At 43.6% G+C, this 54,163-nt stretch overlaps 2 protein-coding genes across 3 annotated transcripts; one reads left to right on the top strand and one right to left on the bottom strand.

The window, feature by feature from the left end:
• Positions 1-25,480: 25,480 nt before the first annotated feature.
• Positions 25,481-28,286, top strand: MPC1L (mitochondrial pyruvate carrier 1 like). Its single transcript, XM_070366033.1, has one exon. The coding sequence runs from the start codon at positions 26,616-26,618 to the stop codon at positions 27,129-27,131; it is 516 nt and encodes a 171-aa protein (XP_070222134.1). The 5' UTR covers positions 25,481-26,615; the 3' UTR covers positions 27,132-28,286.
• Positions 28,287-28,556: 270 nt separating this feature from the next.
• On the bottom strand, positions 28,557-53,737 carry CXHXorf38 (chromosome X CXorf38 homolog). 2 transcript variants are annotated; one of them, XM_005889431.2, is made up of 7 exons: positions 53,160-53,496; positions 52,858-52,992; positions 46,358-46,477; positions 44,449-44,598; positions 42,828-43,001; positions 33,641-33,803; positions 28,562-33,202 (listed from the first exon to the last, which is right to left on the bottom strand). In XM_005889431.2, the coding sequence occupies exons 1-6, from the start codon at positions 53,373-53,375 to the stop codon at positions 33,663-33,665; spliced, it is 936 nt and encodes a 311-aa protein (XP_005889493.1). In that variant the 5' UTR covers positions 53,376-53,496; the 3' UTR covers positions 28,562-33,202; positions 33,641-33,662. The 2 variants fall into 2 exon arrangements, with proteins under 2 accessions (XP_070222383.1, XP_005889493.1); XM_070366282.1 differs by lacking the exon at positions 52,858-52,992 and having other exon boundaries at positions 28,557-33,202; positions 53,160-53,737.
• Positions 53,738-54,163: the final 426 nt, after the last annotated feature.

Genomic DNA, 54,163 nt, shown 5'->3' with positions numbered 1-54,163 from the left:
TGGCTCCCTGACAAACCTCAGTTTCATTTGATGGGATAAAGCCTTTCCTAGTTGCAGATTTGATGTTCTTACAATGAAAAAAAAAGTTTAAAATGTTTCTTCCACTTGGATACATGTTCTATAATCTCCAGTGATCAAGGCACCCACTTCACTGGATAAATCATACAAACGTTAACAAAAACTTCACAAACCTCTTAAAAACTATCACTGTCACTGCCATTGCCAACCACCAGGCAAGGACAACAGAACAAGATTAACTACACGGGATTAAATAAACTGCTAAATATGATTACAATTTTCATGACTTTTTGTCTGACATACTACTGGCTTCTAATCTTTGTTTTCAGATATAAAGAAGCTCTTCTCCTCAAACTACTTGTGGTCTAAAACAATTTAGCAATTTACACCTGTGGGTAAAATTAAAACTTTTTTCTCTATGCCTTGTCCCTCTAGAAATTTGAGACACTTGAGCTCTGAATAACCTTATTAGGTAAATGAAAAGACTGTCTCCTGGCATATACAGAGATTTCAAAGTGTACTAGGGACCTCTAGAAGAAAATATCTACAAAACTCATGACAAAAACTTACAAAAACTCATGACAGGTGTATGGTGTCTATAGTCAATGGACCAAACTTATTTTAAAAAGAAATTAGTCTTGACTGTGTTTAATAAAAAGGGGGGCAGAAAAACTTATGTTTCACTGAATATTAAATTCTAGTTTTGTTAATTTAAGGTCTGTGTTTACCAAGACTCACTTCCCAGTTAGTCCCTTGCTGTTATGTTTTACTATTATAAGATCTAACTGAGTTGATAAAAGGACACTCTAAGGTTGTTTCTGAAGCCTAACTTCATAATCAATCTTTGGATAAAGATCAGGTGCCTCATGACCTACAACCAGGAGATGAACACCAGCCTACAGTTGTTCAACAAAGTCAGACAACATGGTATATACTGGGCTGCATCTAATAAAAGTTCTTAAATTCTTACTTGTGAACTTACTACTAGCATATTGTTTTCTTTTTTAAATTAATTTAATTGGACGATAATTTCTTTACAATATTGTGGTGGTTTTTGCGATACATTGACATGAATCACCCATAGGTATACATGTGTCCCCCACATCCTGAATCCCACCACCACCTCCCTCCCCACCCCATCCCTCTGGGTTTTCCCCAAGCACTGGCTTTGAGTGCCCTGCTTCATGCATTGAACTTGCACTGGTGATCTGTTTCACATATGGTAATAGACATGTTTCAATGCTGTTCTCTCAAATCATCCTACCCTCCCCTTCTCCCTCATAGTCCAAAAGTCTGTTCTTTACATCTGTGTCTCTTTTGCTGCCTCGCATATAGGATCATTGTTACCATCTTTCTAAATTCCCTATATATGCATTCAGATCAGATCAGATCAGATCAGTCGCTCAGTCATGTCCAACTCTTTGTGACCCCATGAATCACAGCACGCCAGGCCTCCCTGTCCATCACCAACTCCCAGAGTTCACTCAGACTCACGTCCATCGAGTCAGTGATGCCATCCAGCCATCTCATCCTCTGTCGTCCCCTTCTCCTCTTGCCCCCAATCCCTCCCAGCATCAGAGTCTTTTCCAATGAGTCAACTCTTCGCATGAGGTGGCCAAAGTACTGGAGTTTCATTGGTGTTTTTCTTTCTGGCTTACTTCACCCTGTATAATAGGCTCCAGTTTCATCCACCTCATTAGAACTGACTCAAATGCATTCTTTTTAATGGCTGAGTAATATTGCATTGTGTATATGCACCGCAGCTTCCTTGTCCATTCTCTGCCAGTGCACATCTAGGCTGCTTCCACGTCCTGGCTATTGTAAACAGTGAGAGCACGTTGTTTGCTATATTGCACAGTTTACAAAACTGCTGTCTCTTACATTACCAAATGCGTGACTGAGCCTCTAATAAACTGATGGTATACAGTTCCATAAGAGATCAATGATTGTAATAATGTTAACTCTAGATATGGGAAGAAGCAACACAAGGGAGTATTTTCCTGGACTATAAGAGACTAGTAAGGCAGATATGGTCCAGGACTTTTGTTACTTTCATGGCCTAGTCAGTAATGGCATACTGAGTGACCTATCAAAAATAAATCTTCACCAGACCTGAGCACTGCTACCACCATGGGACAAAATGGACCATGAGTTGCCCCCAAAACCAAGGTCAAATGTATAGCCATGAAGGAGCCCTGCTGACTGGAAACTGGCACTTGCTGTTTGCCTCTATAGAGATGAAATCAGGAGCCACTGCAGCTACTGACCTTCCACAGCCCCTGAAAGCAGTTCAGGCTAGCAATCACAATTGAGGCACTTTGTGCTCTGGGAAAAACTGGCAGAACAAGCCTCAGGTAATTAGATATTTTCATGAGTCCCAATTCTTGCATCTTCACATACCTAGAGAAACACCAGCATCATGGGCCAATGTCTGATCCTAGTCCTCCTGACTAGCCCCTCTTCCAGGCCCCTGGCAGCTTCTCTACTTCTATTCATCTTTGGGCCACGTTATCTCTAACCATCCTGTTAAGTTTGTTTTTTCTAGAAGACAACAAGTAAAATCTCCAGATGCTGTTACAACAAGGATACCAGCTGGTTAACACACTGGAACAGGCGGTTTCGTCATTCTGTGGACTCTCGACTCCCTGAGCAGATGCACCCTGACAGAGAGCGGGTGCCGGGACCCAGGGCCCCACAGTGCCCCTGGCCAGCAGGAAGAAGCCAGAGTGCTCTGCGCCCCTCGCCCCAGTGACCTGGGTCCCCACGTCCCAGGCCGGGATAGGCAGGTAGTTAGACATGAGCAGGGTGTTAACGGGCCACAGATTTGGCCCATTCATAAGAAGAGGGACGAATGTTGAGTTCCTGCCCCCAAGGCCACAGGTGCGAGGACTTGCACCAAGGACACCTCTGAAACTGACTGAACCCCTTTGAAATCCCTGATCACTAACAAGCTTCCTGACTCCCAATTAGGTCTTGGGAGTCTTGGGAAGACTTGGGGAGGCATCTTGGGAAGACCCTACTCCAGTAAACACCCTAAGGCACCCCAACCAATCACCTAATGTCAACCATCCAGCAGGAATTTTGTCTTGAGGCTATAAAAATTGGCTGCTACTGCTAAGTCACTTCAGTCGTGTCCGACTCTGTGCGACCCCATAGACGGCAGCCCACCAGGCTCCCCCGTCCCTGGGATTCTCCAGGCAAGAACACTGGAGTGGGGTGCCATTTCCTTCTCCAATGCATGAAAGTGAAAAGTGAAAGTGAAGTCGCTCAGTCGTGTCTGACCTCAGGAACCCCGTGGACTGCAGCCCACCAGGCTCCTCCATTAAAAATTGGCTATTAACTCACAAAAACTATTGACTCTCCCTGGCCTGTCAGGAGGATGGCCCACTGCACTCTCGGTGCCCACGTTATTTCTGCTCTTTGTTCTTGATAAATTAACTCCCTTCTCAAAGGCTCTGTGTCTGGAAAATCTTTTCCAACCCTGACTCAACAAATACTATCTACAATGACGATAAGACTTTAGCTGGTTAGACTCATCTGTTGAAATACAGGGAAACATACAGCAGGCCTAATTTCCCTTCGGGGAAAGGTAATCGCAGACCAGCATTACTGATGTTCTCTACTCCTAAACCTGTTCGTAACTGTCTCTGCCAGGCAGGATTCTCTACATGTTTGTTCAGTTTTTACCTGGTATCCTTCCCAAGTCTCACCAAGCTGCATGGAAATGTCTTATTCTCCATTTGGGCCATTGATTCCAACAGTAAGAACCAACGAATATCTCCTGGGCACAGACCTTATACAAAGACTATAGTTAGCTAGGCATCTACCAGCTGGGATTCTACTAGGAAAGTCACTTAAAACTTTGTACCTCCATTTCTCTGCTTTAAAATAGCCCCCATGTGAACAGGAAGATCTTGTCTTCAATTTGGGCCATGTCCAGACAACACATTAGAAATGCTTATGGGGAGAAGGAATATTTCATTTGGTGATACTTCCCTAGCCTAAGGGAACTTACAACACAGCTGGAAAGACAGAAACACATCAGACATTGAAGTGATTTGTGCAGAGGATTGATGTGAGAAAAGGAAATTTTAATCTTGGTCTACCATGAATTTCCTGTGTCACCATGTCACCTGATACAATCTCTTAAACCCTCCTGTCTCATTTGTAAACTGAGAAGGCTGGAGTTGGGGATGATGACGATAACAGTAAAAATTCACTGAGCATTTCTTATATACTAGGCCCTATATTAAGTACTGACCATGGATTAACGCACTGAAACCTCACAATACTGCTGAGGTAGGTACCACTATCATCCCTATTCTGCAGATAATCCATGAGATCCAGTGTTCTATAATTATGTGGTTTCAAGTTAAAGATTATGGGAGATAGTATTTTCCAAAGGTGGCCCCAACAATAGTTCCCATTCCACGTGATCTTAGAAAGTATGACTTTGACACTCCTGCTTTAGAGAGGTGGGTCTATGTCCCCTCTCATTGAATCTGGGTGGGCTTTTGTCTGGAGAAAGTTATGTTATGGACTGCTGAGAAGAGATCATAAAAGCCAATTAATACAGCTTATATTAGATTTCTACTGCTGCACAACAGACTATCACAAACAGTGGCTTAAAATAAGACATTTGATCATCAAAAAATCTACAAACAAATGTTGGAGAGGGTGTGAAGAGAAGGAAACTCTTCTACATTAGTGGTTGGAATGTAAATTGGTACAGTCACTATGGAGAACAGTATAGAGTTCCTTAAAAAACTAAAAATAGAGCTACCATCAGTTCAGTTCAGTCACTCAGTGGTGTCTGACTCTTTGCGACTCCATGAATCACAGCACGCCAAGCCTCCTTGTCCATCACCAACTCCTGGAGTTCACTCAGACTCACGTCCATTGAGTCAGTGATGCCATCCAGATGCTAAAGCTGAAACTCCAGTACTTTGGCCACCTCATGCGAAGAGTTGACTCATTGGAAAAGACTCTGATGCTGGGAGGGATTGGGGGCAGGAGGAGGAGGAGAAGAGCTACCATATGACCCTGCAATTCAACTCCTAGCCATATAGCTGGAGAAAAATACGATCCAAAAGGATACATCCACCTCAGCGTTCACTGCAGCACTGTTTACCACTGCCAAGAACAGAAGCAACCAAGACCCAGAGGAATGGATACAGAAAATGTGGTACATATATACAACGGAATATTATTCATCTAATAAAAGAATGAAATAATACCATTTGCAACAACATGGATGGACCTAGAGACTGTCATACTGAATGAAATAAGTCAGAAAAAGAAATACATGCAGAATCTAAAGACAAATGATAGAAATGAACTTATTACAAAACAGAAACTGTGTGAAGTTAGTCAGACAAAGAGAAATGTATGTGGAATCTAAAGACAAATGATAGAAATGAACTTATTTACAAAATAGAAACAAACTCATAGAATGAGTTTCTAGTTACTAGGAAAGGGTTGGGGGGAAGATATAGTTATGGAGTTTGGGATTGACAAGTACACACTGCTATATTTAAAATGGGTAACCAACAAGGACCTACTGTGTAGCACAGGAAGCTCTATTCAATGTCATGTGCCAGACTGGATGGGAGGGAAGTCTGGGGGAGAATGGATCCATGTATATGCATGGGTGGGTGACTTTGCAGTCCACCTGAAACTTAGGTGGTGTAGTAGTAAAGAATCCAGCTACCAAGGCAGGAGACACAAGAGACACGGGTTTAATCCGTGGGTTGCTAAGATCCCCTGGAATACGAAATGGTAACTCCCTTTAGTAATCTTGCCTGGAAAAATCCATGGACAGAGAAGCCTGGTGGGCTACAGTCCATGGGGTCTCAAAGATTCAGACAGGACTGAGCATGCACACACACACTTGCCTGGAATACTCCTCCCCACCCCCAGTGAAACTAGCACAACATTGTTAACTGGCTAAACTCCGATATAAAATTAAAAGTTTAATAAAGAAACTACACAGAGAACATCAATTAGGATGTCTGCAACAAAAATGACAGAGAATAACAAGTGTCAGTGAGGTTGTGGGGACACTGGAACCCAAATACATCACTGGTGGCAATGTAAGAAAGACACTGAAGCCCACTTTGGAAAAACAGTCTGGCAGCTTTCAAAAGACTAAACACAGAGTTACTTATGACCCAGTAATTTCACTCCAAGGGATCTACCCAAGAGATGTGAAAACATACAACCACACAAAACAACCCAATCAAAAAGTGGGCAGGAAGCCTTGACAGACATTTCTTCAAAGAAGATATACAGATGTCAGTAGGCACATGAAAAGGTGCTCAACATCACTAATTATTAGAGAAATGTAAATCAAAAGTACAGTGAGATACCACCTCACACCTGTCAGAATGGCCATCATTAAAAAGCCTACAAATAACAAATGTTGGAGAGGATGTGGAGAAAAGGGAACCCTGCTACACTGCTGATGGGAATGTAAACTGGTACAACCATTATGGAAAACTGTGGCATTTCCTCAGAAAACTAAAAACAGAATTACCATATGATCTAGCAATCTCATTCCTGGGCACATACCCAGACAAAACTATAATTCAGAAAAGATACCTGCAAGCAAACACTTGAAGACATTATAGTCAAAACCTTCCAAACATGAGAAAGGAAATAGCCAGCCAAGTCCAGGAAGCACAGAGTCCCATACAGGATAAACCCAAGGAGAAACTCGTGGACACACATTAAACTAACATATAAATTCAAAGAAAAAGCATGAAAAGCAGCAAGGGAAAAGTAACAAATAATATACAAGGGAAACTTCATTAACTTATCAGCTGATTTTTCAGCAGAAACTCTGCAGTCCAGAAGAGAGTAGCAGCATACATTTAAAGTGATGAAAAGGGAAAAAAACTACAACCAGGATTACTCTACCCAGCAAGGTTATCATCCAGATTCAATAGGGAAATCAAAAGTTTTACAGACAAGCCAAAACTAAGAGAATTCAGTGCCACAAAATCAGCTTTACAACAAATGCTAAAGGAACTTCTCTAGGCGGGAAACACGAAAGAAAAAAGACTTACAAAAACAAACTCAAAAGAATTAAGAAAATGGTAACAGGAACATACATACTGATAATTATCTTAAATATAAATGAATTAAATGCTCCAACCAAATGGCACAGGCTTTTGGCTGTGCAAAATGTTGGAGAGGATACATTTTGGCTGAATGGATACAAAAACAAGACTACTATATATACTGTCTACAAGAGACCCACTTCAGATCTAGGAACACATACAGACTGAAAGTGAGGGCATGGAAAAAGATATTCCATGCAAATGGAAATCAAAAGAAAACTGGAGTAGCAATACTTATATCAGACATAATAGACCTTAAATTAAAGACTGTTGCAAGAGACAAGGAAACACACTACATAATGATCAAGGAGAATCCAAGAAGATACGATTGTAAATACTTCTGCATCGAACATCAGAGCACCGCAATGCATAACGCAAATTCTAACGGCCGTAAAAGGGGAAATTGACAGTAACACAGTAATAGTGGGGGACTTCAGCACTCCACTTACACCAATGGGTAGATCATCCAGAAAAAAAGTTAATAAGGAAACACAAGTCTTAAATGCCACACTAGACCAGATAGACTGAATTGATACATATAAGACATTCCATCTGAAAGCAGTAGAATACACTTTCTTCTTAAGTGCACATGGAACAGTCTGCAGCACAGATCTCATCTTGGGTGAAAAATCAAGACATGGTAAATTTAAGAAAACTGAAAGCAGATCAAGCATCTTTTCAAACCATAATGCCATGAGATTAGAAATCTATTACAAGGGAAAAAAACTGTAAAAAAAAAAAAAAAAACCCACAAAAACATGAAGGCTACATGATATGCTACTAAATAACCAAGAGATCACTGAAGAAATCAAAGAGGAAATAAAAAATACATAGAAACAAATGACAACGAAAACACACACAAAACCTATGGGATGCAGTAAGAGCAATTCTAAGAGGGAAATTTATAGCAATATAATCCTACCTCAAGAAACATGAAAAATCTCAAATAAATGACCTAACCTTACACCTAAAGCAACTAGAGAAAGAAGTACAAACAAAACCCAAAGTTACTAGAAGGGAAGAAATCATAAAAATCAGAACAGAAATAAATGAGACTCATCAAGAAAAAATGGAAGAGGACACAATATATAAAACTATAAATGGAAAAGAAGAAATTACAACTGACAGTGCAGAAATAGCATTATAAGAGACTACTTCCAAGCAACTATGAGGCTTCCCAGGTGGCTCAGTGTGAAGAACCTGCCTGCCAATGCAGGAGATGTGGATCCAATCCCTGGGTTGGGAACATCCCCTGGAGAAGGGAATGGCAACTCACTCCAGTATTCTTGCCTGGAAACTCCCATGGAAAGAGGAGTCTGAGAGGCTACTGAATGAGCATGCATGGACAAGTAAGTATATGTCAATAAAATGGATAACCTGAAGGAAATTGACAAACTCTTAGAAACATACAACCTTCCAACTGAACCAGTAAGAAACAGAAAATATGAACTGGCCAATCACAAGTATGAAATTGAAACTATGTTTAAAAATCTTCCAACAAACAAAAGTCCAGGACCAGATGGCATCACAGGTGAATTCTATCAAACATTTAGAGTAGAGCTAACATCCATCCTTCTGAAACTCTTCCAAAAAAATTGCAGAGGAAGGAACACTCCCAATCTCATTCTACAAGGCCACCATCACACTGATACCAAAACCAGATTAACATATCACAAAAAAAGAAAATTCCAGACCAACATCACTGATGAACATGGATGCAAAAATCCTCAACAAAATATTAGCAAAAAGAATCCAACAACACATTAAAAGGACCACAGAACCATGATCAAGGGGGATTCATCCCAGGGATGCAATGATTCTTCAATAAACACAAATCAGTGTGATATACTGTATTAATAAATTGAAGAATAAAAACCATATGATCATGTCACCAGATGTAGAAAAAACGTTTGACAAAATTCAATACCCATTTAGGCACTGAGGGAAACTACCTCGACATAATAAAGGCCAGATACAACAAAAACACAGGAAACACCATTCTCAATGGCAAAAAACTGAAAGCATGTTCTTCAAGGTCAGGAACAAGAGAAGGATGTCCACTCTCATAACTATTAATCAAAAATAGTTTTGGAAGCACTAGTCAGGTCGGCAGGTAGGAAAAGTAATAAAAGAAATCCAAATTGGGAAAGAAGTTGTAAAACTGTCACTGTTTTCAGATGACATACTATACACAGAAAATCCTGAAGATACCACCAGAACACTACTGGTGCTAATCAACGAATTTAGTAAAGTTGTAGGATACAAAATTAATCCACAAAAATCTGTTGCATTCCTATACATTAGCAATGAATGATTGGAAAGAGAAATTAAGGAAACAATCCCATTTATCACTGCAACAAAAAGAATAAAATACCAAGGAATAAATTTACATAAGGAGACAAAAGACCTGTACTGAGAAGACAATAAGATACTGATGAAAGAAATTAAAGATGACACAAACAGATGGAGAGACATACCATGTTCTTGCAATGGAAAAATCAGTATCATCATGAAAATGACGATAACTACCCAAAGCAATAAACAGATTCAATGTAATCCCAATCAAATTACCAATGGCATTCTGCACAAAATTAAAACAAAAAAATCTCACAATTCATATGGATACACAAAAGACACCAAATAGCCAGAGCAATCTTGAGAAAGGAAAATGCAACTGGAGGAATCAGGCTTCCTGACTTCAGATTATACTACAGACCTACAGTCATCAAGACAGCAGAGTACTGGCACAAAAACAGAAATACGTATCAATGGAACAGAATGGAAAGCCCAGTGATAAACCCGTGCACCTATGGTCACCTCATCTTTGACAAAGGACACAGAAATACACCATGGAGAAAAGACAGCCTGTTCAATTAGAGGTGCATGGAAAACTGGAGAGCTACATGTAAAACAATGAAATTAGAACACTTCCTAAAACCATACACAAAAAATAAACTCAAAATGGATTAAAGACCTAAAATAAGGCCTGACAGATAAGACTTCTACAGGAATACAAAGGTAGAACACTCAAGTATAAATTCCAGCAAGATCTTTTTTGACCCACCCTACAGAATAATGAATATAAAAACAATATAAACAAATGGGACCTAGTTAAACTTTAAAGTTTTGCACAGCAGAGGAAACCATCAACAAGACAAAATGATGACCCTCAGAAAGGTGCAAAGTCCTTGCAAAGTAAGCAAATGAGAAGGGAGTAATCTTCAAAATATACAAACAGCTCATGTAGCTCAATATAAAAAAAAGCCAATCAAAAAAATGGGTGGTATCCCTAAACACGCAGTTCTCCAAAGAAGACATACACATGAAAATATGCTTAACATCACTATTTATTAGAGAAATGCAAATCAGAACTACAGTGAGGTACCACCTCACACTGGTCTGAATGGCCATCATCAAAAAATCTACAAGAAATGAATGCTGCTGAGGGTGTGGAAAATAGAGAACCCTCCTGCACTGTTGGTGGGAATATTTATTTGTACAATCACTAAAGAGAACAGTATGGAGGTTCCTTAAAAAACTAAAAGTAGAACTACCACATGACCCAGCCATCCCATTCTTGGGCACATGCTTGAGGAAAACCACAATTCCAAAAGATGCATGGACCCCAATGTTCACGGCAGCACTATTTACAAGAGCTAGGATATGGCAGAAAGTAGAGAAGAACTAAGGAGTCTCTTGATGAAAGTGAAAGACAAGAGTAAAAAAGTTGGCTTAAAATTCAACATTCAGAAAACTAAGATCATGGTATCCAGTCCCATCACTTCATGGCAAATAGATGGGGAAACAGTGGAAAGAGAGACAGACTTTATTTTTTGGAGTTCCAAAATCACTGCAGATGGTGATTGCAGCCATGAAATTAAAAGACACTTGCTTGGAAGAAAAGCTATGAGCAACCTAGACAGCATATTCAAAAGCAGAGACATTACTTTGCCAACAAAGGTCCATCTAGTCAAAGCTACGGTTTTTCCGGTAGTCATATATGGATGTGAGGGTTGGACTATAAAGAAAGCTGAGCACCGAAGAATTAATGCTTTTGAACTGTGGTGTTGGAGAAGACTCTTGAGAGTCCCTTAGACTGCAAGGAGATCCAACCAGTCTATCCTAAAGGAAATCCGTCCTGAATATTTACTGGAAGGACTGATGTTGAAGCTGAAACTCCAATACTCTGGCCACGTGATGCAAAGAACTGACTTATCTGAAAAGACCCTGATACTGGGAAAGATTGAAGGCAGGAGGAGAAGGGGACGACAGAGGATGACATGGTTGGATAACATCACCAACTCGATAGACATGTGTTTGAATAAGCTCTGGGAGTGGGTGATGGACAGGGAAGCCTGGTGTGCTGCAGTCCATGGGGTTGCAAAGAGTCGGACACAACTGAGCAACTGAACTGAACTGAGGATATGGAACCAACCAGAATGTCCATGAAGAGATGAATGGATAAAGAAGATGTGGTGCATAGACACAGTGAAATATTACTAAGCCATAAAAAGGAGAAAAATTGTGCCATTTGTAGAGACATGGATGGGCCAAGAGTTTGTCATACAGAGTGAAGTAAGTCAGAAAAAACAACTTTCTATCATATATTAACGCATATATGTGGAGTCTAGAAAAATGGTACAAATGAACCTAACTGCAAAGCAAAAATAGAGACACAGATGTGGAGAACCAACATATGGACAACCAGAGGGGAAAATGGGGGCTGGGGTAAATTGGGAGACTGGGATTGACATATACACGCTACTATGTATAAAATAAATAAAGAATGAGAACCTAGTACACAGTACAGAGGGGAAAAAGTACAATCTGTTTCAACACATAGGTTATTGTTGTTCTTTAGTTGCTAAGTCATGTCCCCATGGACTGTAGCCCGCCAGGCTCCTCTGTCCATGGGATTTCCCAGGCAAAAACACTAGAGTAGATTTCCAATTGTTCTCCAAGGGATCTTCTCAACCAAGGTATCAAACCCGCATCTTCTGCTTTGGCAGGCGGGTTCTTTACCACTGAGCCACCTGGGAAGCCCAAGACATATATTAACTTTAAAAATGCAGTGTTTATTAGGTGCAGATAAATAGTTTGATTCCACTCATATGAGGTACTTAGAATAGTCAAATCATAGAGTCAGAAAGTACACTTGTAGATGTCAGGGGCCCTAGGGTGGGAAGTGAGAGTGGGGAGTGTTTAATGGGGACAGACTTTCAGTTTAGTAAGGTGAAAAATTTGGGAGATGGGTGATGGTGAGAGTTGCACAACAACATGAATGTTTTTATTGCCACTGAGCTGGACAGTTAAATATGGTTAAAATACTATGATTTATGTGATTATTTTTATTACAATAGAAAACATTCAAAAAGATACACACACTCCTATGTTCATAGGAACACTAAACATGGAAACAAGCTAGATGCCCACTGACAGATGAATGGAAAAAGAAGACATGGTGCATATATACAATGGAATATTATTCAGCCATAAAAAGAATGAAATAATGCCATTTGAAGCAACATGCATGGACATAGAGATTGTCATACTGAGTAAAGTAAGTCAAAAAGAGAAAAATATCCTATGATGTCACTTAAATGTGGAATCTAAAATCTGGTACAAATGAACTTGTCAACAAAACATAAACAGACTCACAGACATAGAGAACAGACTTATGTTTGCCAAAGGGGAGGGGATTAAGAGAGGGAAGGGTTGGGAGTTTGGGGCTACAGATGTAAGCAATTACATATAGAATGAATAAGCAACAAGGTCCTGCTGCTGCTGCTAAGTCGCTTCAGTCGTGTCTGACTCTGTGCGACCCCATAGACGGCAGCCCACCAGGTTCCCCCGCCCCTGGGATTCTCCAGGCAAGAACACTGGAGTGGGTTGCCATTTCCTTCTCCAATGCATGAAAGTGAAAAGTGAAAGTGAAGACGCTCAGTTGTATCCGACTCTTCTCGACCCCATGGACCGCAGCCTACCAGGCTCCTCCGTCCATGGGATTTTCCAGACAAGAGGACTGGAGTGGGGTGCCATTGCCTTATCCGAACAAGGTCCTAGTGTATAGCAAAAGGAAATATATTCAACATTCAGTGATAAACCATAACAGAAAATAATTTGGAAAAGAATGTCTATATGTGTAAAACTGAGTCATTTTGCTGTACAGTGGAGATTGGCACAGCATTGAAAATCAAGTATACTCCAACTGAAAATTTTTCAAAAATAAAAATTTGAAACAGCCTTGTACACAAATGTTCACAGCAGCACTATTCACAATAACTGAAATGTGGAAATAACCCCCATGTCCGTCAACTGCTGAACAGATGAACGCAATGTGGTCTACCCCCATACCAGAAGAGTGTTCCACCATAAAAAGGAAGGCAGCCGTGACAACAGAACGCTAAGTGAAAGAAGCCAGACCAAAATGAGGTGTCCAAAATAGGCAACTCCTCAGAGTCAGGATGGAGAAGGCAATGGCAGCCCACTCCAATACTCTTGCCTGGAAAATCCCATGGGTGGAGGACCCTGGTAGGCTGCAGTCCATTAGGTCACTAAGAGTTGGACATGACTGAGCGACTTCACTTTCACTTTTCACTTTCATGTGTTGGAGAAGGCAATGGCACCCCACTCCAGTGTTCTTGCCTGGAGAATCCCAGGGATGGGGGAGCATGGGGCTGCTGTCTATGGGGTCGCGCAGAGTCGGACACAACTGAAGCGACTTAGCAGCAGCAGCAGCAGCAGCAGAGTCAGGAAGGTGTCGGAAGGTTGCCAGAGGCGCTGGGGAGAGTACAGAGGAGGAAGTACTAACAGGCATCGAGTTTCCTTTTGGCTGGCGAAAACGTTCTAGGATTGATGACCATGACACAGCTCTGAGCATATACTAAAAACCAGTGTACATTTTAAAGGGGTGAATTGTATTATATGTGAATTATACCTCAATACAGCTGTTTATACACTGCTGACACGGCTGTGGGGTAACATACACTCTTGAACACTGTGAGAATGCACCATGGAAGGTGAATTGTCAGTATCTAACGAAACTAGATTTGTGTTAACATTTAGCCTTTGACCCAGAAATCCCATTTCTAGTGCCTTCCTCTTAAAATACACCAGTAACAACAAGAAAATACACAGACACAAGGTTATTCAGCATTACTCATACAATATGGCAGAAACTACGCAAGTGTGCAAATCAAAGCTATTGGCTAATTAAATGATAATACACCCACAATACGGAGTACTATGTAGCTGTAGGAAAAGAATGTGGACGATCTCTATGAGGTGGTGTGGGGTGGTTTCCAGGATACACTGTAACACAAAAAGTATATAAATCATCCGTTCCCATTTGTTTAACAAAGGGGAAATAAGTAAATATGCATATATCTCCTTATGTTTGCAAAAGGAAACACAGAAAGGATGAACCAGGACAACGATGAAGTTTTCTTTGTGTGTATTGTAAAGTTGAAAGGTCAGAGGAGACAGCTTCAAGGGGCTCTCACTGCCCAAATGTGGGCCAACTGGGGCATCAATTTAAGGGCACAGTAAAAAGTTATTTCAAGGGATTAGATCCGGCAGACAGAGTGCCAGAAGAACTATGGACAGAGGTTTCTAACACTGCATAGGAAGCAATCACCAAAACCATTCCTAAGAAAAAGAAATGCGAGAAGGCAAAGTGGTTGTCTGAGAAGGCCTTACAAATACCTGAGAAGAGAAGCAAATGGCAAAGGAGAAAGGGAAAAATATACCCAACTAAATGTGGAGTTCCAGAAAATACCAAGGAGAGGTAAGAAAGCCTTCCTAAGTAAACAGTGCACAGAAATAGAGGAAAAGAATAGAATGGGAAAGACTAGAGATCTCTTCAAGAAAATCAGAGATACCAAGGGAACATTTCCTGCAAAGATGGGCACAATAAAGGACAGAAATGGCATGGACCTAACAGAAGACGATATTAAGAAGAGGTGGCAAGAACACAAAGAACTGTACAAAAAAGTCTTAATGACCCAATCACTCACCTAGAGTCAGATATCCTGGAGTGTGAAGTAGAGTGGGCTTTAGGAAGCATTACTATGAACAAAACTAGTGGAGGTGATGGAATTCTAGAGGACTGTTTCAGATCCTAAAAGATGATGCTATGAAAGTGCTGCACTCAATATGCCAGCAAATTTGGAAAACTCAGCAGTGGCCACAGGACTGGAAAAGGTCAGTTTTCATTCCAATCCCAAAGAAGGGCAATGCCAAAGAACATTCAAACTACCGCACAACTGCACTCATTTCATATGCTAACAAGGTAAAGCTCAAAATTCTTTAAGCTAGGCTTCAATAGTACATGAACGAAGAACTTCCAGACGTACAAGCTGAATCTAGAAAAGGCAGAGGAACCAGAGATCAAATTGCCAACATCTGTTGGATCATAGGAAAAGCCAGGAATTCCAGAAAAACATCTACTTTTGCTTCATTGACTATGCTAAAGCCTTTGACTGTGTGTATCACAACAAACTGTGGAGAATTCTTAAAGAGATGGGAATACCAGATCACTATACCTGCCTCCTGAGAAACCTGTATACAGGACAAGAAGCGAGTTAGAACCTTACGTGAAACAACTGGCTGGTTCAAAGTTGGGAAAGGAGTACGTCAAGGCTGTATATTGTCACCCTGTTTATTTAACTTATATGCAGAGTACCTCATGCAAAATGCCAGGCTGGATGAAGCACAAGCTGGAATCAAGATTGCTGGGAGAAATATCAATAACCTCAGATATGAAGATGACACCACCCTAATGGCAGAAAGTGAAGAGGAACTAAAGAGCCTCTTGACGAAGGTGAAAGAGGAGAGTAAAAAAGCCGGCTTAAAACTCAACATTCAAAAAACCAAGATCACGGCATTGGGTCTGATTAATTCATGGCAAATAGATGGGGAAACAATGGAAGCAGCAACAGACTTTATTTTCTTGGGCTCCAAAACCACTGTTGACGGTGACTCAGCCGTGAAACTAAAAGACGCTTCCTCCTTGGAAGGAAAGCTATGACAAACCTAGACAGTATATTAAAAAGCAGAGACATAACTTTGCTGACAAAGGCCTGTATAGTCAAAGCTATGGTTTTTCCAGTAGTCTTTGTATGGATGTGACCGTTGGACAATAAAGAAGGCTGAGTGCTGAAGAATTGATGTTTCGAACTGTGGTGTTGGAGAAGACTGTTGAGAGTCCCCTGGACAGAAAAGAGATCAAACCAATTAATCCCAAAGGAAATCAATCCTGAATATTCACTGGAAGGACTGGTGCTGAAGCTGCAACTCCAATACTTTGGCTACCTGATGTGAATAGTCTACTCATCGGAAAAGATCCTGATCCTGGGAAAGAATGAGGGCAAGAGGAGAAGGGGGCAACGGAGGATGAGATGGTTGGATGGCATCACCGACTCAATGGACATGAGTTTGAGCAAACTCCGGGACATAGTGAAAGACAGGGAAGCCTGGTGTGCTGCAGTTTATGGGGTCACCAAGAGTTGGACACGACTTAGTGACTGAACAACAAAGGATTATAACCCAGTAAATAAAACATGAATCTGTGAGATCACTTTAATAATAAATAGTTAAGTATATAAATGGGCTTCCCATGTGGCATAAAGAACCCTCCTGCGAATGTAGGAGATATCAAGAGACCTGGGTTCCATCCCTGGGTCAAGAAGATTCACTAGAGGAGGGCACAGTAACCCACTCCAGTATTCTTGCCTACAGAATCCCGTGGACAGGGGAGCCTGGTGGGCTATATAGTCCATGGGGCTGCAAAGAGTCAAACACAACTGAAGGGACTTAGCACGCGGGCAAGTATATACCCCCCTGTGCCCCTCCCCAGGCTCACACTAGACTCCTGGCCAGTCTCTCTTCAGGGCCCAGGGCCCACTTTGGCTCCTCACACTGACTGGCTGGCAACTTCTCCTCACTCCAGGTCCCCCATCACATCACCTCCCCAGCTTCGTCTGCTGTAACAAACCCCTTCTTAAGCTCAGTGGCCCTGCTTCCCAGATAGAACCCTAAGGCTGGTTGATCTCAGGAAAGGGTATGTGAGAATTTTTTGCATTCTTGCAATGTTTTTTGTTAAGTGTAAAATATTTTCAAAATAATGTCTTAAAAAACTGCATTTTTCTAAGATTTACTTGAGGATGCTTTCAGTAAAAGGTTAATAACAGAAGGTTTTCATTTCTGGTGCCAAGACTAAGTATGAGTAACAGGCACTGCATATTTCCTATGACAGGACCCTGGGAATGAGGCAGGAGAGGGATGGGGGAGTCCTGCAGCCTTTTGCTCGTTTCACCACTGACCTGATCTGAGGACATAGGAGTCAGGCAGAAATGAAACAGAAGATGACAAGGAAGCCATGGTCCACTGGGGGCTGGAACCAATGACCCCCTCCTGCCACTAGATCGCAACGAGGGGACCAGACCAGAACACGGGGTGTTTTATAGCTAGAGAAGCTGAGCTACAACACACTTGATTGATATTTCTGAGTTTCAGGAATACACTGGATAACCACCCAGCCTTTAGCCATTGTATTTACATGTGGGGAAAAAGAAAAATAGCATAAGAAGGCAAAAGATTAGAATCAGGGCCACAGATGGCTCTAATATTAATTTTTGCAGTAACTGAAAATAGCACAACCAATATATCCACCTATTGTCTTATTTATCCAGCTTTTCTAGAGACAATATTCTATTTATTCCCTTTGGTAGAAGGTGAGAGCAAATATTCCAAGGAAATCAGCATCAAATGTGGCCCCCAAATTTTATAAAATACCTAAATCATAAATATTCAGTTTTCACAGCCATAATTCAGGAATATTCTCATGTTTTATAAATGTTGGCCAGCTCTAAAGAAATACAATTTCTGATTTTTTGTTTTAAACCATAAGACAGAAAATCATTAAAAAAAAAAAAATGTTGCCATCATGACTGTAATTCTTTTTGCCTGTACTGTGTGGCTTGCAGGATCTTAGTTCCCTGAGCAGGTATTGAACCTGGGCCCCTGCAGTGAGAGCACTGAGTCCTAACCACTGGACCACCAAGGAATTCCCACCCATGATAGTAATTCTTGATTCAGGCAGAATCATCAATGGATGCTAAAACTAGTAGTTAAATATTTGATGAGGAAATGGATATTTACATAGGCTCAAAGTATCTCCCCACAAATTATGAATTACAAAGGAGAAAATACTGTGTTTTTGAGAAATCTAGGGAACATCACTGGAGAAAGCAATGGCACCCCACTCCAGTATTCTCTTACCTGGAAAATCCCATGGAGGGAGGAGCCTGGTGGGCTGCAGTCCATGGGGTCACTAAGAGTCGGACACGACTGAGCAACTTCACTTTCACTTTTCACTTTCATGCATTGGAGAAGGAAATGGCAACCCACTCCAGTGTTCTTGCCTGGAGAATCCCAGGGACGGGGGAGCCTGGTGGGCTGCCGTCTATGGGGTCGCACAGAGTCGGACACGACTGAAGCAACTTAGCTTAGGGAACATCACTTCAGTCTCATGCGTCACCAGAATGCCACCCGTCTCACTAAAAACAGTCACGTGCCTCCTAAGGTGCCTCGCTGGGCACAGGACGTCATTTCTGTGGGGCTCCCGCTAAACATGAACTTCCTGCAGGCAGTTATGAGGAAACATGCAGTGAACCCAAACTGAGGGACATTCTATAAAACGGCTGGCCTGTATTCTTCTCAAATGTCAAGGTCATGAATGCTGGGGAAAGGCTGAAGAACTGTTGTAGATTACAAGAGATTACAGAGACAGTTGTCTTATTAACAGACAGATTAACACAGACAATTAAAAACAATGTGTGACCCTGCTTTGGATCCTGGACTAGAAACAGAAAATTGTTATACAGGACATTACTGGGACAATTGGCAAAATGAGAATAAGGATCGTAGATTACAGTACTATATCAATGGTAAATGCCTTGCTTTTGATGGGTGTATTGCAGTAATGTAAGAGAAACTCCATGAGCATCCAAATGCTTAGGAAATAGACACTGAAGTTCTTCTGAAGTTCTTAGGGGCAAAGAAAACCATAAAGCAAATGTGTCAAAATGTTAACAGCTGGTAAATCTTGGTAAAGGATATACATGAGTTCTTTTCACACTTTCTGCTTTGTTATTCTTGTTTTAAACTATTTTCACTTTTCTGTGAATTTCAGATTGTTTCAGAATAAAAAATTTTAAAGAAAATAAAATCAAAAGGTGTGCTCTCCATGGTCCACCTCACTGGAACCCCCTGAGGAGCCACATGGGTCCAGGTCCTTAATGTCAAGGAAAATGACAAGAGACCTATGACCTGGAATCTTTGTTAGAAGAAAGTATGCAATGGCGCATTTTCAATAGACTGTGGAAAGGTAGAAAATCTATCTTAGTATTTGCCAGTCTTCTGCAATTGTTTTCCTTTCTTAATTATTAATTAATTTGGCTGTATTGGGTGTTAGTGGTGGAGTGCAGGCTCCGTAGGTGTGGTGCACAGCCTTAGTTGCTGTGAAGCACGTGGGATCTTACTTTGCTGACCAGGGATTGAACTAGTGTCCCCTGAATTGCAAGGTGGGTTCTTAACCACTGGACCACCAGGGAAGTCCCCAGTGTTCTCCTTTGAAAGGTGATAGTGAACTTGCCCTCCATGTTCATGTGTCTTGAGGGGGAACCACACAGGAGGCTCTGAATGCTTTATGTTGGTGAGGTGGCACAGACTGTAGAAAAGCCACTTTCAATGATATTAATGATAATATCATTATCTACAATAATCATAAATCTTTATCTGCTTTGTCTCGTCTATTAAAATACAGTGAAATATACAGCAAGTCTAACTTCTCTGTGGGGAAAGGTAATCCCAGGACAGCATTACTGATATTCTCTCATTTTAAACTGGTCACTATCTTTGCCAGGTAGGATTCTCTACAGCTTTGTTCATTCCTCGTCCTGTATCTTTCTCAAGTCCACCCGAGTTGCTTTACAATGTCTTACCCTCCATTTGGGCCATTCATTTCAACTGCAAAAACCAACAAATATCTTCCAGGCACAAACCTTATACAAAGACTATATTTAGCTAGGCATCTACCAACTGGGATTCTACTAGGGATGTCACTTAAACTTTGTCCCTACCTCCATTTCTCTGCTTTAAAATGTCCCCCGTGAACGGGCTTCCCTGATAGCTCAGTTGGTAAAGAATCCGCCTGCAATGCAGAAGATCCCGGTTCGATTCCTGGGTCGGACAGATCCTCTGGAGAAGGGATAGGCTACCCACTCCAGTATTCTTGGGCTTCCCTTGTGGTTCAGCTGGTAAAGAATCCACCCGCAATGTGGAAGACCTGGCTTTGATCCCTGGGTTGGGAAGATCCCCTGAAGAAGGGAAAGGCTACCCACTCCACTATTCTGGCCTGGAGAATTCCATCCACTGTGTAGTCCATGGGGTCACAAAGAGTTGGACACGACTGAGTGACTTTCACAACACAACAACAACATGAACAGGCAGATCTTATCTTCTTCAATTTGGGCCACATCCAGGTAATACATTAGAAAGGTTTGTGGGGAGAAGGAATATTTCATTTGGTGATACTTCCCTGGTGGCCTAAGGGAACTTACAACAGAGTTGGAAAGACAGAAACACATCAGACATTAAAGTGATTTGTGCAGAGCACTGATGTGAGAAAAGGAAATTTCAATCCAGGTCTACCATGAATTCTCTGTGTCACCATGGCACATAACACAACCTCTTAAAGCTTCCTGTCTTGTTTGTAAAATGAGAAGGCTGGACTGGATGATGACAATAATTACAGCTAAAATTCACTGAGCATTTCTTATATACCAGGTCCTATATTAAGTACTGACCATGGATTAACACACTGAAACCTCACAATACTGCTGAGGTAGGTACCACTACCATCCCTATTCTGCAGATAATCCATGAGATCCGGTGTTCTATAATTATGTCATTTCAGGTTAAAAAATATGGTAGACTGTATTTTCCAAAGGTGGCCCCAACAATAGTTCCCATTCCACGTGCTCTTCTTAGAAAGTATGACTTCAACATTTCTGCCTTAGAGAGGTGGGTCTGTGTCCCCTCTCATTGAATCTGGGTGGGCTTTTGTCTGGAGAAGTTATGTTATGGGACTTCTGAGAAGAGATCATAAAAGCCAATTAATACAGCTTATATTAGTTTTCTACTGCTGCACAAAAGATTATCACATATTTAGTGGCTTAAAACAACAGTCATGTAATCATTAAAAAATTTACAAACAACAAATGCTGGAGAGGGTGTGGAGAGAAGGAAACTCTCCTATATTGTTCGTGGGAATGTAAATTGGTATAGCCACTATGGAGAACAGTATGGAGGTTCCTTAAGAACTAAAAACAGAGGTATCATATGACCCTGCAATCCCACTCCTGGGCATATATCTGGGAAAAAAAAAACATGATCCAAAAGGATACATGTACCCCAATGTTCATTGCAGCCCTGTTTACATGAGCCAAGACATGGAAGCAACCTAAATGTCCATCAACAGAGGAATGGATACAGATGTGGTACATATATAATTGGAATATTACTCAGCCATTATAAAGAATGAAATAATGTCATTTGCAGTAGCGTGGAAGGACCTAGAGTGTCATACTGAGTGAAGTCAGACAGAGAAAGAGAAATATCATATGACATCCCTGATATGTGGAATCTAAAAAGAAATGATATAAATGAACTTACTTACAAAATAGAAAGAGACTCACGGACTTAGAAAAAGAACTTACAGTTGCCCATTTGGGGAAGGGATAATTAGGGAGTTGGTAAGGTTATGTATACACTGCTATACTCAAAATGGATAACCAACAAGAACCAGCTGCACAGCACATGGAACTTTACTCAATGCCACGTGCCAGCCTAGATGGGAGGGGGGTTTGGGAGAGAATGCGTTGTGTGCTTAGTCGCTCAGTCGTGTCCAACTCTGAAACCCCATGAGCTATAGCACACCAGGCTCCTGTCCATGGGGATAATCCAGGCAAGAATACCGGAGTAGGGGAGTGGGTTGCCATTTCCTTCACCAGAATATCTTCCCGATCCAGGGATGGAACCCACGTCTCTTATGTCTCCTACACTGGCAGGCGGGTTCTTTACCACGGCCGCCACCTGCGTGGATACATGTATGTGTATGACTGAGGCGCTTTGCTGTTCTCCAGAAACTACTACAACATTGGTAATCGGCTGCACCCCAATACAAAATAAAAAATCTCAAGTATGAAAAGAAAAACCCAGCCATTTATCAGCTCATAGTCTGTAGGCTGGGATTCTGGGCAGAGCATGGCTAGGTTCTCTGCTCAGGGTCTCACAAGGTGTGCATGTTGTCGGAGGAATTCAGTTCCTTGTGGCTACAGGGCTCTGGTCTGCCTCTCCTCACTGGCAGTCAGCTGAGGATGCACTCAGCTCCTAGAGGCTGCTTACATTCCCTGCCAGGAGGCCATTCCACGCTCCAAGTCAGCCAGAGAGACTCTCCCTCACGTCAAATCCCACTCACAGTTTCGATCTCTTTCTCTGTCTCTGACTAACAGACCCAGATTCAAATGGCTCGTAAGAGAGAGAAGACACTCAGAAGAGGAGGCATGTTACTCCAGAGGCAGAGTCTGGAGTAATACGGCCACAAGCCTAGGTCTGGAAGATGAAAGAGGCTTAAGTTTGGACTTTTAGCCTCCGGTACTGTGAGAAAATAAATTCCTGTTGTCTTATGCTATGCTATGCTATGCTAAGTTACTTCAGTCGTGTCCGACTCTGGGCGACCCCACAGACAGCAGCCCACCAGGCCCCACCATCCCTGGGACTCTCCAGGCAAGAACACTGGAGTGGGTTGCCATTTCCTTCTCCAATGCATGAAAGTGAAAAGTGAAAGCGAAGTCGCTCAGTCGTGTCCGACTCTTAGCGACCCCATGGACCGCAGCCTACCAGGCTCCTCCATCCATGGGATTTTCCAGGCAAGAGTACTGGAGTGGGGTGCCATTGCCTTCTCCGCCTGTTGTCTTAAGCCAAAAACAAAACACCTCATGTGATCAGGTCAGGCCCACTTAGAGAATCTCCCCATGTTAAGGTCAACTGATTTGGGACCTTACTCTTATCTTCAAATTCCCTTTTGTCATATAATCATGGGAATTATATTTAATCATATTCATGCATTCTGCCCACACTTGAGGGGAGATTATGCAAGATCATGCCTACAACACATCTTTTTAGGCACCGTGCTGTGAGGAAGCACAACTGGCTTTAATAGTCCCAGCTGAGCTCCCAGTAACAACCAGTATCAACTTGCCTGCCTTGTTAGCGAACCATTTTGAAAGTGGATCTTCCAACCCCAAGATGAGCTGCCTCAGGTGGATCAGATAAGCTGGCTAAGTCTCACCCAAATTGAAAATATCTGAGTACAATAAAAGATTGTTGTTCTGAGCCACTATATTTTGGGGTGATTTGTTACACAGTAATAGGTAATCAAAACCAAGTACCAATCTATGGGAGATGATCTCCAAGTACTAATAGCTTCCAATGGACAAGGTATGGCAACTTACATTTATTTTAGAACACTGGAGCATCTGGCAGTGTAGACCTAAAATGTCATTCCATTCATGGTTTGCTGGTTTATTAATTCCAATTTATAATGAATTGACTCACACCAGTGTATCAGTCATCTGTATTTGGAAGCCCAGTGCTTTAAAAGGGTTACATAAAAATAATGCTAAAGAGACACTGATGTATAGAACAGGCTTATGGACTCTGTGGGAGAGGGAGAGGGTGGGAAGATTTGGGAGAATGGCATTGAAACATGTGAAATGTCATGTATGAAACGAGATGCCAGTCCAGGTTCAATGCACGATGCTGGATGCTTGGGACTGGTGCACTGGGACGACCCAGAGGGATGGTATGGGGAGGGAGGAGGGAGGAGGGTTCAGGATGGATTTTCTTTTAAAAATTTAGAAAAAAATAATTAATAAAAAAAAAAGAGGAAAAAAAAAGAAAGAAAAAAAAAAAGAACATACTGTACAGAATAGGAAATTATAGCCACTATCTTCTAATGACATAATGGAGTATAATCCATAAAAGTACTGAATCGCTATGTTGTACAGCTGAATCTAATATTGTAAACCAACTATAAATAAATAAATACCACAAGAACAAAAAAAAATAAAAATAAAAAAAATGCTGCTGCTTTCCTTTTGAACAATGGTTATACTGTGTATTTTAAAACTATAATAGTAAAACATCTGGGATGTAAATGAACACAGATAATGAATGTATTAATTTTTAAAAGTATAATGGGCTCGTTGTAAATCACTGTGTGTATGTTCTCCAGGCAAGAATACTGGAGTGGGTTGCCACTACCTCCTCCAAGGGATCTTTCCGACCCAGGGATCAAGCCAGTGTCTCCTGCATTGCAGGCAGATTCTTGACCACTGAGCCACCTGGGATGCCCTATAAATCACTACATTCAGTTCAGTTGCTCAGTTGTGTCCAACTCTTTGCCATCCCATGAATCGCAGCACGCCAGGCCTCCCTGTCCATCACCAACTCCCGGAGTTCACCCAGACTCACATCCATCGAGTCAGTGATGCCATCCAGCCATCTCATCCTCTGTCGTCCCCTTCTCCTCCTGCCCCCAATCCCTCCCAGAATCAGAGTCTTTTCCAATGAGTCAACTCTTCGCATGAGGTGGCCAAAGTACTGGAGTTTCAGCTTTAGCATCATTCCTTCCAAAGAAATCCCAGGGCTGATCTCCTTCAGAAGGGACTGGTTGGATCTCCTTGCAGTCCAAGGGACTCTCAAGAGTCTTCTCCAACACCACAGTTCAAAAGTACGGACTACACAGTCCATGGAATTCTCCAGGCCAGAATACTGGAGTGGGTAGCCTTTTCCTTCTCAGGGGATCATCCCAACCCAGGGATCAAACCCAGGTTTTCCGCATTGCAGGCGGATTCTTTACCAACTGAGCTATCAGGGAAGCCCATAAAATGAAAGTCACTCAGTCGTGTCTGACTTTTTCCAACTGTATAGTCCATGGAATTCTTCAGGCCAGAATACTGGAGTGGGTATCTGTTCTTTTCTCCAGGGGATCTTCCCAACCCAGGGATCAAACCCAGGTCTCCGACATTGCAGGAGGATTCTTTACCAGCTGAGCCACCAGGGAAGCCCATTAATATTTCAATGTATACTTAATTACTTTTCAACTCATCATTTTTACTGGAAAAAGCAGAAAACACTGGGAAGACCACCATCAGTTTTGTCATTAAGAATTTTCATCAGTGGATATTAACTATTAGGGGAAAGACTTGGGAGAACACAATATTCATCCACTCTCAAAGAGGTTCCAGAGAGGAGAGGAAAAGGTACCTTTATAATGGAGAAACCTGACAGACAATTCCTTAACAACATGATCAAACTCACTGTCACCAATGATGGAAACAAATGATATCAGGTGCCTCCCACTGTAATGCATTAAAGACAACCACACCTGTGTGGCATTCTTACCCAAAAAAATTCAATTTAAATTTAATTAAGATAAAACTGACTCATCCAAATTAAGGACATTCTGAAAAACCACTGACTTGTACTTTTCAAAAATATATCACAAAAGAAAAAAAAGCTGGGTAACTCTTCTAGATTAAGGGAGGTTAATCTAAAAAAAATAACTATATGTGAATCTTGAATGGATCCTGAATTTTCCCCCTCCAACAAGAAAGAAAAAAACAGCCATAAAACTATTTAAATATGCACTGCGTATTAGATGATAATGCTGTACTAAATGTTAAGCATCTGAGCGGATTACTGTGGTTTGAAGAATGTCCTTGTGAAGAGCCAGACACTGAAATATATAGAGGTGAAATATCCGCAGGTAACTCAGGCAAATTGTACAGAGAAAATTCTGTACTTGAAGAATTTTGTATCAACATCTAGTCAATGCAGTCCACAGACTAGAGAGAGCAAGCAGTTTCCCTCGTACCTGAGAAGTGGTAAGCTAGACCACCGTCTCCCCCGGCGGCACCTGGACCACTGAAAGGTTTCAAGCGGCGGCAGCACACCACGGAGGGTAAGACAAGGTTGTACGCGCATCTTTGCTTAAATCACTAGCGCATGCGCAAACATGCAGGCACATTCTAAACACTTTACGGCAGTCATGCAAAGGCACGAAGGTGAGGGCACACTTCCTGTTCCCAAAGACGGACATGACAATGGCACGTGCCCTCTGCTGCACTTTACGGCAGAAACGCAAAGTCACGAGGGCAGGCCACGCCTCTGCCCACAAAGGAACACAGGACAGTGGCACGTGCAGTCTGGCGTGCTTTACGGCTGTTGCGTGTAGGTGCGAGACTTGGGGCTAATGCAGTTTCAGGATAGGCTGAGGTTCCAGGTTCTACGCCCCACGTCATTGTCGGTGAGCTGTTCGTTTGTTGGTGGTCCTAAGTCTTAGTGATCATGGCAGCGGTGGTGGCTCTGTGCCGGAAGGCGATGGAGACCGTGAAGACTAAGGAGTTCCGAGATTACCTGGCCAGCACGCACTTCTGGGGTCCAGTGGCCAACTGGGGCCTCCCGCTGGCTGCCTTCAGGGACATGAGGGCATCACCGGACATCATCAGTGGCCGCATGACGACTGCACTCATCTTCTACTCGATGGCCTTCATGCGCTTCGCCTACCGTGTACAGCCTCGCAATTTGCTGCTGATGGCGTGTCACGGCACCAACATAGTGGCACAGAGTATGCAGGCGGGCCGCTACCTGAATTACCACTATGGCGGTGGCACCACGGCAGCCACCACTGCTGCTGTCTCTGCCGCTTCTGCCACCTCTACCGGCTCTGTGGATTCTTCTGCCACCTCTACCGGCTCTGTGGATTCTACTGCAGCTACCACCCCTGCAGCTGAAGACCCTGTGGCTCACAGCAACTGCCAGGAGATCACCTGCTGTTATCTAGTGACCTGGGACTGTGACTGAGTGGCCTGATCGAATCTCTGCAGGTTCCATGCACTGAACTAATCTTCCTAAAGAAAAATTAAAAAGTTTGGCTTTGACTCTGAAACAGTGCAAATTTGATTGAAACCTGCAGTTTGGTTAATAAAAAATGGCAAATAGCATAGAACTGACACTGTTGAGTATCATTTATTTCATGGTTGTTAGAAGGTGAGGGTAGATTGGCTAGTCTTCCTCTCTGCCGGGCCTGCAACTTGAGGGTTAATTTATGTAGGGGAGGAAGAGTGAATGAAAAACACTTTAAAGTATTGATTTTTTTTAAAAAAAAGCTCTCTTGAGAACATGTGTTTGGTACTTGTTTTGGGTGTTCAGGTTTAAATAAGGGTACTTAGTAGAGTATGACTTTAAAAACTTGATATAGCCACAATCTCTTTATACCAATAAATTCAAGGGCTATTTCTACTGAGGTAAATATTTCCAAGTGGGTTTAAATGAATTCAGTGATATCCAGCTTAGACTTTTAAGGCGTACTTAGCAAGAGACCGTAGAATCTCTTGGTGACCGAGAACAATGATAGACCCTTCCATGGAAACAAGATAAACAACTCTGAGGTCAGTGGCTGTCAACCCGGAATTCTTGGTAAATAGAAAATAAAAACAAGATCATAATCCTTTCCTCTTTTCCTCATGCCTAAAAATGGGGGAAATGGCAGTTTGTAAAACCGGTGAACTTATCACCCAGTGTTGCAGGCTAGCTAGGGTTGGGGGTGAGGGTCAGTGGTCAACAGTATTAGCCCAGGGTATCCCTCTCTAGGAGGACTTCCTAAGTGGTTTGGTGGTAAGGAATCCACCTGCCAATGCAGGAGATGCAGAAGACAGGGGTTTGATCCCTGGGTCAGGAAGATCCCCTGGAGGAGGAGGAAATGGCAACTGACTCCAGTATTCTTGCCTGGGAGATCCCATGGACAGAGGAGCCTGGTGGGCTACAGTAGTCCATGGGGTCTCAAAGAATCAGACATGACTAAGCACACACACACACATCCATGCTAGTCCATGGGGTCGCAAAGAATTGGATATGACTAAGCACACACACACACACACACACATCCAAGCTAGTCCATGGGGTTGCAAAGAATTGGATATGACTAAGTGCATGCACATGTGCGAACCACACACACACACACACACACACACACACACACACACACCCATCCATGGGGTTGCAAAGAATTGGATATGACTAAGTGCATGCACATGTGCGAACCACACACACACACACACACACACACACACACACCCATCCATGCTAGGAATCCTATGAGTGCTGAAGGATTTGCTTAAACCTGGGAGCATGAAAAGGGAAAAAGATAAGGATGGGGTTGTGGGTGTGAGGCCATTACCGCTACAGCAGAGGCCTAGGATTTGATCCCAAATCCCCTGAATCCCTTGGGAGAATGCAGGAGGTTCCAAAGTGATCTACTGGGGAACTTCAATCAATGCAAGTGTTCAAAGGTGCTTACACCCTGCTTCTGTCAAAGATTTCAAATTCAAAGACGCTGAAAACAACTCTGAAAGCTTCTGAAGACATCAGGTTTTGGACAAGACAGGCCCAAGTTTACCTTCTGTGGCATCTAAGCAACAGTCCTCTTTGGAGGCAGTCTCTGCATTTCACATTTTGCATACGGGGGAAAAACAAACTCTGGGAAATGACAGCATATGAGTTATCTATTGCTGTGTAACAGATCACCCCCACACTTAGCTTAAAACAACAAATATCTCACACAGAGTTTTGGAGGGTCGGCAATCTGGGAGGGGCTTAAGTGCTTCTGGCTCGGTCTTTCAGCTGTCGGCTGGGGCTGCAGTCTCTGAAAACTTGCCTGGGGCTGGAGGATTCACTTCCAAGCTCATTCACACAGTTGTTTGCAGAAGGCTTCACTTCCTTGTCAACATGGCTTCCCCCAGAGAAGGTGTTCCAAGAGACAGAAAGTCCAAGATGGAAGTTGCAGTCTTTTATAGCTTAACCTGGGAGGGGACATACTATCACTTCAGCTGTGTTTGCTTGGTCACATGGACCAACCTTGGTGCACTATGGGAAGACAGCAGAAGGGTAGGGATAGCAGGAGGCAGGGATCATCGGGGGCCATCTTGGAGGCTGGCTACCACATGGTTCTGAAGTAAAAATTTTCATACCTTTCTGAAACTCAGTAGAAAGTAATAAAGCATTCAAGATCATTGCCCACCTTCCCCAAGAGATGTCACAAAATGCTGTTTACAATTGTGCAATCATTACAAACAAGCATATATCATAGAGGATGGTTTTTGAGAAGCAGGAAAGTTGTCTCTGGAAGACATGGTAGCTTCTAATATTTCAGATAGTTCAGACATACAATAATAAAAAGCAGTTCTAAAAGTTCTGAAATGAATCATAACCTTGGTATCAAGATTTTAATTGAAACTTTAAAGTATTTCCCCCCTTTGCTCTTACATGAGTAGAAATTAATATATTTCTAGATTTGTTTTACAAAATATATTTTGTAATTTGAGTATTGCATTTCAGTCAAGGGCCACTGTCTGTCGAAGACATACGAGAGCAGGTAGGTTTCTAATTAACCTGGTAAGGGGAAAGGGGGTAATCCCTGCTGATAATTTCCTGTCACTCTACATTTATAATTTAGAAGCCAAAACGGTTAGAGAAAAAAATCCCAAAGATTGCAACGCCTCCATTCTAATGCAAGGCTTCACTTATAGGATCTAATTTGTAGTGCACCCACCCAGCTCAGAGCTCCAACCCTTTGTCGTCTAGGATATTAGTGTTTACAGCCATGTAAGTGATTAATACTTTAATAAAAACGTACTCTTCAAATCATTAGGGTAATAATCATTTCATAATCCCCCCAAACTCTCAAACATAATCCTTTCTGGCCTTGACAATTTGACTTAAAACTGTCTATAGGTCTCTACCATTGCTTTATGAAGCAAGAAGTTTTTGTTACTGACACACTTCGGTTATTTCCCAGCATTGTGGTTTTGTATTAATACATAACATCTTTCTCTTCAGGTCTTCTGACTTTCCCGGCAAAGCCCAAGATACAATCCAAAGAACTGCCTTATCCTTGCAACTTGAATGCTACAACCATTTTGCTCCTCTAATTCTTTCAAAACTGTGAACCTTATACCATGTACCAGGGAGAGGCCAGGTACGCAGTGCATTGCTGGACCCAAACAAGGCATCTGGCAATGAAACAGTGCTGCGTGGGAAGGAAACCACTTCCTGGGCTTCTCCTGACCCTGACAACTCACAAATGCCCCTGGAGGGGGAGCTGACACCCACAATAATGTAGACCACAATATATTCCAGCAAATGTGACCCACAGGTCTTGCAGCTTGAGTTTATGTCTATTATTTTGAAATACAAAATTTAAATGAAAAAATTTAAAAATACAGGAGTGCACGTTGTCAAATTCCATATGGGAGTGTGCCAAGGACAGAAAAGCCAAATTCGACCCCAATTCTCGCAGAGGCGACCTGGGAAAAAAGCTTGGGAAAAGCATACAGCTTTCCAGATCTCCGTTATCTTGAAAGCGCCATAGTTTAATAGCATGCTATGCATTGTTATACATTCTGCTTTTCTATCTGTATGTCTTAGACATCATTTCCTATCACAGCATGGCAGCCTTACCTCCTTCTTTTTTAACAGTCGTGCAATTCTCAGCAACATGGATGTGCTGTGATTGTTTGACCATTCCTCTCTCCATGGCCGCCTGCCAAGACTGCTGTGAACACCCTTCTGTGCACGCTCTGTGCCCTCGTACAGAGATCCAGGTTGATGTCCCTGAACACACACTGTTTGCTTTAAAGCCCCCTACGGGCGTGTCTTCTTAAATTAAATGCTGGCCACACCTCATGGGTCATGGGATCTTAGTCCCCCACACCAGGGACTGAACCTGGGGCTCATGCAGTCCAAGTACTGAGTCCTAACCACTGGACCACCAGGGAATTCCCTGAATTCATTTAATTCATCAGAGCAGACAATAAATCCAGTAAGATGAGAGCTCACGTACCACTGTCCATACTGTACAAATCTTTACTTTTGCATCTACTTCAGTGCCTGGCATGTGGCTGACACTTGATAAATGTTTGTTTGGTAGATAAGGAAAAAATAAATAGATACAAGAGGAATGAAACGAAAGTATTCATAACCTAAAGTTCCTAAGGTGAGAAACCAGATCTTAAATTGGTTAGTGAATCAAGATTTTATTTGATCTCAAGTTTTACTACTTTATATCTAGAAACTATGAAACATTTCATGAAGTTTCTTAGTTTGGTTGTGGGGTGTTGCAAGATGAAAGAAAATTGCAACTGTATTACTGAAGTCTTCTAAAGGTATTCCATGAAATGAAGGGAGAAAGAAAAAGCAAGACTGAAGACCAAATAGTAGCATGAAAGATGAAAGCAGGAAGTTACAGGCATATGTGCATTCATCCAGGTTTTACACAATTACATTTGATGCATTTTAATGTAAAAATTCACCAAATATATCCCCCACCCCCATTCCCTAAAAATCACATCCTTGATGGGCAGCTGAGTAAGCAAAGGAGCAGGGCTTCACTTGGGCTCGGACTGGAAGCACTTTCTCCAGGCAGTGGGGAATGTGGCAAGTCTGTTCCTGAAGATCCGGGGGCAACATGGCCTAGCTCGGCACCGCTGTGCTTTTGTGCTTAGTCGCTCAGTCATCTCCAACTCTTTGCGACCCCATGGACTGTAGCCCACCAGGCTCCTCTTTCCATGGGGATTCTCCAGACACGAATACTGGAGTGGGTTGCCATTTCCTTCTCCAGGGGATCTTCCCAACCCAGGGATCAAACCCAGGTCTCCTGAACTGCAGGTGGATTCTTTACCATCTGAGCCACCAGGGAAGCCCAAGAATATTAGAGTGGGTAGCCTATCCCTTCTCCAGGGGATCTTCCCAACCCAGAAATCAAACCGGGGTCTCCTGCATTGCAGGCAGATTCTTTACCAGCCGAGCTACAAGGGAAGTCCACTGGCTTTGGAGATGAGCAGACGTGGGGGAAGGTCGAGGGTAAAGCTGATCCCACAGACCACTGCACACAACAGGCTAGGGGTTTGCAGTTCAAGAAACAAATAGGACAAAGCTGAAAGTAGATGACTTTTGGGGTAAGAGGAACAGAGTGAACTTGTGAAGTTGCTGAAAGAAAATGATGTCTTTGAACTTCCATAAGAATGTTCAAATTTCCTCCTTAAATTTCATAACAAAGGACCAGGCTTGGTCAACAATGTAATGAATATTTACATTATGAATACCTCTACACTATCAGCTGACCCTTCTGTTAAGGAATATTCATCAAGCACACACGGACCACACCCTGCGCTCAGCACTTGAAATAACTGAACAGAAAGAGCTGTGATACCAGCCTGGGCCCTCCCCCTAAGCTGTCAGTCAAGTTACTGTGTTCTCAGCCCAGCTCTTTCTCAGCCCAGCTCTCTGTCTTACCGTCTCAGGCTACCAGAAACGGGTACTCACAGTTCTGTACTAACTGGAAATGCTGGCAAGAAGGAAGGATTTCTATCTCAACATCAATACATCACAGCCCACCCATGGGCTTCCTCATGATTGAGACTTTGAGGCAAGAGTGTGTGTGCCAATGGTCAGAGAACTCGGCATGGCCCTTCACAACAGGCCTGGCTGAACACAAGTCTAGTTACTGTTGAAACAGTTAGACTTTTAGGACCAGAAAAGAATGTCACCTTTTAAACAGCAACACAAAATGAAAAACAAAACCTGAAAAACAAACTACAACAAAAAAAAACCCTGGATGATAGCAAGTTTGGTACAAGAATATCTAATATTTTTTGGTTGGTACAGATAACACCACGAAGCTTGTGAATGTTAAAAAAAAAAAAAAAAAAAAAATACTCCCGAAGAGTCAAAGGAAAGTCCAGGAAAAGACAACACAAATCCCTTTTTGTTTGAGTGGAGTACTCAGGATAGTTTTTCCTTTTGCCCAGAAAAGGATGCCTGAGATGGAAGCCTGGGCGACTTTCACAGAACACGCCTGATCTTTGTGGAAGGTCGACCTAAAATAGAAGAGAACATTTAATTTTCTTCATGAGGGAAAAAAGCAAAACACTGAATACCATTACTTTAATGAGCTTTTCTTATGAAAAGTAACAAGTTGCCATTATTAACGTCACAGCTAAGAGCAAGGCATCACTGCTATCATTTTAGGACTGAAGCGCTTTTTGATTGTCATAAAGTTGATTCATGTCAGGCTAGCCAAATGACTTCAGGTATACTTGACTAAACAAAGCTGGCAGGGAGTTTATTTTGAATCAGTTCAGATGTGAGACCCATCAATTAGAAAGAGCACAAAGCTCTGTGTTCTTTCTTTCAAATAATAAGGACACAGTGAAACTTCAGACCTGACTATGTGTGCTATGGCCTTACCTAAGGGAACAGACATCAAAGAGAAGAGGCCATTCAGTCCTTATTTAAACATCATATGCTTAACTCACCTCAGGCCTTCCCTCCAGGTGTCTACACCCCAGGTTCCTTTGAATCTGGTTTTAGATGCTGTTGACGGAAGCTGTCTAGCTTCTGAATATCTTCTGTCAGACCATTTCTAAGATCCTCATTGTTTCTTAGAAATTCTTTCACCACTTCCAGTTGGTTTAAGATCTGTACGAAGAAACCATACAATGCACAGCTTAGCTAATTTTATAGCAGACTTGAAATTCAGATGAAAAACTTACTAGCTCCAAGACTGAGTCCTGTTCCTGTGTCTACCAATAGCTGGTTTGGGGATCACACAAGGGAGTGTTTACTTGTCTCCTTAAAAATTTTTGCTTTTAGGGGTTAATATCCAAAATATATAAAGAACTCATATGATTCAATAGCACAAAAACTACCCAAGTTAAAAATGGACAAAGGACCTGAACAGGCATTTTCCGAAAGAAAACATACAAATGGCTAACAGGTACATGAAAAGGTGCTCAATAGCACTAATCATCAGCGAAATGCAGGTTAAAACGACAATGAGGTATCACCTCACACCTGTTAGAATGGGCATCCTCAAAAAGAGAGAACAGATGCTGGTGAAGGTGTGGAGAAAAGGGATGCATGAGCACTGTTGGTAGAAATGTAAATTGGTTCAGCCACTTTGGAAAACAGTATGGAGGATCTTCAAAAAATTTAAAAAGGAACTACCATATGATTTAGAAATTTGACCTCTGGGAAGGTATTTGAAGAAAATGAAAACATCATGCTGAAGAGATATCTACATCTACATGTTAATAGCAGCATAATTCACAATAGCTAAGACAAGGAAACAATGTGAGTGTCCATAAACTTACGAATGGATAAAGAAGATGTGGTACATATACACAATGGAATATTACTTGGCCATAAAAAGATGGAAATCCTATCATTTGAGACAATATGGATGGACCTGGAGGGCATTATGATAAGTTAAATAAGTCAAGCAGAGAGAGATAAATACTTCATGATCTCACTTATATGTGGAATCTAAAACAAAAACAAAAAATCAATTCTTAAGAAAAGAGACCAGATTTGCAGTTACCAGAGGTGGGCATGGGTAAGTGAGTAAATCTTAAGTGTTCTTACCACAAGGTAAAAAACATGTTTTTCCTTTTTTGGGCATCTGTATGAGATGATGTCATATAAATATAGGACGTCCCCTAGAAAAAAATTTTTCAAGATTTTTTTTTTTTTTGGCTGTAAAACTTCCTGAATAGGTATATACCTATATGTGTGTGTGTTATATACATATATACATAAACATATGTACATATGTATACATATACACATATACATAAATATGATATTTATGTACATAAAAAAATAAAATGAAGCCCTTTCATCTTGAATTTTGTATCCATTTATTATAATTAAATATATATACACACATACATACGAGGGCTTCCCTGGTGGCTCAGTGGTAAAGAATCTACCTGTCAATGCAAGAGATGCACATACATACACATATATGTACAGACACACATATACAAATGTATACACAAACACATGTAAGTGTACACACTCACACATATAGAGCTCTTTCATTTTGAATTTTGTACACATGTATGACTATTAAAAATGTCTACATATGTACATTAATTATTATTCAGTATTTATAAAATATATGTGTCTATTCACTAGCAGTAAATATACTGGTACAAAATTCAAAATGAACACAGGGTACAAGGTAAAAAGTTGGTTCTCTTTCACATCCTGTCCCCAGTCACTCAGCTCCTCTTAGAGGTGACCACAGTGAAGTTTCTTGTATCTCTTCCAGAGATACTCCATGCATTTACATGTGAACACATGTATATATATGTGCACACATTTTTAAAATTCCAGTTTTACTGCGATATAATGGGCACATACACATTTTACAGAAACACAAATGGCAGCATATTAGACGTTATTCAACTGATTTTTTTTTCTGTATCAGAATATAAAGACTGGCCTCGTTTTTCTTTATGGCTAAACAGTTTTTTAGTTATGGATGTTTCGTATTTTAACATATTATTTCAAGCCTTCTGCTAAGAGAAATGCTGCTGTAGTAACTAACCTGGGACATGTGTCATTTTGCATAAAGTGACAGGTTATTTGTAGGATCTACTTTTAGAAGCAGAATGGAGTTTTAATTAATAGAGTTTTCTGTTTTAATGTTAATAGATTTTGCCAAAACTGTCATCTCTAGAGGTTACAGCAATTTAAACTCCCATCAGTAACATACTTCCTGACATTTAAACGTAATATAATTATGTACTCTCAAAATAGTACCACAGACACGTTTTCACTCAGCTTATCCCAGGATACCCTCAACTGGTCACTGTGCTTATTACAAACAGGAACGTTATTAATCTTTTGGGGTGTGGTGAAATTTTTTTTAAATAAGGGACCCCCAATTCCAAACTAGGTCAAAATGATCAAAAGGTGATGGAGTACCCTACTCCTAGCAGAGTGGTGGTTCTTGAATTTTAGAGATGTACACAATCGATTCTGTTGCCGGACATCTAGAGGACCCAAGCAGGCGCCAGGTTATTGTGGCGTGAGAGAAGGAGGCAGGCAGATGCAGAAGAGTGGCTGCCAGAGATGGGAGGGAGGGGAAGACTGGCAGGGACTTGGGGCCAGGATGAATAGGGAGCAAAGCTGAGGTCTTCCGCTAGGTTACTAAGTAGATGGGGATGTTCCCTTCAGCTGGAGCTGGGTTTTTGGTTTTTTTTTCCAATTTATTTTTATTTTTTGGCCATACATATGTGATCTCAGTTCCCTGACCAGGGAACGAACTCGAGCCCCTACAGTGGAAGCGCAGAGTCTGAACCACTGAACCACCAGGAAGTCCTAGCTGGAACTGTTTATTACATGGCTAGAAACAAGCCTACAGCCCCTGAAAGACTGCTGTTGCTGTTGTTGTTTAGTCGCTAAGTTGTGTCCAACTCTTCGTGACCCTATGGACTGTAGCCCACCAGGCTCCTCCATCCATGGGATTTCTCAGGCAAGAATACTGGAGTGGGTTGCCATTTCCTCCTCCAGCAGATCTTTCTGACCCAGGGATCAAACTCGCCTCTCCTGCTTGGCAGGTTGATTCTTTACCACTGAGCCACCTGGGAAGTCCCGCCTGAAAGATGTGTGCTGTGCTTAGTCGCTCAGTCACGTCTGACTCTTTGGGACCCCATGGACTGCAGCTGACCAGGCTCCTCTGTCCTTGGGAATTCTCCATGGAAGAATACATGCCCTCCTCCAGGGCATCTTCCTGACTCAGGAATCGAATTGGGGCCTCCCACATTGCAGGAGGATTCTTTACCAAGTGAGCCACCAGGGAAGCCCCTTAAATAATAAATTTGGAAGCCATAGAGATGTGCAGTGAAGCTTATATCAGTGGTATTATTCACAGTGGACATTAGTCACGGTGGGTACTGTGCTGTTAGCGCTTATTGCCTGTGCCAGGCCCTCTAGATGCAGCCCAGGGTCCTGCCCATTACTGCATTCCCGTCAGATGCCTGAGACCATGCTGGCCTGGTCTGTGCACTAAGATGGACTGAGGTCCTCCCTCCCCAGAGACCTTCTCATTTGATGTCTTGAGAGCTATGATCCTTTGTGCTGTCACCTCCTGACCCTCTCTGCTCTTGATATGTGCTTCACAGAGATGATTATTTTAGCTTGGGGGGAGGATAGAGACAAAAGGAGTTTTTTTTAAATTATCAAGAATGGGGAAGTCTTGTGCACCTTTATATGTTAAGTGGGAAGAGGAAGTAAAGATGGAAAAACTAAGTATTAGAAAAGTTATACTTTTCTAATCCAGGTATACCTGTGGCGGATTCATTTCGATATTTGGCAAAACTAATACAATATTGTAAAGTTTAAAAATAAAATAAAATAAAAAAAAAAAAAGAAAAGTTATGGAATGCAGTTGGACAGACTTGGGTATTGAAGCCCAGCTCTGACTTTGGGCAAGACTTGACCTCTCAGAGCTTATTTCCATATATGCAAATATAGGATGACCATACATTTGCCAACCAGGATTCTTGCAAGGATTAGATATAATCTACTAAAAGCACATAGCACTACATCTGGTACATTCCTTCCTTCTGACAATCATTGAACAAAAGCATCGTGAGAGTTAAATGGATGACTCAGAAGCTGGAATAAAGACTACCAAGGAGAATTATCAACAACTTCAGATATGTAGATGATACCACTGTAATGGCAGAAAGCAAAGAGGAAGTAAAGAGTATCTTGATGAGTGTGAAAGAAGAGAGTGAAAAAGCTGGCTTAAAACTCAACATTGAAAAAACTAAGATCATGGATCCAGACCCATCACTTCATGACAAATAGATGGGGAAAAAGTGGAAGCAATGACAGATCGTATTTCCTTGGACTCCAAAATCACTGCGGACAGTGACTGTAGCCATGAAATTAAAAGATGCTTGCTCCTTGGAAGAAAAGCTATGACAAACCCAGACAGTGTTATTAAAAAGTGGAGATACCACTTTGCCAACGAAGATCCATGCAGTCAAAGTTATGGTTTTTCCAGCAGTCATGTACGAAAGTGAGAGGTGGACCATAAAGGCTCAATGCCGAAGAATTGACGCTTGTGAATTGTGCTGAAGACTCTTGAGAGTCCCTTGGACTGCAAGGAGATCAAACCAGTCAATCCTAAAGGAAATCAATTCTGAATGTTCATTAGAAGGACTGATGTGGAAGCTGAAACTCCAATACTTTGGCCACCTGATGCGAAGAGCTGACTCATCAGAGAGGACCCTGATGCTGGGAAAGAATGAGGGCAGAAGGAGAAGGGGGCAACAGAGGATGAGACGGTTGGATGGCATCACCGACTCAATGGACATGAATCTGAGCAAACTCCGGGAGATGGTGAAAGACAGGGAAGCCTGGCATGCTGCAGTTCATGGGATCGCAAAGAGTCAGACGTGACTGTGTGACTGAACAATTCTGAGCCTACTATGTGCCTGGTAGGCACTATTCTAGGCAAAAGACGGTTAGTAAGTACTCTCAGCACTTAAGCCAAAACCCTTGCACTTGTCTTTGACGCCTTTCCTTCTCTCACACGCCATGTGTACCCCCCCTTCTCATCACCTCTACTCGTCACCCGTCCACCCTGGCCCGAACTACCACCTCCCTGACCAGGTAGCTGTGGCAGCCTCCTAACATCTCTCTAGTTCCATCTTTGGTCCCCAGCCCCGCGTCCTCTACCTGGCGGCCAGTGCTCCTTTTATTGTCCTGCAGCGTTGCTGCCATCTCAGGAGGAAGAGCCTGGGTCCACCCAATGGCTCACAAGGCTTCCCTTCTATCTGCTCCTACCACACTCCCCCTACGCTGCTCACATCACCGTGCCCTCGGCCTGAATGCTCCTCCAGATCTGCCACCTGTCCCCATTCGGCCACTCCTGATCCCCACACTCTGCTCCACACAGTCCTTCTCCTCTTTCTAAATGCCCCATCATTACTTATTACATGGACCGTTTACCATCTGTCTCTCCCAAGGGGACCTTTGTTTTGTTCACTGATGCACACCAAGCTTCTAGAACTGTGCCTTGCACACGTCAGCACTCACTCATGAACTAAATCTGGACTTTAACGAATGGAGTGTCAATTACATCCTTTCCCCGCCTGCCTCGACTGCATTCTGTTGCTGTCCTTGCTCCCCAAGCTTCCCTATGAAAGTGGCTCCCCCACCAGGGTTTAAAAAATCAGTAATGATTTTAAAGAACAAACACGTGGACACAGAGGGGTAAGGGGAGGGTGTGATGAATAGGCGAGTAGGACTGACATATATACACCACTGGGTATAAACCAGACGGCTAGTGGGAAGCTGCGGTATACAGCACAGGGAGCTCAGCTCGGTGCTCTGTGATGACCCAGAGGGGTGGGAAGGGACAGTGGGGGTGGGAAGGAGGCTCAAGAGGGACAGCATATATATATATATATACACATAGAGCTCATTCACTTCATTGCACAGCAGAAACTAACACAACACTGCAAAGCAATTATTCTCCAATTTTAAAAAAAGGATGTGCAAGTTCTTTACATGTTTGTTAGCCACTTATGGTGCTCGACGTTCTTTCGCTGAACTTTGAGCCCCCAAGATCCTAACGAAGCAGGTGTGTGTGAAGGGCTCTTGGGTGGCACCTGCTGCTCCCACTTGGCTCGGAGGTGAACCACCCTAGCCCTGCAGCTTTAACAAACACCAGAAACATTCACCAAGAGTCCCATGCTCATAATACAACCACTGTATTTCTTGATTCCTTACTGCACGTTTTCTCATATTTTAACATCTCAAATGAGACTGCACTTTACCATTCGTAGCACGAGCTTGCATGCTAAGTTGCTTCAGTCGTGTCCAGCTCTTCAGCCCTATGGACTATAGCCCTCTGGGCTCCTCTGTCCATGGGATTCTCTAGACAAGAATACTGGAGTGGGTTGCCATGTCCTCCTCCAGGGGTCTTCCTGACCCAGGGATCGAACCCGTGTCTCTTAGTCTCCTGCATTGGCAGGTGGGTTCTTTACCCCTAGCGCCACCTGGGAAGCCCACCATGTATCTTACAGTAAATGAACAGCAGTTTTTTTCTTTGAAAGTAACTGAATTAGTGATGTGTCATGCAATTCATAGTGTTTTACAGTCACTGAAATTTGGTTTATCAAATCCTCTGACTCTGGAGACTAACCCGAAAGAACGTGAATAATCATACATAGTGCTATAATTTCAAAAGAAGTCTGTTCCACGCATCGTGGATAGACAACCTGTAGCTTCTGAGATAACGTGTCAATCAAGCCAAACTTACATTCTGATCAATTGAAATATCAAAAGAAATGCCACGGTCTACTGAACAGAAAGCATGAAAAATGAGAATTTATCACCCCTATCTAGAGACTTTGGGACCCAGAGGACAAGTCAATTAACCCCAATTTCCTCTCTGTGAAATGGAGATAATGAGGGGTCAAAATTTCCAATTGCTAGCTCCTTGATGACATGACAGGAGACAGGATAACCACTGCGTGGCATGTGGGAAGGCAGGCTCAGGGTCAGAGTGGGGTGACCCCTGGGCCAGACCTCATGCCCCAACCCTGAGGCCTCTCACCCAGCAGCACTTGCTCCTCAAGGTTGCTGTAAAGCAGCGAATTGCCAGGGTCCCTTCCCACTCTCAACTGGCAGAGACTCCTGGTTTCAGTGTGTTGCTACTGATGCATTTTGCTCTTTGTTACACAAACAGGAAAAGAACTGCAGCTCCCTCAAGGAAGAAGACAGAATTTCTGATGACTTGGGGTCCATGAGCCTGAGCCCCCGGTTTTTGTCTGTTGGCCGACTTTGGGGGTTAGTTCTAATGGCATTTTCAAATAAAGCCAGATGAAACAGACGGATTTAGAAAATAGATTTCACAGTCTTATTCACCATCTTAAATACCTATTGTGTGCCACGGTGGGGGTGCCCCCAAACCAGTGGTATCCAGTCCCTGTGCCAAAGGAGCCCATCAAGCTGAGTGAAACACCTGGGTCAGGGTCGGGCAACTTAACAAAGGCACATGGACCAGCACGGAGCCTGGCCTCAAAAAGGAGTACACGCTTTGTATTAAAACATGCTGTGTTTTATACGACAGCCTGGATGGGAGGGGAGACTGGGGGACAATGCGTGCGTGCTCACTTTAGTCACATCCGACTCTTTGTGACCCCACTGACTGTAGCCTGCCAGGCTCCTCTGTCCATGGGATTCTCCAGGCAAGAATACCGGAATGGGCTGCCATGCCCTTCTCTAGGGGATCTTCCTGACCCAGGGATTGAACTTGCGTCTCTGTCTCCCGCATTGGCAGGCAGGTTCTTCACCACTAGAGCACTTGGGGGAGAACAGATACATGTATATGTATGGCTGAGTCCCTTTGCTGTTCACCTGAAACTATGATAACATTGTTCACTGGCTGTATTCCAACACAAAATAAGCAAGTTAAAAAAAAGTAAAGTTCAAAATCAGCCTATTAAAAAAATAAATAAACCACGCTGTGTTTAACAAGGTAATCAGCAAAACTACTTTCCTTGGACAAGGTGGAATGGACAGATAAAATGACCTGTCCAAGATCTCCTGGGAATCTGGAATTCTAATCCAGCAGGACATTTCTAAACCTTACAACAATATAATTCTATTATTGTTAATTTTTCTTAATACCTTGCCTGTAACAAAGGAGATTCCTAGCTACTGTACTTGAGACCCTCATTAGCCTGCAGTGTCCAGAGATAGAAGCCTTGTTGATCCTTCAACCTTTGCCACCTCCTGCTGGGTCCAAGAAATCTCACCGGCAACTACAAGCTTTGCCCGGCAGTGCCTCCAGAACTTGGCTCGCTGCCTCCTGCACACCTCTAGCTTATGTCCTTTTTCTCTCATCCTCACACAACTGCAAGAGCCTCTTGGCTTGTCTTCAACCTCTGACTGCACCAAGACTTCACTTTGCAAAAGCCATTATCTAATCTATTTCATTTACTCTCTCTTGCTTTAAAACCTCTGTTGGCTGCCAACTGCTTTGGGAGAATAAGGTCCAAACCTCTTAGTGCAGCACAGAAAACCTTTCAAAATGCGGCTTTGACTTGCCAGACCACCCTCACACCTGACCACACCTCCCTCCCACACTGCCTCGTCACTGTCCGGCCCAGGCTAGTCTTTCATGCCTTGGCAAGTGCTGTTTCTTCTGCGAAGAACACTCTTCTGCTCTTGCCAATTTTCCAAACTCTGATTTGATTCTTAGTCCCAGTGATAGACAGGGAGGCCTGGCTGCAGTCCATGGGGCTGCAAACAGTCGGACACGACTGAGCAACTGAACCACCACCACCACCACCACAACCCAGTGAAACAGCATCTCTCAGCAAAGCTGGTTTTGCAACCCCTTCTCCCCACCTTGACCTGCAGAAACTCCCCAGAGCCTGAGGCTCAGGATTCCGTGGTCACCCTTCCTGTGGTTTTCCACTCAGTGGCATCCAAATGTTTGCTGATCAAGTGAAAATATTTAAGGGTAACAGTATTTTATGCCAAAAGAATATTCATGTCTGGAAATTATTTGACTTATCAGAAACATAACCGGTGACAAGTTAAAATGAGCTCCTCTTCCCCCCTGGGGCCTTTCTTTGCTTTGTTTACTCACATAGAGGATACAGTACTTTTTTTTTTTTTTTTTACCTCTTCAGGCAACACCTCTTGTTCTTTTACTTGAAGACAGAGCTCTTGAAGTTTTTCCTTTAGTAATTCCATTTCTATCTCGTTTACTTGGCTCTCACTCAGGTAAACTCCTTTGTCACACCCATCTCGCTGATCTTCCTCAGGGATGTAAACAGCCCAGTCAGATGTCAACAGCTGTTGGGTTACCAAACGAATAGATGAACTGAATGGAAAATATATTTAAAAAAAAAAAAAAAAGAGAGAGAGATATTCCACTGGGTTACATAAACGTGAAAGGGAAAGTCACTCAGTCATGTCCAACTCTTTGCAACCACATGGACTATACAGTCCATGGAATTCTCCAGGCAAGAACACTGGAGTGGGTAGCGTTCTCTTCTCCAGGGGATCTTCCCAACCCAGGAATCGAACCCAGGTCTCCTGCCTTGCAGGAGGATTCTTTACTATCTGAGCCACCAGGGAAGCCCAAGAATACTGGAGTGGGTAGCCTATCCCTTCTCCAGGGGATTTTCCTGACCTAGGAATAGAATCCGGAGAAGGCAATGGCAACCCACTCCAGTACTCTTGCCTGGAAAATCCCATGGATGGAGGAGCCTAGTAGGCTACAGTCCATAGGGTCGCTAAGAGTCAGACACGACTGAGCGACTTCACTTTCACTCTTCACTTTCATGCACTGGAGAAGGAAATGGCAACCCACTCCAGGGTTCTTGCCTGGAGAATCCCAGGGACGGGGGAGCCTGGTGGGCTGCCATCTATGGGGTCGCACAGAGTCGGACACGATTGAAGCGACTTAGCAGCAACAGCAGCAGGAATCGAATAAGGGTCTCCTGCATTGCAGGTGAATGCTTTACCAGCTGACCTACCAGGGAAGAATTTATAATTAAACATTGTTCACTGGATCCATTCTAATACCATCCTGTGACCACAGAAAAGCTGCTCAGATGAATCACAATTCTGACTTCATGTCAACATGCTTACATTCTAAACATGCTTACATTCTAAAATTTTGTTTAAATCTAATAAGCTTTAAATTCTAAATAAGTGACTGTGAACTGTACTATATGATGATCTTTTACTTTTATCTAGCTTATTTCACTTTTTCTATTTCATATTCAGTACTCCATTTGATTTAGTTTATATTTTCCAATTTCTCCATGTTTTTGTTTTTTGATATTCCTTCTGAAGCATTGGTATACATATATATATAAATAATATGTATAATATATACATTTTAAGAAAACTTATGAATAAGAAAACTTATGAATTTTAGTTTTATGAAAACTAAAAACTTTATGACATTTTGATTCCACTTGTTTGACTTAGTATGAATAGAATGCTAGATTTCTAATTTAAAAAATAGATATGCAACAAGTAACAAAGGTTTACTGTATAGTACAGTGAACCACAGTCAATATCTTGTAATAACCTATAATGGAAAATAATTTCAAAAATAATATACATGTGTATGTATAACTGAATCATCTTGCTGTGCACCTGAAACATTTTACGTCAACTATACTTCAATAAAATATATAATATTAAGAAAAATAAATAAATAAGCGGCTGCGGATCCTTTTACCTCCCCTTAGTTCTTTAGGCCAGAACTGCTAAATGTAATTTTTACCTGTTCTATTTGGGAGTATACCGCCACAATCTCTGGGATATTTTTGAATTCATTTAGAAAATTTTGGATCTTCATCTGAAAATCTCGTAGCCATACAGAAGATACTTTCATCTCTGAAGAGTGCATGATCTCGTTACGACACTTAATCACCTACAGAAGGACAAAAAAAAAAAAGAGAGAGAGAGAGAAACCTTCAAAACCCAACAGTGGGGTACACTGAGATTCTGGAGCTCCAGAGAAAAATCACAGAAAGGCCTTGTTCATTCTAAAATCCACAAGTGTGTGGCCTGCAGGTGTTGCCAAGGCTTATTCAACCCCTGTCATCTGAAGACTAAATTAATCAAGGTAAGAAATATAAACAAGTGTACAACTGTCCTGAGTCCTTGAACTCTTGGGTGAATCTCTCTTACACAATCCTCCAAATGCCCTAACTTAAAAACACCTGCCAGGGTTTCCGTAGTGGTTCTGTGGTTCAGAATCAGCCTTGCAATGCAGGGGACACTGGTTCCATCCCTGGTCTGGGAAGATCCTACATGCCTCCATGGTGATGGGCATGGGCAGCTGAGCCCATGCCCTTCAACTCCGGACCCTGCATTCTGAATCCCGTGACTGCAACCACTGAGCCCATGCACCACAACTACTGAAGCCCTGGAGCCCACGCGCCACGAGAGGCCACCACAGTGAGAAGCCCACACACTGCGACGAGAGAGCCCCCGCTTGCTGCAACTAGAGAAAAGCCCACACAGCAACGAAAACCCAGCAGAGCCAAAAATAAATACATAGTTTTTAAAAAACCTGCCAAAGAGCAAGAGTATTGGCTACTGGCTTTGAGAATACCCAAAGGCTGAAGCAGACAATGCAAAAACCTTTTTAATATGAATATATAACTCCTGCCCAGTCTTCCACATTCTTGATGAAAAGCTATCAAAGGGGTCAGTTTTTTATTGTGATAGTTTTTGTCTTTTCTGATGGTAAAGGACTCTCAGTCCCTTTGGCTGCTGGCATGCTAGCAAAATATACATGCATTTCTGCACATATTATAAATAATCTGTGTGCGCCATATATACTTGTTAATGATCCTCAGAGTAACAAATGCACCAGAGCTGTCCTCTGGTGACACAGAGACAGCTGAAATCTCCCAGAGGATGTCTGACAAGCACAGTGATCTGTTCTGACACTGTTTATCCACTAATGTTTATGTTTTCTTTAGGTCAAGGTAACTTGGTCTTGCAACTGTTTACACTTCCCTGGTGGCTCAGATGGTAAAAAACCTGCCTGAAATTTGGGAGACCCAGGTTCAATCCCTGGGTCAGGAAGATCCCCTGGAAAAGGTAATGGCTACCCACTCCAGTACTGCCTGGGAAATTCTATGAACAGAGGAGCCTGGAGGGCTATAGTCCATAGGGTCGCAAAGAGTCAGACACGACTGAATGACTAACACTTTCACTTTCAACTTGGTCTTTCAACTGTTAGCCAATGAGATTGAGAAGGGCAGGACTCAAATACTGGCATCCAATGGAGAGAATGATGCATTGCTCTGTATTTGTTTTTTTAATATGGGAAATTACTTTGCCTCAGTTTATGACAGAACAGGTAGGAGAAATTTGAGGTTTGCCAGTTTAGCGACACACAGTACAATGGTAAGTTGTTTAACAACTTGGGAAAGTTCAATCAGGGAGAGTGGAAGGGTCAGCTGCTTTCACACGGGGGTTCCGGACATCACAGCAGGTACATGTGATGAGAGCGCCGCTCACCTCTCAGCAACGCCAACGGTGGACCTAAGTCCAACGCTACTCTGTGCACCACTGTCTGGGGAGAAGACTGTGAGCTCCACCCACGTGGCTACTTTAGCAACACAGGGTGTGGTTCCTGCTTGGCAGCATCTGCTTGGCAATCTGAGGGTTCTTACCTCTGTGACTTTTCTTCGATCAACCACAAAGTGATCACAGGAGTTGATGAGATTCAGAAGAGCAACTGCGTCACATTCCTCGGGTCCCGTTTTGTCTGCCAGTCCTCGGGGCATGAAGGCCTGCAGCAGGGGAGGCCCAAGAGGCTCATGAGTCTCCTCCAAGCCAAAGAGACATCTATCTACACGGGGCTAGTGGAACAAAAAAACGTTATCTGCCTGTTCCCCCAGGGACGACTGAAACTCTCTTGCTGAAGTTAAATTAGAGCCTCATGAGTCCACAATGCAAGTCGGGAAACAGTGCAGCAGCCAAGCCTCAGCCCAGGGCAGTAACTGAAGAGCTGCTTTATCTGTCCCCCTGCTAGTAGAGGCACTTCCACACCTGACCTAACTGTCCTTTCTTAATGGCATATAAACAGGAGGCAGGCGTAGGAAGCAGGCTTCCCCGGTGGCTCAGTGGTAAAAGAATCTGCCTGCAAGGCAGGACACTGGGGTTCGATCCCTGGGTTGGGAAGATTCCCCTGGAGAAGAGAATGGCTACCCACTCCAGTGCTCTTGCCTGGAGAATTCCCATAGACAGAAGAGCCTGGCAGGCTACATTCCACAGCAGGATGCAAAGAATCAGACAGGACTGAGCATGCATATAAAGAAAGGGGTAGAAAACACCCTTTTTTTCCCCCTTAAGTTTCAGTGGCTGAGTTGTTAAGATAAAACTAATAGTTGCTCCAAAGTGAAAGTTCAGTATGGTGGTAGAATGTGAAGAGTTTGGGCTTTGGAATGTGACAGAGCTGGGCTGCAAAACACTCTTCTGTCACCTGTCAACTGCGTGACCTTGGGCTAGTTATCTATCCTCGGATCCCTCATCAGTAAACGGGGGATAACTGTCCTCATCTACGTAGCTTGAAGGATGTTTCGAGAATTAAATGAGTCAATGCGGGTAAAGCACTTGCATGGTGCCTGGCACATGAGGATGCTGCTGCTGCTAAGTCGCTTCAGTCATGTCTGACTCTGTGCGACCCCATAGACGGCAGCCCACCAGGCTCCCCCATCCCTGGGATTCTCCAGGCAAGAACACTGGAGTGGGTTGCCATTTCCTTCTCCAATGCATGAAAGTGAAAAGTGAAAGTGAAGTTGCTCAGTCGTATCTGATTCTTCACGACCCCATGGACTGCAGCCTTCCAGGCTCCTCCGCCCATGGGATCTTCCAGGCAAGAGTACTGGAGTGGGGTGCCATTGCCTTCTCCGGGCACATGAGAAAACACAGGCCACAAATGTTGGCAATTATGATGCTGATGGTGCAAGGTAAGCAGAACCTACATAGGCATTACAGATGGAGTCCCAGGGTGTGAGATACTAGATACAACAGAACGGCCTCATTCTAGCATGATCTTGCCTTTGGTAGGATTTTATGGTGTGGACCCCCAAACTGGTGTTTTAACAAGGCTTGGGTTTACTTCTTTCCTGAAATATTTCCAAATTTATGTCTGAATGCACCAACTTTAACCAAGCCACAAAAGAGTACATTCCTGCTAAGGGACTAAAAGAGATGACATATGAAAAATGACTCGCAAAAAGAACTCTAAATAAAGAGACCTGCTGCCTTGACTACAAAGACGTTTCTGTAAGCAGGCAACCAGCCACTTCCTATAGTGCTGCTCATAGTGCTATTTTGAAAAAGGCAAGCAGCAGGGGCCAACGCCCAGCAAGGAGGATCGGGGCTCTGTTCCTGATAGTGGTTGAATGACACACCCTGGTCTCACACGACTGAGAATTTGTATACTGTACACTACATCAAAGTGTCAGTTGCTCAGTTGTGTCCGACTCTGCGACCCCCTGGACTGTAAGGGACTATAGCCCTCTAGGCTCCTCTGTCCATGGAATTCTCCAGGGTATCTTTCCGACCCAGGGATCGAACCCATGTCTCCCACATCTCCTGCACTGCAGGCGGATTCTTTACCATCTTAGCCACCAGGGAAGCCCCCATCACTGTCTCTATCTTAACAGACACTGCCATGTCCCAACCCACTGAAAGAAGTTGATTATGGATGCTGCAAATGTTAACCAAAAACTTAACTAACATATCACAGGCCAATTCATTTGAAGAAATGATGAAATGGAGAGGAAACGAAGAAAAGAAACATGGCTGAGAGGGCCATCCAAAGTGAGAGGGGCCTTAGTTGACTCAAGACAGGGCAGTTTCTCTTGCCCCTTACAAGGTATGTCCAGTCTGGCATTTTCTCACCAAAACAAACCTCCACGTGAAGGTTTCTCCACATGAAAGTTTTATTCTAGTACTTTTTCGCTTCTTCGGAACCAGAAGCCAATGAGGAGGCTCCACTGCCTCCCTGCCGCTGACATCTGTTTCTTAAAATGGCATCGACCACTGCTGCCTTCCAAATGTGACAGGCACAGGGTGAGAAACACACTTGATTGCCTCTCACTACCCACTCCTGAAGGGCTTCCCAGGTGGCACACTGCTCTAAAGAACCTGCCTGCCAATGCAGGAGACATAAGAGACCCAGGTTCGATCCCTGGGTTGGGAAGATCCCCCAGAGGAGGGCATGGCAACCCACTCCAATATTCTTGCCTGGAGAATCCCATGGACAGAGGAGCCTGGTGGGCTACAGTCCACGGGATCGCAAAGAGTCAGACATGATTTAGCATGCATGCATGGACCCCCTTCTGTCTCTTCACTGAGTAGTAGGAGAAGAGGCTGGAGAAATAAACAGGGGCTAGAACATGCTGGGCCTTACTGGCCTCAACATGGAGTCTGAAGTTTATTCTAAGGACATCAGGAAGCCATCCAAGGATTTTGGGCAAGCGAAGAAAAGTGATCTAATTCCCACAGGAAGACTGCACATCCTCCATCAAGGGTGAACAGAGCAGCAGAGGCAGCCAGGTGGGAGGCTGGCAGGAGAAGGGGTCGAGAGCCGTGACCTAGAGAGGGTGAGGAGGATTCCAAAAATAATCTGCAAGTACAAATAAGAGGGGGAGAGAAGGGAAGAGATGAAGCAAGAATGATTGTAGGTGGTTGGTGGTGGGGCATGCGGACAGGCTGGGAGGGGGAGATGAAGAGTCCAGCTTGAGAAGACAAAGTGCCCAGGAATTGAGGAAGTGAAAGAGTCACGTAGCAGAGATGGGCCTCTGGAGTACAGAAGAGAGCAGAGAGCTGTTCTGTTGGCAGAAATATATTTAATATCTCATTCCACAGGCCTGAGCAATATCCACCCGGGGAGGAGAAGCGGGGGACAGAAGAGGCCCAAGGAAGGCTAACCGACATTCAGAAGGAGCCTGAGGAGGAGGAGTTGGGGGGACAGGAGGATACTCGGAGAGGAAGATGTCTCACGGCCGGGACTGTTTCAAGAAGAGGAGTGGCCGACAGTGTGGTAGTGCTGAATATCTGAGAGGCAGAAAGGAGGAGGCTGGAGAGCTGAAGGTCACGTGTGCCCCTGACAAGATAGATGCAGTGGAGGGGCAGGGGTGGCAGAAGCCAGGGGGTAGTGGGTTGAAGAGTCAATGGGACTGGAGGAAAAGAGAATTAGGCATAATGCACTTTTTGAGAGGTTCTACTGGGAATACATATGGGAGGCAGTTAGAGAAATGGGGAGACAGCAGAAGGGAATGGATAAGGGGAGCTTTCATTTCTTTCTACAGTTTATTTTCCAAGTGTTTATTCAATTTTTTTTTTTTAAAAACAGCTTTACTAAGATGTAATTCATATACCATATAATTCACCCATTTAAAAGTATACAGCTCTTTGCAATGACACGGATGGACTGTGAGGGCATTATGTTAAGTGGAATGTCACAGAAAGACAAATACCACATGATCTCACTTATACCTGGAACCTACAATAAACCCCCAAACCCGAGCTCATAGGTGCAGAGAAGGGACTGGTGGTTGCCAGAGGTGGGGGAGGGTGGAAGAAGGGGGCAAAATGGGTGGAGCAAAAGTTACCAACTTCCGGTCTTAAAATAAGGAAGTCCTGGGATGTAGTATTTCAAAGTTGCTAAGAGAGTAGGTCTTAAAAGTTTGCATCAGAAGGAAAAAAAGACTGTAACCACACATGGTAATGGATGTTAACTAGACTTATCATGATAACCATTTTACAAAGCATATATCAAATCATTATGTTGTATGCTTGAAACTAACTACACCTCATTAAAAAAAAAATGAAGCATTTACAGTTCACTGGTTTTTAGTATATTCAAAGTTGTGCAACCATTGACACAGTTGATTTTAGGACATTTTCATCACCCCCCAAAAGAAACCCCCTAGCCATCAACTATTGCCCCCTCTTCTCCTCCAGGCCCTGGCAACACTAGGCTACTGTCTGCCTCTATAGATTTGCCTGTTCTGGACATTGCATATAAATGGAATCATACACTATATGACTGGCTTCTTCCACTTAGCATGTTTTCAAGGTTCAAGAAAAGATATAGCATGTATCAGTACTTCACCCTCTGCCCCCATTAGTATCTTTATGTTACACATACTTAATTTCTTTTTATGGCTAAATAATATTCCATTGTCCGGACAGACCACATTTCGCTTACCCATTCATCAGTTGATGGACATTTGTGTTGTTTCAACCTCTTGGCTAGTGTGTATAGTACTACTTCTGTGAATATCTGTGCACAGGTTTTTGGGCAGCTGTGTGTTTCAATTTCACTGGGTATGTACCTAGGAATGGCACTGCTAAGTCATATAGTAACTCTATATTTAATCTCTTTTCTTTTAAAAAACTGAATAAACCAAGGCAATACTAAGACTATTTGGACAGTGATGAGAGTAAGCTGGCAGGTCAGAAGAGTAGATAACTGGAGACTCAAAGTCGTTGGGCAGGTGGGAGGGGATAAGGTCCAACACTCAAGTGGAGGGACAGGGCGGTAAGAGGAGAGATGCCCTTCCTCCTTTGTAGCAGAAGGAAGATGGTGCACGTGGAGATAGGTTGGTAAGTCTGATAGAAAGACGAGGAAGCACATATCTGGGGCTATCCATAAACTCCAGGAAGCGAGAGCAAGATTAGAAGCTGGGATAGAGGGTGGAGGGAAGGGCAGTAACAGCTGTCTCTGGGCAACAGGAGCCTACGGAGAGACAGAGCCAGATGGCAGGGGCTTGTGGGGAGCTGGTGATTAAGAACTGAAAGTGAAACTGATCAGCTCCCTTGGAGCTGAAGTAGAGGATGCTGTCAGGAAGGCTGGAGTTGGGGCCTGGCCAATGCAGAGAAAGGAGAATAAAGGCCGAGAAAACTGCAAAGGACTAAACAGAATTATGGACCACGGAATCTGGGCTAGCCGAGGAGACAAAGGACATGGGGAGGGCCAAGGCTGATGGGGACTGGGAAAGCAGGGGAAACCTCAGAGCTGTGAACATTGTATAGGGACAAGGGGCTAAGCTTGGGGTGGGAGATATTAACAAGTGTGCCAAGAGTAAGGAGGCTGCTTGGCAGCACAGCTCTCTGTGCTGACACAGCCCCAGATGTGAGCCTGCAAGTGGGAGGCTGAGGTGGATGAAATCAGAGGATGCTCAAGCGGGGAGTCTAGAAACTGAGAAGATGGGGTTGGAAAGGTCTGCGGGTGACAGCAATGGAGGGGAAAGAGTGGCAGAAACAGGTGGCAAGGGCTTCAAGTGGATTCTGAGGGCATGAAAGCAGCAGCTGAGGGACCTTCACTCTACACCAGTAAAGGGTAGAGTTTTAAGTCTTCTCTAGGTAAAAGAAGCTGGCAATTCTATGGCAGCAACAAAAAAAAAAAAAAAAGAGAGAGAGAGAGAGAGGAAGAGGGTGTAATGATTGCTCCGTGATAGCCAAAAGTCTGCGAGTCACTGATATAGTCCAATTTCCTCATTTTTGAGGTTAGGGAACAGAGGCTGGCCCAGGGCTGCACTTCTGATTCCGGCTTCCCAGGCACCTCCAAAGGTGAATGCAGGTTCGGAGGTGACTTCGACAGGCCCCTCCCACCCCCTACTGGGCTTCTGGCAAATACCAAAAAGTCAAAAAAATTCCTCCATCTGCCCAGCTAGTGAGTCACAGCGCCAAGACCTAAAAACAGGCCTAATAACCCCCCCCTTCTATCTTGCTGCCTACCCCAACCCGCCTCCCCAAAGTTTTATGCCTTAGCTGCGCACTCACGGTCCTTTCTATCTTTGCCCCAATTTTCTTTTATTCTGCCATCTTCATGGCACCCTACAGACAAAACGAGCAATTCAGGAAGCCTATTCTCATAAACGCCTTGCCTGCTCTTTCCTCTGTGCCGGTGCTCAGGATGCTCGCTCCACACCTTGCCCCAGCTACACCTGTTGAAATCTACTTTACCAAGCTGCGCTGGGTCCGATATAAACAGCCCTGAACCACCTAGACACTAGACCAAAAGCCCAATCTCTCTCTCTGCATCCGCTTGTGAGGCTACAGCTTCCACAGAGACCGGACAGAAGCCCCGGGCTCCAGGTAACGCCTACCTGGTAGGCCAACTCCTCCTACCCTCCCGACCGCAGACGCTTACCTTGGCCACCTCCCAGGCGTCGACCGGCCAGAAGGCCGGCCGGCAGTTTCCCCAGTGGACGTCTCCATTTCTGTTGGTGTGATGTTTCAAAATCTCCCGTTTCCACTCTGCGCACACCTGACACTGAGGCTGAAACTACAGGAGGCGGCGGTGAGGAGGGGCCCGGGAGGGAGGGGCGGCATCTGGGCTTCGGAGCCTCGGGTAACGCGGTCGGTTCGGCTCCGGGGAGGGCACGAGACACTGCGCCCAGGGAAGGGGACGGGGTGAGGGGCGACGGTGAAGACCACGGGCCAGGTGCTCACCTGGCGGGCGCGAGGGCTGCACCGCGAGCCGCTGCTGCAGGCGGCGCGGGGTCCCAGGCCGGGGGCGGCGGCGAGCAGCCTGCTGTGGAAGGCGAGCATCTCGCGGCCGACGAAGCCCTGCAAACAGCCGCGCAGCAGCAAAAGACAGTGGCCCGCTTTCACCCAGTTCTTATACTCGGCGCAGTTGAGGCGCACGGCCAGCTCAGAGAGCACCATGTCCAGACCTGGCCAGCGCGGCTACCGGCTGAGGGGCGGGGCGGACTGCCGTGCGCAGGCGCAGAAGCCTGGGAGCGCCGGAGGCAAGAGGAGCCTTGGGCGTGGCCCCGCCCCCTTCCCGTGACTGGGTGTCCTAGTTTCCGGGGCAAGTCGGCCTCACCCCAGTCTTATACGACAGCAGACGCGTAAGTTCTTTGTCTGGTGCTTGCCCAGAAAGCCTCTACCTAAAACTGTCTCCCTCTTCTCTGTTCCCCCAAACTGAAACCTCACCAGGCCCGACTTTAGCTCCCTCGAGCCTGTGCTCCAGTTCTCTTACTGTAAAGCTGTAGACGGTGCTCGGGCTTCCCTGGTGGCTCAGACCGTAAAGCGTCTGCCTGCAATGTGGGAGACATAGGTTCGATCCCTGGGTCGGGAAGATCCCCTGGAGAAGGAAATGGCAACCCACTCCAGTACTCTTGCCTGAAAAATCCCATGGACTGAGGAGCCTGGTAGGCTACAGTCCATGGGGTTGCAAAAAGTCGGGCTCGACTGAGACTTCACTTTCACGATGGTGCTCAAGGCCCAGTTCTTGGATTACATATGTTCCTTGTGTTATATAGTTCTAGAAAGTTTACTTAACTGGATCCTAAACCTGCAGATTGACTGTAGCAAATCTGGACATTAGTTAAACTTGACCGCTGGCTGTCTGGACCGCGCCCTTGTTATGTGCCTGCTGTGTGCCAAGGTGACACAACGCTCAAAAACTTCCGCCATTGGGCCACCTAGCAGAGGCAAACAGGACACCACAT

This window comes from Bos mutus, chromosome X, assembly GCF_027580195.1.
Source record: "Bos mutus isolate GX-2022 chromosome X, NWIPB_WYAK_1.1, whole genome shotgun sequence".
Lineage (NCBI taxonomy): Eukaryota > Metazoa > Chordata > Mammalia > Artiodactyla > Bovidae > Bos > Bos mutus.
This window is presented reverse-complemented; position numbering and strand designations above follow the sequence as displayed.

Coding starts and splice junctions, on each gene's coding strand:
- CXHXorf38 (XM_005889431.2), bottom strand. CDS start 53,375: ATGGTGCTCTCTGAGCTGGCCGTGCGCCTCAACTGCGCCGAGTATAAG. Junction 46,478..52,857: donor ACGCCTGGGAGGTGGCCAAG/GTAAGCGTCTGC, acceptor CCCCTGCTGCAG/GCCTTCATGCCCCGAGGACT. Junction 44,599..46,357: donor ATCGAAGAAAAGTCACAGAG/GTAAGAACCCTC, acceptor GTCCTTCTGTAG/GTGATTAAGTGTCGTAACGA.
- MPC1L (XM_070366033.1), top strand. CDS start 26,616: ATGGCAGCGGTGGTGGCTCTGTGCCGGAAGGCGATGGAGACCGTGAAG.